The 72089-nt window shown below is 44.4% G+C and overlaps 1 protein-coding gene across 1 annotated transcript; it reads left to right on the plus strand.

The window, feature by feature from the left end:
• Positions 1 to 28072: 28072 nt before the first annotated feature.
• Positions 28073 to 34884, plus strand: LOC125508793 (kinesin-like protein KIN-5A). The gene is made up of 23 exons (XM_048673589.2): positions 28073 to 28258; positions 28364 to 28606; positions 29052 to 29181; positions 29272 to 29430; positions 29513 to 29986; positions 30074 to 30171; positions 30271 to 30427; positions 30522 to 30591; positions 31112 to 31188; positions 31269 to 31322; positions 31405 to 31485; positions 31568 to 31679; positions 32148 to 32234; positions 32370 to 32545; positions 32616 to 32777; positions 32886 to 32993; positions 33081 to 33239; positions 33342 to 33425; positions 33613 to 33818; positions 33894 to 33995; positions 34071 to 34180; positions 34264 to 34415; positions 34495 to 34884. Exons 2-23 carry the CDS (start codon positions 28377 to 28379, stop codon positions 34699 to 34701), a joined length of 3195 nt encoding a protein of 1064 aa, XP_048529546.2. The 5' UTR covers positions 28073 to 28258; positions 28364 to 28376; the 3' UTR covers positions 34702 to 34884.
• Positions 34885 to 72089: the final 37205 nt, after the last annotated feature.

Raw genomic sequence — 72089 nt, forward strand, 5'->3', positions numbered from 1 at the left:
CCAATGTATCTATCGTGGTTCTAAATCTGATAGTAGAATGGGGGTAGGGATGTAGAGGCAAGATCCTAGCTATGGAGGAGTTGTACACGCGAGTTTTTCGAGTTCAGGCCCTTCTCGGAGGAAGTAACAGCCCTACGTCTCGGAGCACGGAGGCGGTCGACTAATTATATGCGTGTGAGTTACAGGGGTGCGAACCCTTCTGCCTATGGAGGGGTAGCTTATATAGAGTGCGCCAGGACCCCAGGCAGCCCATGTCACAGAGGGTTTAAGGTACATTGAAGAAGGGCGTTACTGGTAACGCCCACACTAAAGTGCCATAAATGACAATTAAGCCTATAAGTAAATGCCCGACCGTTGTTCATGCAGAGTGGCTTTAGCTCTTCTGCCCGTCGAGTGACTTCTGCGATGGTCGAGTGACATTGATTCTTCCGAGTGGAACATCTCTGGTCGAGTGGACGATGGTACCCTTTGAATGATCCTGGCTTTAGGGTGATGTCCTAGGGGAGGATGTCTAGGTCAGGTCTATGAGTGGATCCATTAAAACGTGTGCTTTTTTATTATTAGCCCCCAGATACATAGCTTCATCATTAGCCCCCGAATGGTTCAGGGTTCGAGTGCAGAAGGAGTTGATAATCTCTCCGATTCAGCTTTTGCGCTTTGAGAATGTCTTGCCCAGAGGTCGAATGAACATTTACGATGGCTTCAACTGCTTGTTCAGTCGCCTTGATCCATTCTTGGTTTTGTCGAGTGAACTTTCATTGTTAAGTTTCAAGTGTTGATATGGAAAAAATCTTCCGTCTGGCGGGTTATTCTGCCGTCTGCGGATTTCACGGGATTCGAATTTTGGGAAGTGCGCCGGGCGGGGGAGGCCGTAGTAATCGGGACGGATTAGGCAGGCCGCCTCGATCTCTGTGCCACCTTTTTTGCCACGTATAGCGCGCGCGACTGTTGCGGGATTTGATAAGAGCGTCTGGGCCTACAAGTCAATCACTCAGAAGTGACCTTATATAAGGCGTCGGACCGGGGTTTTTGAACAATGCGCCCCCATTATTCTTCCTCCTTCTCAGATTTCTCCGCTGCGCCTGCTCTCGCCTCAGTGCCGCAGTACCGTTCGAGCTCCGCCCGCGGCGATGGGGAAAGAGAAGACGGTGGCTCTAGAGCGCGCGAAGAAGGCGACGGCGAAGGCGAAGGGGAAGAAGTATAGCCGGGGCGGCTCTTCCTCGAGGTCCGGCCTGCCGCCGGGCTGGATCCAGGGCGACTGGATTCGCTCGGCGATCCGTCAGGACGACATCGACGACCTGGTCGATGGGGGCTGATCCCCCATGAATCGGCGCGGCTCCCGGGGAACGAGACCGAGCCGCAACCACGTGAGCGTGAGTGCGTTCTCCTCGCCACTCACGTCGACTGCGGGTTTTCCTTGCCTCCCCACCCTTTCTTTCGAGGCTTCTTAAACTTCTTCGGGGCTCAACTCCACCACTTTTCCCCAAACACCATCGTGTACCTTGCCGCTTTCGTGTCCATGTGCGAGAACTTCCTGGGTTGTCGACCACACTGGGGTCTCTTCAAGCACATATTCATGTGTCGTTCTCAGACGGTCAAGAAGGCCAACCCGAGTGATGAGAGGACACAGGTGATCCAGATGTGCGGAGGTCTTGGAATCCAGATGAGGAACAAAAGCACTTTCCCAGCCATGATCCTTCCCGAGTCGGTACGGGGTTGGTAGTCGACCTGGTTCTACTGCAAGGACCAGCCGACTCCGGGTCAGTCGACTGGACTTCCCCCCTTTTCCATGGCCCGAGTGGCGAAGCCCTCCACCTTGAGAGTGGTCCCAGAGGAGAAGGCGCAGGTGAAGGTATTGGTCGAGCGGGTGGTCCAACTTGTCCGCGACAGAGTGACTGGTATGGACTTGCTGGAGGTCTTCCTCAGTCGACGTATCCAACCACTCCAAGCTCGTGACCATCCGATGTGGATGTACTCAGGAATTGAGGATTCCACTCGGATCCACCCGGAGGATGTCAGTGAGGGCATGGTAGAGCAGTGGCTGAGGAGCATTACTGGCAACAAGGATAACCCCAGGGGGTCCGAGAGGGTGATTCCATTCGACCATTTGCGCAAGCTGGAACAGGTATGATTCTACATTGTTGAGTGTTTTCTTGATTAACCACGCGACAACTTGCTGACGGCCAACTGTCTTCCTTTTGTTCATTGTTTTCAGGCCCTTGTTGATATGTATTCCATGCCCAACGGAGAGCATTAGCAGGATCCCGAGGGAGAAGTGAGCGGAAGTGAGAGTGGCGAGTGGCACTCGGATGAAGAGGAGGACAAGAGCGATGACTCGAGTGGTGAAGAAGAAGTCGACTCGCCTCCTTGCAGAGAAAGGACGTCCAAGCATGCTCATGACCCGACGAGCGCTCCCGACCTGGTGGCCGCCCCAGCTGGGTAGTCTTCAAAGCACCCTCGGACATCTTCTCCAGTGCCGAATGAGAAGACACCGAAGCATCCCAAGACTGCGCCGCCTCCAGCGCCGAAACCACTGAAGGCCGCATCCTCCAAACCACCGAAGGCTTTGCCCAAAATCAAAGTGACCATTCCCACCATCTCTGGGTAACCATCTGACCTGATCCTTTGGTCGACTCGAGCAATAGAACGTAACCGACTGAATGTTGACATTTGCAGTGCTGCTACCTCTAGAACTTCCTCCCGCCAATACTGAGACGAGGAAATGGAAGATGCGGTTACCTCCAACCCAGGTACAATTCTCGTGATCTTGTTCTTGATTATTTGGTCGATTAAATTCTGGCGATTCACTTGGGGTCGACTGATTTATTTGCAGCCCCACTCAACGTTATCGAGCTTCCGGATGATGATGAAGATGTGGCCCCGAGGCCCAGAAGGAACAAAAAAGTAGCGGCTGGCAAGACATCTCAGCCGGAACTAGCGACAGAACCAACCGTCCAACAGCCTGAAGATGCAGGTGGAGCCTCTGTAACTTTTGTTGTCCCATTGTCGAGTGAGTGCCCTGCACCGTCGATTGAACCAGTGTTTCCTTCAGCCATCCAACCTCATGCCTCGGAGCTCCAAGTTGCTGCATCTGGGCCGTCTGTCCCCTTCTTCACTAACTATCATGTTCCGGAAAGCCAGTCGGACGCCGCTGCGGAGGCCATCCGTCAGGCTGGCGTGATGATGGAGCGGATGAAGATGGTGCACGACAACAGACAGGCTGCTTACGATGCCAGCACGACTCTTCAAGCCAATGTCCAGGTAAGTTGACTTTCGACTGATCTTGTTCTATTAGGATATGCTACCTAAAATATTTTCTTTCATACAATCTCTTATTGTTTGCGTCGAATCTGTACACCCACGGGGTGTTTTGTTGTCTTTAGTATTTGCACTCTTCCACACGGTCTGGTCGAGTGGGATCTGAACCGATGGGGGCACACTAAGTGCACCCACTGGGTGTAGTCCCCGAGACCGCAGTCGACTGCGGGCAGTCGGCTGGGGTCTGAGTACTTCTTTCACTTTCCTTTCTTCCACTTGACCCGGGCAGATCGGCCGAGTGGGATCTGAACCAGTGGGGGCACGCCAAGTGCACCCGCTGGGTGTAGTCCCCGAGACCGCAGTCGACTGCGGGCAGTCGGCTGGGGTCTGAGTAAACTTTGAAGTTTTATTCACTCGGAAGTAAATAATCTTTGATCTTGTCGATTGATATGTCTTTTACCCTCTGCAGAAATCTTGTACTCCCATTTCCAAGTTCACCGAATTTGAGGAGAAACAGAGGCAACTCAACCTTGACTTGGAGTTGGCCCAACAAAAATTGAAGAAGGCTCAAGATGAAGTTGCTGGTATGGAAGGTAACTGCCTATCGACTGCTCACGTCGATCGTCCTTTAAAATATTTCTTCGATCTCTTGTTTGATCCAATTGCTTATTTTGCAGAGAAAATGAGGTTGGCCCTAGAGAAGAAGGACTTGGACCTTGCAGCTGCGCAGAAGGAGGCTCAAGATAAGACTGTCCTTGCTGACCAGAAGCTGGCTTCAGTCGGAGCGCTGTAAGAAGAAGTAAGCAAGCTAAAGTCATCTCTCACTGAATCCAACCGAGAGGCAACTCGTCTGAAGAAGGATAAGGTGGCTCTGAATGAGAAGCTGGAAAGCGTGACTCGCAGGAGGAACGATATGGAGGCTTATCTGAAAGCTCTCGCCAAGAAACTCTTCCTCATGCTCGAAGGTACCTCTTTTTACCCGACTGATTTACTGTTTACAAGTTAGTCCTGACCAGTCGACTCATTAACTCCTTGACTCTGCAGAATTCTGCCAAAACTTTGAAGAGGAGACTGAACGGATCGAGACGGGCTTGGACCCTATCCTTTCTCCAGTCGGTGATGAGGCTGCCATGAATGTACTTCGACTGGAATCCCGTGTCGCCAGCATCACAAGTTATCTAGCTCGTCTGAAGGTGGTAGTTTCACGGATCGACTCGTCACTCTGGCCAAGGGTGACGCTTCAAAATGATCTCGAGTCTCTGATGGCTCGACTCAATGAGGTCCCTGGTCGAGTGCAGGAATGGAAGAAGTCCTCTGCCCGGTGTGGTGCTGACGTGGCGTTGTCCTTGGTAAGAGTCCACTGCAAGGAAGCCCGCTAAGATAAGCTGGCGGCGATCAAGGTCGCCAACACCAAAAGGCATGATTTCCAGTCTTTTATGGAGACTTTCATCGCTGCTGCCACTCGGATTGCAGATGGAATTGACTTGGACGAATTCGTCGAACCTGCCAGCCCTCCTCCTACCGAATGAACAAACTTTGAGATTTAAACCTGCCTTAAATTTGCCTCGGAATGCCGAGTGGTTGCTGTAACCGTTAAACTCCTTCGGGCCTGACGCCCGAGCTCTTTTATCTTTGTTTTGAAACTCTTGAAGTTTTATCCGATCTTGGTTTATCTTCTGCATATGCTTGTTTTTGTCTTCGAGTAGAACTTGTTCTTCACTCGGAATATCTTTCGAGATGCAACTCTGAAGGAGATATCTCAGTCGACCTGCACTTCGTCATCCTTGCGGATAAGGATGGAGCGCACATTGTACTTGTAGTGCGGCTCCGTGAGAGGATCGCAGTCGACCTGCACCTCGTCGTCCTTGCGGATAGGGATGGAGCGGACGTTGTACTTGTAGCGCGGCTCCGTGGGAGGATTGCAGTCGACCTGCACCTCGACATCCTTGCGGATAGGGATGGAGCGGACATTGTACTTGTAGCGCGGCTCCATGAGAGGATTGCAACTAAGTTCCTGAGTGTGAGGTTTGCTCATCATTTGGTAGGGTTTGTGAAACTTAGGTGAGCACGGGGCTGCAGCTAAGCCTCCGAGTGTGAGGTTTGCTCATCACTCAGTAGGATTTCTAAAACTTAGGTGAGTACTAGACTGCAGCTAAGCCCCCAAGTGTGAAGTTTGCTCATCGCTCGGTAGGATTTTTGAAACTTAGGCGAGCACGGGGCTGCAGCTAAGCCCCGAGTGTGAGGTTTGCTCATCACTCGGTAGGATTTTTGAAACTTAGGCGAGCACGGGGCTGCAGCTAAGCCCCCGAGTGTGAGGTTTGCTCATCACTCGGTAGGATTTTTGAAACTTAGGCGAGAATGGGGCTGCAGCTAAGCCTCTGAGTGTGAGGTTTGCTCATCACTCGGTAGGATTTTTGAAACTTAGGCAAGCACGGGGCTGCAGCTAAGCCCCCGAGTGTGAGGTTTGCCCATCACTCGGTAGGATTTTTAATACTTAGGCGAGCACGGGGCTGCAGCTAAGCCCCCGAGTGTGAGGTTTGCTCACCACTCTGTAGGATTTTTGAAACTTGTAGCGTCGCTCCGAGAGAGGATTACAGTCCACCTGCACCTCGTCATCCTTGCAGATAGGGATGGAGCGGACATTGTATTTGTAGCGCAACTAAGTTCCCGAGTGTGAGGTTTGCTCATCACTCGGTAAGACTTTTGAAACTTAGGCGAGCACGAGGCTGCAGCTAAGCCTCCGAGTGTGAGGTTTTCTCAGCACTCAGTAGGATTTTTTTCAACTTAGGAGAGTACTAGACTGCAGCTAAGCCTCTGAGTGAGAGTCTTGCTCATCACTCGATAGGATTTTTTCAACTTAGGCGAGTACTGGACTGCAGCTAAGCCTCCGAGTGAGAGTCTTGCTCATCACTCGGTAGGATTTTTTCAACTTAGGCGAGTACTGGACTGCAGCTAAGCCTCCGAGTGAGAGTCTTGCTCATCACTCGGTAGGATTTTTTCAACTTAGGCGAGTACTGGACTGCAGCTAAGCCTCCGAGTGAGAGTCTTGCTCATCACTCGGTAGGATTTTTTCCAACTTAGGCGAGTATTGGACTACAGCTAAGCCTCCGAGTGAGAGGCTTGCTCATCACTCGGTAGGATTTTTTCAACTTAGGCGAGTACTGGACTGCAGCTAAGCCTCCGAGTGAGAGGCTTGCTCATCACTCGGTAGGATTTTTTCAACTTAGGCGAGTACTGGACTGCAGCTAAGCCTCCGAGTGAGAGGCTTGCTCATCACTCGGTAGGATTCTTGAAACTTAGGCGAAACGGATTCGCAGCTAAGCCCCCGAGTGAGAGGTTTGCTCATCACTTGGTAGGATTTTTTCGACTTAGGCGAAACGGATTCGCAGCTGAGCCACCCACTGGGGGATTTCAGAAACAAACGTAAACAATCGATAATTTTTAGAAGACTGTAAAACTCTTGTCTTTGATAAACAAAATACAAAGGTGTTCTTTTATTACATCTCAGCAGACTGAATGTTTAAGTATAAAAGGGGCGGAGAAGCTCCGCATTCCAAGCCCGTGGCTCGTCTTTCTTATGCTCGATATTGTAAAGATGATATGCTTTGTTGTGGAGAACTCTGGTGACGATGAAGGGACCTTCCCAAGTAGGGGCGAGCTTGTGTGGTTTCTGCTGATCCACTCGAAGAACCAAGTCTCCCTCTTGAAAGGCTCGACCTCTCACGTTTCTAGCATCGAATCAACGCAAGTCTTGCTGATAAATGGTCGACCGGATCAAGGCCATCTCTCTTTCTTCCTCTAGGAGGTCGACTGCGTCCTGCCGAGCTTGTTCTGCTTCATCTTCAAAGAAGAGCTCGACTCGTGGTGCATTGTGAAGCAAGTCACTCGGTAGAACGGCTTCAGCTCCATAGACCAAGAAGAATGGAGTTCGGCCAGTCGACCGATTGGGAGTTATCCTCAATCCCCAAAGAACTGATGGAAGTTCATCAACCCAGGCGCCTACTGCATGCTTGAGATCTCGCATCAGTCGGGGTTTCAGTCCTTTGAGAATCAGGCCATTTCTCTTCTGCTTGTCCATTCGACTGGGATGGGCGACTGAAGCAAAGTCGACTCGTGTGCCTTGGGAGGCGCAGAAGGTTCTGAACTCATCAGAATCGAAGTTTGATCCATTGTCAGTGATGATGCTATGCGGAACCCCATATCTGAATGTCAACTCTCTGATGAAGCTGACGGCAGTACTGGCTTCAAGATTCTTAATAGGCTTGGCTTCAATCCATTTGGTAAACTTGTCGACTGCTACAAGCACATGAGTGAAGCCGCTCCTACCAGTCCTCAGTGGTCCAACCATGTCCAATCCCCAAACAGCAAAGGGCCAGACGAGTGGAATGGTCTTCAGGGCTGATGCAGGCTTGTGCGACATATTGGAGTAAAACTGGCAGCCCTCACATCTGTCGACAATATCTTTCGCCATTTCATTTGCTCGAGGCCAATAAAATCCAGCTCGGTATGCTTTAGCCACAATGGTCCGAGAGGACGCATGGTGACCATAGGTCCCCGAGTGGATGTCGTTGAGGATCACTCGACCTTCTTCTGGTGTTACGCATTTCTGGCTGACTCCGGTTGCGCTTTCTCTGAACAACTGTCCTCTTATCACGGTGAAGGCCTTAGATCGACGGATGATCTGTCGAGCCTCTTCTTCATCTTCTGGGAGTTCTCTTCTAAGAATGTATGCGATATATGGTACTGTCCAATCGGGGGTGATGACCAAAACTTCCATGATCAAGTCGACCACGGCTGGAATCTCGACTTCAGTCGGATCAGTGGCACTCTTTGGCTGTGGGGGCTCTTCAGTGAAGGGATCTTCTTGAACTGAAGGTGCATGAATATGCTCCAGGAACACGTTACTGGGAATGGCTTCTCTCTTGGAGCCTATCTTTGCTAAATCATCGGTTGCTTGATTTTTCAGTCGGGGTATATGATGGAGCTCTAACCCCTCAAACTTCTTTTCCAACTTCCTCACCGCGTTGCAGTAGCCAGTCATGGCTGGGCTTCTGACGTCCCACTCCTTCATCACTTGATTGACTACCAAATCTGAGTCGCCATAGACCATGAGGCGACGGACGCCGAGTGAGATGGCCATACGCAACCCATACAAGAGTGCTTCATATTCTGCTTCGTTGTTGGAGGAATCAAAGTGAATCTGGAGGACATATCTGAGCTTGTCTCCTCAGGGGGATACCAGTACCACCCCAGCACCAGAACCATTCAGCATCTTGGAACCATCAAAGAACATGGTCCAGTGCTCCGAGTGAACTTGAGTCGGCAGTTGCTATTCGATCCACTCGGCGAGGAAATCTGCTATTGCTTGGGACTTGATAGCTTTCTTTGCCTCGAACTTGATATCTAAGGGAAGGAGTTCAATCGCCCATTTTGCCACTCGACCAGTTGCATCTCTGTTGTTCAGAATCTCTGATAATGGAGCATCGCTGACGACTGTAATGGAGTGGTCAGAGAAGTAGTGTGCAGCCTTCTTCGTGGTCATATAAATCCCATAAACAAGCTTCTGATAATGTGGATATCTTTGCTTTGATGGAGTCAAAACTTCAGAGACATAATATACTGGGCGCTGAACTTTGTAAGCTTTTCCTTCTTCTTTCCGCTCGACCGTAAGTACTGTACTGACGACTTGTCCCGTGGCTGCAATGTAATGCAGTAAAGGCTCTTTGCTGATTGGGGCAGCAAGCACCGGCTGGGTGGAAAGCAGGGCTTTAAGCTCTGCAAATGTTGCATCAGCTTCAGGAGTCCACTCGAACTTATCTCACTTCTTCATCAGTCGGTAAAGAGGCAGTGCCTTTTCACCGAGGCGAGAAATGAATCGACTTAGGGCGGCCAAAGAACCAGTAAGCTTCTGGACATCATGCACACGCATAGGGCGTTTCATCCGGAGTATGGCACCCACTTTCTCTGGGTTAGCATCGATCCCTCGTTCGGAAACAAGAAAACCAAGTAATTTTCCACCTGGAACTCAGAACATGCACTTTGATGGATTAAGCTTGATATCATACCTTCTGAGGTTGGCAAAGGTTTCAGCAAGGTCAGCCAATAGGTCGGAACCTTTACGTGACTTGACCACAATGCCATCCATGTATGCTTCCACATTCCGACTGATTTGAGTGAGTAAACACTTCTGAATCATCCGCATGAATGTGGCTCCAGCGTTCTTCAAGCCGAATGGCATAGTGACATAATAGAAGCACCCAAATGGGGTGATGAAAGTTGTTGTTATCTCATCGGTTCCATACAGACGGATCTGATGATACCCGGAATAAGTGTCCAAAAAGGACAAACGCTCACACCCCGCAGTCGAGTCGACTATTTGGTCGATGCGAGGGAGAGGAAAGTGATCTTTCGGGCAGGCCCGATTGATATGTTTGAAGTCAATGCACATGCGAAGTGAGCCGTCCTTCTTTGGTACCATGACAACATTAGCTAACCACTCGGAGTGGTAAATCTCTCGGATAAACTCAGCTGCTAGAAGCCGAGCCACTTCTTCACCGATTGTCTTTCTCTTCTGTACAGTGGACTGTCGAAGATGTTCTTTGACTGGTTTCACTTTTGGGTCGACTCGCAAATGATGCTCAGCCAGTCCCTTAGGAACACCTGGCATGTCCGAAGGTTTCCATGCAAAGATGTCCCAGTTCTCATGGAGGAACTGGATGAGCGCTTCTTCCTATTTGGAGTCGAGTGTTATTGAAATGTGAGTCGGAGCAGCATTGGGATCCGTCGGGTGAATATGAATCGGCTTCGTTTCACCAGACGACTGAAATGCTAAATCTGTGGCAGGCTTCTTAGCTCGACACAAATCACTCGGATCTGCATTTTTTTGATACTCCTGCAATTCCACTACTGCCATCTGTGCATCGGCGATCTTTGAGCCCTTCTGGAAGCACTCTTCTACCTTCTTTCGATTGCCAGTGATAGTGATCACTCCTTTAGGACCAGGCATCTTCAATTTGAGGTACACGTAACATGGTCGAGCCATAAAACGTGCATAAGTTGGCCTGCCCAGAATAGCATGATAAGCACTCTGGAAATCCACAACTTCAAATGCCAACTTTTCTTTGCGGTAATTCTTGGAATCGCCGAAAACTACATCAAGGGCGATCTGGCCGAGTGACTCAGCCTTCTTGCCAGGAATAACTCCATGGAAACTCATATTGCTTTCACTGAGTCTGGACATCGGAATGCCCATTCCTTTCAATGTCTCTGCATACAGTATATTCAGGCCACTGCCACCATCCATCATAACTTTAGTCAAACGAGTGCCTTCGACAACTGGGTCGACCACCAACGCTTGCCTCCCAGGGGTGGCTATGTGTGTCGGGTGATCAGACTGGTCGAATGTAATGGCAATCTGAGACCATTTCAAATAACTGGGCGTCGCCAGAGCGACCATGTTTACCTATCTGTTGATGACTTTCAGTCGACTTTTGCTCTCAACATCAGCAAAAATCATCAGAGTGGAATTGGCGTGGGGGTAACCATCGTCACTTTCCTCTTTGTCCTCTACTTTTTCTGACTCTTTTTCCTTTTCTTCGGGCTGTTTCTCTCGGAACTGCTGGATTAGGAGCCGACACTGTCGAGTGGTATGCTTCAGGTAAATGAGATTACCCTCCTCATCTTTCTCTGTGTGAATGTGGCATGGCAAATCCAACACATCATTTCCGTCTTGATCTTTTATTTTCTTGGGATTCCACAGTCCTTTGGGCTTCCCCTTGAACTTTCCCTGAGTCACGACCAAGGTTTCTCCAGGAGCAGCTGGCTCGACTTTGCGCTTCTGCTTCTGACTGGAGTTTCCTCCTCCGGTTTCGTGGGCGACTGTCTTGTGTTTGCCACTCCGGAGTCGATCTTCTTCTTCACCATTGGCGTACTTGGTGGCAATCTCCATCATCCGAGTTAGAGTCATATCTCTGGTCTGACCGAACTTCAGATTCAACTCTCGATATTTGACACCTTCTTTGAAGGCACAAACTGCTTGGTGATTAGACACAATCTCCACCGTGTGGTGCAACGTGATCCATCTCTGGATATAATCTCTCAAAGTTTCATTTGGCTTCTGCACACAAGATTGTAGCTCTGTTAGCCCTGTTGGCCGTTTGCATGTTCCTTCGAATGTTCTGACAAACACTCGGGCAAGTTCTTCCCAGCTATAAATACTGCCGGGTGCTAACTGATTTAACCATGCTCTGGCCGAGCCCTCCAACATCAGAGGAAGGTGCTTCATGGCCACTTCATCATTGCCGCCGCCAATCTGAATAGCCACTCGGTAGTCCTCAAGCCAAGTGTCGGGCTTGGACTCACCAGTGAACTTACTGACTCCAGTCGCCAACCTGAAGTTGGGAGGAATCACCGCAGCCCTGATGGCTCTACTGAAGCACTCTGGACCTGAGACATGCACTCTGCTGCTGGTTGGAAAATCTCTATCGTGGCCTTCTATGTGAGCTCTGTTTCTGTCGACCAGACCCTGAACGAGAATAGGTCTCGCATCAAAGCCCGGTTCCCTGGGGTCGACTAGAATCCTTCGCCCACCATTGTGAGGACGTTTGTCATCATGCTGTCGAGGCACGTATGACCCACTCCTTGGGGGAGGCGTGGGCACTCGACGACGATCATCGTGATCGAGTCGGTGATCATACTGCTCACGGTTTCTGTACTGATCTCGCCGGTCCCCACGTCCCTCATGCCTCGGGGGCGATCTCGGGCTGTGAGCCGACTGGACTGTGTCTGCAACCATGGATCTGCTATGGATCCTATTCCACGACTGAGATACTATTGTATTCTGCTCCCCCGCTGCTCGGAGCAAAGCCCGGATCTGCACCAAACCTCGACCAGCTTCTGACTGGGAAGGTTGAATTGACTCCGCTATTCGAGCTGCAGCTGCGAGATTCTAGATTGGAGTTCGGTATACCTGAGTCGGAGGCGGAAAAAGTTGGCGTCGACTGGACTCGGGGATACGCTGCCGAGCACGCTCGTTGAGTGCGCGCTGGAGGTTCTCTAGTCGAGTGCGCTCAGCCAGGTTGGCCAGGCGCGCCTCCTCCAAGGCCTGGGCCTCAGGGGTTTCTCCAATGATAGGAGTGTGAAGTGCATCCATATTTCTGCGGCGAAGATCTTCCCTCCGCTGAGAAGAAAGGGGTTCAGGGCGGTACTCTTCGTGAACACGCGACGGATCGCCGCCGCCATCGCCTCCGTCTTCATGGGTGAAGCCAGGAGGACTGGGTGGTCCATTGACCATCAAAACTTCCGCCACGGGGTTGCTGTTGTCGCACTCGGATGCAGTCTCTACGGAGCCAGTCGAACAGGCCATAGAGAGTTTCATCGGGCTCGATTGTCGCGACTTGGGGGGTGGCCGACTGGCGAGCCACCGCGTGCCTCACCCACCGCTGAAGCCTCGATCGACCAGAATGCTTGCGCCGGCAGGCTACAGGGAGGGAGGACAGCACAGGAGCCGACCGATACTAAGTCGACGACTGTCATAGGAGGACGCCACGGACGCACGCGCGAAAGTGCGTCGCCCCGCGGACGGGGAGCGCCTCGACGTTGAGTGGAGCTTCTTGGAGCCAAGCGGAGTCGTCAGCGACGAACACGAGCACGCCGAGACGGATCTCGCGGCCCTCGGCCAAACCTCCGCCTGAAACCATGTTGATAGGGATTGGAAAAATCGCAACTTCTCCAACAAGTCGCTAAGACACCTGCCCCAAGGTGGGCGCCAACTGTCGTGGTTCTAAGTCTGACAGTAGAATGGGGGGTAGGGATGTAGAGGCAAGATCCTAGCTATGGAGAGTTGTACACGCGAGTTTTTCGAGTTCAGGCCCTTCTCAGAGGAAGTAACAGCCCTACGTCTCGGAGCCCGGAGGCGGTCGACTGATTATATGCGTGTGAGTTACAGGGGGTGCGAACCCTTCTGCCTGTGGAGGGGGGTGGCTTATATAGAGTGCGCCAGGACCCCAGCCAGCCCACGTCACAGAGGGTTTAAGGTACATTGAAGAAGGGCGTTACTAGTAACTTCCACACTAAAGTGCTATAAATGACAATTAAGCCTATAAGTAAATGCCCGACCGTTGTTCATACAGAGTGGCTTTAGCTCTTCTGCCCGTCGAGTGACTTCTACGACGGTTGAGTGACATCGATTCTTCTGAGTGGAACGTCTCTGGTCGAGTGGATGATGGTACCCTTTGAATGATCCTGGCTTTAGGGTGATGTCCTAGGGGAGGATGTCTAGGTCAGGTCTATGACCCTACCCTAGGTACATAGCTTCATCAATATCCACTTTTCCTAACATTTTTCCTCTTGTTTTGGACTCTAATTTGCATGATTTGAATGAAACTAACCCCAGACTGACGTTGTTTTCAGCAGAACTACCATGGTGTTGTTTTTGTGCAGAAATAAAAGTTCTCGGAATGGAACGAAACTTTGCGAGGATTTTTTATATAATAAATAAGAATTTCTGGAGCCAAGATCCACCGGAGGGGGGCACCTGGGTGGGCACAACCCACCAGGGTGCGCCCCCTCCTAGCGCACCCAGGTGGGTTGTCCCCACCTGGTGGCCCCCCAGAAACCGATGCTATAAAATCCTATTTTCCAGAAAAAATCAGGGAGAAAGAATTATCACGATCCACGAGACGGAGCCGCCGTCACCTCCTGTTCTTCATCACGAGGCCAGATCCGTAGTCCGTTTGGGGCTTCAGAGAGGGGGTTCTTCGTTCTTCGTCATCACCAACCCTTCTCCATCGCCAATTCCATGATGCTCCCCACCGGGAGGGAGTAATTCCTTCATAGGCTCGCTGGTCGGTGAGGAGTTGGATGATATTCATCATGTAATCGAGTTAGTTTTGTTAGGGCTTGATCCCTAGTATCCACTATGTTCTAAGATTGATGTTGCTATGGCTTTGCCATACTTAATGCTTGTCACTTTGGGCCCGGGTGCCATGAACTCAGATCTGAACCATTTATGTTATCATCATTATCCATGTTCTAGATCCAATCTTGCAAGTTATAGTCACCTATTACGTGTTATGATCCGGCGACCCCGGAGTGACAATAGTCGGGACCACTCCTGGTGATGACCGTAGTTTGAGGAGTTCATGTATTCACCGTGTGTTAATGCTTTGTTCCGGTTCTCTATTAAAAGGAGGCCTTAATATCCCTTAGTTTCCAATTAGGACCCCACTGCCATGGGAGGGTAGGACAAAAGATGGCATGCAAGTTCTATCCATAAGCACGTATGACTATTTACGGAATACATGTCTACATTATATTGATGAACTGGAGCTAGTGCCGTATCGCCCTAGGTTATAACTGTCTCATGATGAATATCATCCAACAAGTCACCGATCCAATGCCTACAAATTTATCTTATATTGTTCTTGCTAAGTCACTACTGCTATCATCACTGTTACACTTGCTACAAAATACTGCTATCACTGTTACCGTTACTATTGTTGCTGTCACTACTATCAAAACTATCATATTACTTTGCTACTGATCATGTTGCTGCAGATAATTAATCTCCAGGTGTGGTTGAATTGACAACTCAGCTGCTAATACCTTCAAATACTCTTTGGCTCCCCTTGTGTCGAATCTATAAATTTGGGTTGAATACTCTACCCTCGAAAACTGTTGTGATCCCCTATACTTGTGGGTTATCACGCGCCCCTGCCTTGTGGCCACCTCGTGTGCCATCCGGACTCTGTTTTCTTGCATGACACTTCTTTTGGTCGGTAAAAAATCATTATATATTCTCTCGAACGTTTTGACCATCGTACCACGACGAAATCCTCTTCTCTTGTTTCGTGCTGATTTCCTGGCAGATCTGAAAATATGTTGTCTCAAGATTCGGAGGGAGAGAATTATGTAGCTGATTATATCACAAACCCCAAAGCATATGGGGATGTGGAGCATTATGGTTGAACCATGGAGGAAGAAGACTAATCCAAAGGGAAAGGAGGAGACAAGCTCCGATGATGAGGAAGTCCCTCTACCCCAACCTAGGGACATCCACGTGGAGTTTTAAAAGTCAAGTCTCCTGAACAAAGCAAAGAAACCAAAGATCGAGTTTATCCCCTTTTGTCTTTTGCGAGAGAACAAGCAAGAATTATGCAAAAAGATATTAACACTGGAGCAGGAGATCAATGGGCTGAAGGAGGAAAGTTCCGTCCTCAAGCGTAAGCTGAGGAAAAAGGGCAAGCCTACAACATCAACAAAACCTTCATCACCACCCCCGAAGAAAGAGACATAAATACACGGGTATGTGCACTCCCCTTGGCAACTGCCAAGCTTGGGGGAGGTGCCCCTGTATCATATCGCCATCACATCTTTACCTTTATTGTTTTTCTTAGTTCAATCCTTTTGCTTATATCTTGATCTAGTAGAATAAAGTTTTGGTATGATCTAGCTTTGAGTTTTGTTTTGAGATCTATCTATGTAATCGAATCCTTGAGTTATATATGAAGGAAATATGCCCTAGAGGCAATAATAAAGTTGTTATTTATATTTCCTTATATCATGATAAATGTTTATTATTCAAGCTAGAATTGTATTAACCTGAAACTTAGTACATGTGTGAATACATACACAAACAGAGTGTCACTAGTATGCCTCTACTTGACTAGCTCGTTAATCAAAGATGGTTAAGTTTCCTAGCCATGGACAAAGGGTTGCCATTTGATGAACGGGATCACATCATTAGAGAATGAAGTGATTGACTTGACCCATCCATTAGCTTAGCACGATGATCATTTAGTTTACTGCTATTGCTTTCTCCATAACTTATACATGTTCCTATTACTATGAGATTATGCAACTCCCGAATACCGGAGGAACACTTAGTGTGCTATCAAACGTCACAATGTAACTGGGTGACTATAAAGATGCTCTACAAGTGTCTCCGATGGTGTTTATTGAGTTGGCATAGATCGAGATTAGGATTTGTCACTCCGTGTATCGGAGAGGTATCTCTGGGCCCTCTCAGTAATGCACATCACTATAAGACTTGCAAGCAATGTGACATATGAGTAGTTATGGGATGTTGCATTACAGAACGAGTAAAGAGACTTGCTGGTAATGAGATTGAACTAGGTATTGAGATATCGACGATCGAATCTCGGGCAAGTAACATACCGATGACAAAGCGAACAACGTATGTTGTTATGCGGTTTGACCGATAAAGATCTTCGTAGAATATGTAGGAACCAATATGAGCATCCAGGTTCCACTATTGGTTATTGACCGGAGATGAGTCTCGGTCATGTCTACATAGTTCTCGAACCCGTAGGGTCCGCACGCTTAACGTTTGGTGACGATCGGTTTTATGAGTTTATGTGTTTTGATGTACCGAAGGTAGTTCGGAGTCCCGGATATAATCACAGACATGACGAGGAGTCTCGAAATGGTCGAGACATAAATATTAATATATTGGACGGCTATATTCGGACACAGGAAGTGTTCCGGGTGATATCGGAGAAAACCGGAGTGCCGGAGGGTTACCGGAACCCCCCAGGGGAACTACTGGGCCTAGATGGGCCTTAGTGGAGAGAGAGGCTGCCAGGGCAGGCCGCGCGCCCCCTCCCCCTTGGGTCCGAATTGGACTAGGAGGGGGGTGGCACCCACCCTTTCCTTCCTCTCTCCCACTCCTTCCTTCCCCTTCCTAGTAGGACTAGGAAAGGAGGAATCCTACTCCTACTAGGAGGAGGATTCCTCCCCTCCTTGGTGCGCCCTAGGGCCGGCCGGCCTCCCCCCTTGCTCCTTTATATACGGGGGCAGGGGTACCCTAGAACACACAAGTTTACATTGTTTAGCCGTGTGCGGTGCCCCCCTCCACCATAATCCACCTCGGTCATATCGTTGCAGTGGGCGAAGCCCTCTTCCGGTAGCTTCATCATCACCGTCATCATGTCATTGTGCTGACAAAACTCTCCCTCGACACTCAGCTGGATCTAGAGTTCGTGGGACGTCACCGAGCTCAACGTGTGCAGATCGCGAAGGTGCTGTACCTTCGGTGCTAGGATCGGTCGGATCGTGAAGACGTTCGACTTCATCAACCGCTTTGTCATAACGCTTCCGCTTACGGTCTACGAGGGTACATGGACAACACTATTCCCCTCTCGTTGCTATGCATCACCATGATAGATCTTGTGTGTGCGTAGGAAATTTTTTGAAATTACTGCGTCCCCAACAGTGGCATCCGAGCCAGGTCTATGCGTAGATGTTATATGCATGAGTAGAACACAAAGGAGTTGTGGGCGTGGGTATATACATATTGCTTGCCGTCACTAGTTGATTCTTGATTCAGTGGCATTGTTGGATGAAGCGGCCCAGGCCGACATTACGCGTACGCTGACGCGAGACTGGTTCTACCGACGTGTTTCACACACAGGTGGCTAGTGGGTGTCTGTTTCTCCAGCTTTAGTTGAATCGGATTCAATGAACATGGTTCTTTCTGAAGATCAAAAAGCAATCACTATACCGTGTTGTGGTTTTGATGCGTAGGTAAGAACGGTTCTTGCTCAGCCCGTAGCAGCCACGTAAAACTTGCAACAACAAAGTAGAGGACGTCTAACTTGTTTTTGCAGGGCATGTTGTGATGTGATATGGTCAAGACATGACGCTAAATTTTATTGTATGAAATGATCATGTTTTGTAACGGAGTTATCGGCAACTGGCAGGAGCCATATGGTTGTCGATTTATTGTATGAAATGCAATCGCCATGTAATTGCTTTACTTTATCACTAAGTGGTAGCGATAGTCGTAGAAGCAATAGTTGGCGAGACGACAACGATGCTTTGATGGAGATCAAGGTGTCAAGCCGGTGACGGTGGTGATCATGACGGTGCTTTGAAGATGGAGATCAAAGGCACAAGATGATGATGGCCATATCATATCACTTATATTGATTGCATGTGATGTTTATCCTTTATGCATCTTATTTTGCTTAGTTCGACGGTAGCATTATAAGATGATCTCACACTAAATTTCAAGGTACAAGTGTTCTCCCTGAGTATGCACCGTTTCTACAGTTCGTCGTGCCGAGACACCACGTGATGATCGGGTGTGATAAGCTCTACGTTCACATAAAACGGGTGCAAGCCAGTTTTGCACACGCGAAATACTCAGGTTAAACTTGACGAGCCTAGCATATGCAGATATGGCCTCGGAACACTGAGACTAAAAGGTTGAGCGTGAATCATGTAGTAGATATGATCAACATAGTGATGTTCACCATTGAAAACTACTCCATCTCACGTGATGATCGGAGATGGTTTAGTTGATATGGATCACGTGATCACTTAGATGATTAGAGGGATGTCTATCTAAGTGGGAGTTCTTAAGTAATTTGATTGGTTGAACTTTAATTTATCATGAACTTAGTACCTGATAGTATTTTGCATGTCTATGTTGTTGTAGAGAGATGGCTCGTGTTGTTGTTCCATTGAATTTTAATGCGTTCCTAGAGAAAGCTAAGTTGAAAGATGATGGTAGCAATTACACAGACTGGGTCCGTAACTTGAGGATTATCCTCATTGCTGCACAGAAGAATTACGTCCTGGAAGCACCGCTAGGTGACAAACCCGCTGCAGGAGAAACGCCAGATGTTGTGAACACCCGGCAGAGCAAAGCTGATGACTACTCGATAGTTCAGTGTGCCATGCTTTACGGCTTAGAACCGGGACTTCAACAACGTTTTGAACGTCATGGAGCATATGAGATGTTCCAAGAGTTGAAGTTAATATTTCAGCAAATGCCCAGAATGAGAGATATGAAGTCTCCAATAAGTTCTACAGCTGCAAAATGGAGGAGAATAGTTCTGTCAGTGAACATATACTCGGAATGTCTGGGTACCACAACCACTTGACTCAGTTGGGAGTTAATCTTCCTGATGATAGTGTCATTGACAGAGTTCTTCAATCACTGCCACCAAGCTACAAGAGCTTCGTCATGAACTATAATATGCAAGGGATGGATAAGACGATTCCCGAGCTCTTCGCAATGCTAAAGGCTGCGGAGGTAGAAATCAAGAAAGAGCATCAAGTGTTGATGGTCAACAAGACCACCAGTTTCAAGAAAAGGGTAAAGGGAAGAAGGGGAACTTCAAGAATAACAGCAAGCAAGTTGTTGCTCAAGTGAAGAAGCCCAAGTCTGGACCTAAACCTGAGACTGAGTGCTTCTACTGCAAAGGGACTAGTCACTGGAAACGAAACTACCCCAAGTATTTGGCAGAGAAGAAGGATGGCAAAGTGAAAGGTATATTTAATATACATGTTATTGATGTGTACCTTACTAATGCTCGCAGTAGCACCTGGGTATTTGATACTGGTTCTGTTGCTAATATTTGCAACTCAAAACATGGGCTACGGATTAAGCGAAGATTGGCTAAGGACGAGGTGACGATGCGTGTGGGAAATGGTTCCAAAGTCGATGTGATCACCGTCGGCACGCTACCTCTACATCTACCTTCGGGATTAGTATTAGACCTAAATAATTGTTATTTGGTGCCAGCGTTAAGCATGAACATTATATCTGGATCTTGTTTGATGCGAGATGGTTATTCATTTAAATCAGAGAATAATGGTTGTTCTATTTATATGAATAATATCTTTTATGGTCATGCACCCTTGATGAGTGGTTTGTTTTTACTAAATCTTGATAGTAGTGATACACATATTCATAGTATTGAAACCAAAAGATATAAGTTTAATAATGATAGTGCAACTTATTTGTGGCACTGCCGTTTGGGTCATATTGGTGTAAAGCGCATGAAGAAACTCCATGCTGATGGGCTTTTGGAATCACTTGATGCTTGTGAACCATTCCTCATGGGCAAGATGACTAAGACTCCGTTCTCCGGAACAATGGAGCGAGAAACAGACTTATTGGAAATAATGCATACTGATGTATGTGGTCCGATGAGTGTTGATGCTCGCGGCGGGTATCATTATTTTCTTACCTTCACAGATGATTTGAGAAGATGTGGATATATCTACAGTCTGAGACATTTGAAAAGTTCAAAGAATTTCAGAGTGAAGTGGAAAATCATCGTAACAAGAAAATTAAGTTTCTATGATCTGATCGTGGAGGTGAATATTTGAGTTATGAGTTTGGTCTTCATTTGAAACAATGCGGAATAGTTTCGCAACTCACGCCACCTGGAACACCATAACGTAATGGTGTGTCCGAACGTCGTAACCACACTTTATTAGATATGGTGCGATCTATGATGTCTCTCACTGATTTACCGCTGTCGTTTTGGAGTTATGCTTTAGAGACAACTGTCTTCACGTTAAATAGGGCACCATCAAAATCCATTGAGACGACACCTTATGAACTGTGGTTTGGCAAGAAACCCAAGTTATCGTTTCTTAAAGTTTGGGGCTGCGATGCTTATGTGAAAAAGCTTCAACCTAATAAGCTCGAACCCAAATAGGAGAAATGTGTCTTTATAGGATACCCAAAGGGGACTGTTGGGTACACCTTCTATCACAAATCTGAAGGCAAGATATTCGTTGCTAAGAATGGATCCTTTCTAGAGAAGGAGTTTCTCTCGAAAGAAGTGATCAGTGGGAGGAAAGTAGAACTTGACGAGGTAATTATACCTACTCCCTTATTGGAAAGTAGTTCATCACTGAAATCAGTTCCAGTGATTCCTACACCAGTAAGTGAGGAAGCTAATGATGATGATCATGAAACTTCTGATCAAGTTACTACCGAACCTCGTAGGTCAACCATAGTAAGATCCGCACCAGAGTGGTATGGTAATCCTGTTCTGGAAGTCATGTTACTTGACCATGACGAACCTACGAACTATGAGGAAGCGATGATGGGCCCAGATTCCGCAAAATGGCTTGAGGCCATGAAATCTGAGATGGGATCCATGTATGAGAACAAAGTGTGGACTTTGGTTGACTTGCCCGTTGACCGGCAGGCCATAGAGAATAAATGGATCTTCAAGAAGAAGACTGATGCTGACGGTAATGTTACTGTCTACAAAGCTCGACTTGTTGCAAAAGGTTTTCGACAAGTTCAAGGAGTTGACTACGATGAGACTTTCTCACCCGTAGTGATGCTTAAATCCTCCCGAATCATGTTAGCAATTGCCGCATTTTATGATTATGAAATTTGGCAAATGGATATAAAAATTGCATTCCTTAATGGATATCTTAAAGAAGAGTTGTATATGATGCAACCAGAAGGTTTTGTCGATCCAAAAGGTGCTAACAAAGTGTGCAAGCTCCACCGATCCATTTATGGACTGGTGCAAGCCTCTCGGAGTTGGAATATACACTTTTATAGTGTGATCAAAGCATATGGTTTTATACATACTTTTGTAGAAGCCTGTATTTACAAGAAAGTGAGTGGGAGCTCTGTAGTATTTCTGGTATTATATGTGGATGACATATTGTTGATCAGAAATGATACTGAATTTCTGAATAGCATAAAAGGATACTTGAATAAGAATTTTTCAATGAAAGACCTCGGTGAAGCTGCTTATATATTAGGCATCAAGATCTATAGAGATAGATCAAGACGCTTAATTGGACTTTCACAAAGCACATACCTTGATAAAGTTTTGAAGAAGTTCAAAATGGATCAAGCAAAGAAAGGGTTCTTGCCTGTGTTACAAGGTGTGAAGTTGAGTCAGACTCAATGCCCGACCACTGCAGAAGATAGAGAGAAAATGAAAGTCATTCCCTGTGCTTCAGCCATAGGTTCTATCATGTATGCAATGATGTGTACCAGAACTGATGTGTGGCTTGCTATTAGTTTAACAGGGAGGTACCAAAGTAATCCAGGAGTGGATCACTGGACAACGGTCAAGAACATCCTGAAATACATCAAAAGGACTAAGGATATGTTTCTCGTTTATGGAGGTGACACAGAGCTCGTCGTAAACGGTTACGTCGAGGCAAGCTTTGACACTGATCCGGATGACTCTAAGTCACAAACCAGATACGTATTTTTATTAAATGGTGGAGCTGTCAGTTGGTGCAGCTCCAAGCGGAGCGTCGTGGCGGGATCTACATGTGAAGCGGAGTACATAGCTGCTTCGAAAGCAGCAAATGAAGGAGTTCATATCCGATCTAGGTGTCATACCTAGTGCATCGGGTCCAATGAAAATCTTTTGTGACAATACTGGTGCAATTGCCTTGGCAAAGAAATCCATATTTCACAGGAGAACCAAGCACATCAAGAGACGCTTCAATTCCATCCGCGATCAAGTCAAGGAGGGACACATAGAGATTTGCAAGATCCATACGGATCTAAATGTTGCAGACCCGTTGACTAAGCCTCTCTCACGAGCAAAACATGATCAACACCAAGACTCCATGGGTGTTAAAATCATTACAATGTAATCTAGATTATTGACTCTAGTGCAAGCGGGAGACTGAAGGAAATATGCCCTAGAGGCAATAATAAAGTTGTTATTTATATTTCCTTATATCATGATAAATGTTTATTATTCATGCTAGAATTGTATTAACCGGAAACTTAGTACATGTGTGAATACATACACAAACAGAGTGTCACTAGTATGCCTCTACTTGACTAGCTCGTTAATCAAAGATGGTTAAGTTTCCTAGCCATGGACAAAGAGTTGTCATTTGATGAACGGGATCACATCATTAGAGAATGATGTGATTGACTTGACCCATCTGTTAGCTTAGCACGATGATTGTTTAGTTTACTGCTATTGCTTTCTCCATAACTTATACATGTTCCTATGACTATGAGATTATGCAACTCCCGAATACCGGAGGAACACTTAGTGTGGTATCAAATGTCACAACGTAACCGGGTGACTATAAAGATGCTCTATAGGTGTCTCCGATGGTGTTTGTTGAGTTGGCATAGATCGAGATTAGGATTTGTCACTCCGTGTATCGGAGAGGTATCTCTGGGCCCTCTCAATAATGCACATCACTATAAGCCTTGCCAGCAATGTGACTAATGAGTTAGTTACGGGATGTTGCATTACGGAATGAGTAAAGATACTTGCCGGTAACGAGATTGAACTAGGTATTGAGATACCGACGATCGAATCTCGGACAAGTAACATACCGATGACAAAGGGAACAATATATGTTGTTATGCGGTTTGACCGATAAAGATCTCCGTAGAATATGTAGGAACCAATATGAGCATCCAAGTTCCGCTATTGGTTATTGACCGGACATGAGTCTCGGTCATGTCTACATAGTTCTCGAACCCGTAGGGTCCGCACGCTTAACGTTCGGTGACGATCGGTATTATGAGTTTATGTGTTTTGATGTACCGAAGGTAGTTCGGAGTTCCGGATATGATCACGGACATGACGAGGAGTCTCTAAATGGTCGAGACATAAAGATTGATATATTGGACGGCTATATTCGGACACCGGAAGTGTTCCGGGTGATTTCAGAGAAAACCGGAGTGTCGGAGGGTTACCGGAACCCTCAGGGAACTAGTGGGCCTAGATGGGCCTTAGTGGAGAGAGACGGGCTGTCAGGGCAGGCCACGCGCCCCCTACCCCCTGGGTCCGAATTGGACTAGGAGGGGGGTGGCGCCCCCCTTTCCTTCCTCTCTCCCACTCCTTCCTTCCCCCTCCTAGTAGGACTAGGAAAGGAGGAATCCCACTCCTACTAGGAGGAGGATTCCTCCCCTCCTTGGCGTGCCCTAGGACCGGCTGGCCTCCCCCCTTGCTCCTTTATATACGAGGGCAGGGGGGCACCCTAGAACACACAAGTTGAGATTGTTTAGCCGTGTGCGGTGCCCCCCTCCACCATAATCCACCTCGATCATATCGTTGTAGTGCTTAGGCGAAGCCCTGTTCCGGTAGCTTCATCATCACCGTCATCACGCCGTCGTGCTGACAAAACTCTCCCTCGACACTCAGCTGGATCTAGAGTCCGCGGGACGTCACCAAGTTAAACTTGTGCAGATCGCGGAGGTGTCGTACCTTCAGTGCTAGGATTGGTCGGATCGTGAAGACGTTCGACTACATCAACCGCGTTGTCATAACGCTTCTGCTTACTGTCTACGAGGGTACATGGACACCACTCTTCCCCTCTCGTTGCTATGATCACCATGATAGATCTTGCGTGTGCATAGGATTTTTTTTGAAATTATTGCGTCCCCAATAATATATAATAAAGAGTAGTTTTGAGTTGAGGGCTTTGCTTTCTTGCTATGATCTTGAGGGAATTAAATATGAAGAAAGAATAAAAAGATCATGTAATGATCTTACTTCACATATAAAGTGTATAATGAATAAAATTTATTGATAGTTGACAAACATAGTTTTGGTCATTATTGCAATTAATAGGAAGTAATAAAGAAAGAGAGGCTTCACATATAAATATACTATCTTGGACATCTTTTATAACTGTAAGCACTCATTAAAATATGACATGCTAAAAAGTTGATGTTGGACAAGAAAGACAACATAATGGGTTATGTTTTCTTATATCCGAATAGAAGTTATATTGTCATGGATCCTTCAACATGTTGAGCTGCATTTCCCTCTCATGCTAGCCAAATTCCTTGCACCAAGTAGAGATACTACTTGTGCTTCCAAACATCCCTTAGATCAGTTTTGACATGAGAGTCCACCATACCTACCTTTGATTGAGTAAGATCCTTCAAGTAAGTTGTCATCGACGCAAGCAATAAAAATTTCTCTCTAAATATGTATGATCTATTAGTGTGAAGAAAATAAGCTTTATATGAACTTGTGATATGGAAGAAATAAAAGCGACAGACTGCATAATAAAGTTCTTTATCACAAGCGGCAATATAAAGTGACGTCCTTTTGCATTAAGATTTTGTGCATCTAACCATAAAAGTGCATGACAACCTCTGCTTTCCTCTGCGAAGGGCCTATCTTTTACTTTTATCTTCTACCCTTATACAAGAGTCAGGGTGACCATCACCTTTCCTTTTTACACTTTTTTCTTTTGGCAAGCACTATGTGTTGGAGAGATCCGGATATATATATCCCCTCGGATGTAGGATTTCATAAAGTATTATTGTTGACATTACCCTTGAGGTAAAAGGTTGGGAGGTGAAACTATAAGCCCCTATCTTTCTCTGTGTCCGATTAAAGCTTTGAACCCATAAATACCGTGTGAGTGTTAGCAACTGCGAAAGATTATATGATAGTTGAGTATGTGGACTTGCTGAAAAGCTCTTGAATTGACTCTTCCCGCTGTTATGATAAATTGCAATTACCTCAATGACCGAGATCATAGTTTGTTAGTTTTCAATGAAGTTTTTGATTCATACTTTACCTTGTGAACGAATTTTTACTTTAGCATAAGGAATTATATGACAATATATGTTGTTGTCCTAAAAGATGATCATGATGCCCTCATGCATGTCCGTATTTTATTTTTATCGACACCTCTATCTCTAAACATGTGGACATATTTTTCGATATCGGCTTTCGCTTGAGGACAAGCGAGGTCTAAGCTTGGGGGAGTTGATATGTCCATTTTGCATCATGCTTTTATATCGATATTTATTGCATTATGGGCTGCTATTACACATTATATCACAATATTTATGTCTTTTCTCTCTTATTTTATAAGGTTTACATGAAGAGGGAGAATGCCGGCAGCTGGAATTCTGGACTAGAAAAGGAGCAAATATTAGAGACCTATTCTGCACAACTCCAAATGTCCTGAAACTTCACGGAGAGTCATTTTGGAATTAATAAAAAAATATTGGGCGAAGAAAGCACCAGAGGGGGGCCACCTGCCATCCACAAAGGGTGGATGGCGCGCCCTCCTACCTTGTGGGCCACCTAGCAAGCCCCCGACGCCCATCTTTGGCTATATGGTGTGTTTTGACCTGGAAAAAATCAGAAGGAAGCTTTCGGGATGAAGTACCGCCGTCTCGAGGTGGAACTTGGGCAGAACCAATCTAGGGCTTCGGCGGAGCTGCTCTGCCAGGGAAACTTCCCTCCCGGAGGGGGAAATCGAAGCCATCGTCATCACCAATGATCCTCTCATCGAGAGGGGGTCAATCTCCATCAACATCTTCACCAGCACCATCTACTCTCAAACCTTAGTTCATCTCTTGTATCCGATCTTTGTCTCAAAACCTCATATTGGTACCTGTGGGTTGCTAATAGTGTTGATTATTCCTTGTAGTTGATGCTAGTTGGTTTATTCAGTGGAAGATCGTATGTTCAGATCCTTAATGATAATTAATACTCCTCTGATTATGAACATGAATATGCTTTGCGAGTAGTTAGGTTTGTTCCTGAAGACATGGGAGAAGTCTTGTTATAAGCAATCATGTGAATTTGGTATTCGTTCGATATTTTGATGAGATGTATGTTGTCTTTCCTCTAGTGGTGTTATGTGAACATCGACTACATGACACCTCACCATGATTAGAGGGTACCAACCTAGTCGACCCATAGTTTCTCAGGCCGGGCCTGAGGACCCTCATTCTCATAAGGACTCCGGAAGCCTCGTACCTCGACGTGATCAAAACAGCCGCTGCCGAAGACTTGACGTGTACTCCAAGGAGATCTCCGATCGCCACCATACGCATCTCTAGATCAACAACCGACTATGTAACCTAGGTACCCCTCTGGCGTGTATATAAGCAAGGGGTTTAGCCTGTAGAAGGGGACGGATCATCATCTCATTCACCTAGCCTTAGGGTTAGAACACAACTCACGATCTCGAGGTAGATCAAGCTTGTACTTGATACACAACCATCAATGCAATCAAAGCAGGACATAGGGTATTACCTCTTCGAGAGGATCCGAACCTGGATAAACACCATGTCCCCCTATCTCCTGTTACCATCGATCCGAGATCCGCAGCTCGGGACCGCCTACCCCGAGGTCTGCCGGTTTTACCACGGACACCCGGTTTTATTAATTTGCAAATTCTTAGCGCTTTGTGAATTTTGGGACCACGGCATGAAAAGCGGAGGCTGCAGGACATCTCTAATTAGTGCTTGAATTTGCGCCTTGCGTTGAAGCTCATATTTTATTTTATTTTTGATAATTATCTTTTTGCATATTTTTTGTTTAAGCGTTGACTTAAACTCTCGGCATTGGAGATGCCCTAAATGGCTCTATTAGGTCTCCTCACACATGAGGATATCCCAACATACACGAGAAGAACAAGTACATGCTGCATGAGAAGGGAGCGTATCCAAATCATTAAACACTAGGCTAGATAAGGGCATGACCAATGCATAGCCCCGGGGTAATGCTTCACATGTCATGTAGGATCGGATAACAGAAAAAGTAGGTTCGGATGAGGAAGCGGGATCCTCTCCAGGAGGCTGGTGCTTAGAGACAAAAAGTGTGGTCTGGTGTATAAAGTTGAAAAAATTGAAATGAAAAGGAGGGATGCATGTGTAGTGAGAGTCACTTTCTATTCTTTGATGATGTCCACTAGTAGTAGTTTGCATTGAGGAGAAAAAAATCAACACATATGCTTCAAATTACTTTTTATCACGAGGCATCTATATTTATATACCACCATTGTACATGCCCTAACAGTCTACTTGGAAACCTAGGAACTTTCTTTTGTTTTGAAAATTGGAACTTAGGAACTTTGGCTGTGTTCTTGTGTGACCATTTCAGGTTGAATTCGGGAGTGCACCATTTGGAACGCCCCCAACGGTCGGGTCGGACCAAGTTGTGGTGTGCGACCAAGTTTTGAATTAAGATTGGAGCCGGAGTCGCACGCTCCGCACGACCTCGACGTGCTCCCGTCCCACTTTTCCGTTTTGTTTTTCGTGTTGTATAACGGCTCCCTCCCTCCCCACCTCCACTTCACTACGCTTTGTATAAGCCACGCCGGCCGGTCGATTCAAACCAATTCAAACCCGACATAGCACCAAACCCTCCTCCCCCATCCCCTCCGCCTCTCCGTTTCCTCTCCGCCCGCCGCTCGCCGGCGCCGCCCGAGATCCGTCCCCGAGCTCCCCTCCCTTGTCGAGGTACGACCGATCTGCCGGGCTCTGCTCCGATCCAGTCCGTTCCATTTCAACTCCTCTCTCGTCGCCTCTGTTTCCCTGTTCTGATTCTAAAATCCCCCGCTGCAGCTGCCGGCCGGCGATGGAGACCAGCACCCCTCGCAGGGCACCAGCAGCAGACGCTGCTGCGGCGTCCTCCTACGTCTCCATGTCCCCTTCCCCCTCCCACACCCCGCGCTCCTCCACCAAGGCCAAACGAACGCTCAACAACGGCGCAGCCATCGTCGCCTCCTCCCCTTCCCCTTCCCCTTCCCTTGCCAAGGGGGGCGGCGGCGGCGGCGGAGTTAACATCCAGGTCCTCCTCAGATGCAGGTATATATACTACGCGAGCGTCTCCGTCTGACCAAAACCCTTGTAGTATCCTATGCTCTTATTGCTCGTTGTTCATTACATGGTGATCTACCGAATTTGCAAGTCAGTTCAGATATTAATTTATAAATGGTGGGTTTCCTCTGTGAACGGCCGTCTATATGAAGCACTAGTGTTTGTTCTTTATTGCCCAAGTGACAACAGCAGCTTAATGACACATATGTGAATTGGTGGATACATCTGGCGTGCTATTTTTATATTTGATAAAACTAGAAACTAGAGTACCAATTTCTGTTTGTCGCGAAGATTGTCTGCTCTATAGTTACTGTATATATGCATAGCCTGGTTGCCACCGTCCTTGCTTTGTTCAAGTAATTAGGATCACGAACAATGTGTACTGTCCCAGTGGGCTGTAAACTTATGGTTTGGATATTTATTGCCGATGTAGGCCTTTAAGCAAGGAGGAGCTGAGCATAAATACTCCTGTGGTCATCACTTGCAACGAGCAGAGGCGAGAGGTTTCCGCTGCCCAGAACATTGCAAACAAACAGATTGATCGAACATTTGTATTTGACAAGGTTAACAAATTCTCCATTTAAACTGTTTCAACCTCACTTACTTCAAGTAGTATGGCATTCGTCTAATTACTCCATTACATATGAATGTAGGTGTTCGGACCAAAGTCTAAACAGCAGGATGTGTTCAACCATGCCGTTGTTCCACTTGTAGGTGAAGTTCTGGATGGTTACAACTGCACTATATTTGCTTATGGGCAGACTGGAACTGGAAAAACATACACAATGGAAGGAGGAGGGGGCAAAACACAGGTAATTCATAGTTCACAATTTACCGATGTTGTTGATGCACTGTGTTTCCGTATCAGTTATAACTGCTGCTGTGTTTGTGTAGGATGGCGAGCTTCCATCTGATGCTGGTGTTATTCCAAGGGCTGTCAAGAGAATATTTGATATTCTCGAGGAACAGAGTGCAGAATACAGCATGAAGGTCTCATTTCTTGAATTGTATAACGAGGAACTCACTGATCTTTTAGCTCCAGAGGAGTCTAAATTCTCAGATGACAAATCAAAGAAGCCCATGGCACTCATGGAAGATGGGAAGGGAGGAGTTTTTGTTAGGGGACTGGAGGAAGAGGTAGTTTCTTCAGCCAGTGAGATATATAAGATACTTGAGAGAGGTTCTGGCAAAAGGAAAACCGCTGAAACTTTCCTCAACAAGCAAAGTAGTCGGTCACACTCTATTTTCTCAATCACCATCCATATCAAGGAATGCACACCAGAGGGTGAAGAAATGATCAAGTGTGGAAAGCTTAACCTTGTTGATCTTGCTGGTTCAGAGAACATATCCCGGTCAGGTGCTAGAGATGTGAGTTCCGCCTTGGGCCATTTCACTTTTGTTTCCCTACTATGATCAGGCTGTGCGATGTACTTACACTGTTGTCATCTATTACAGGGCCGAGCCAGAGAAGCAGGAGAGATCAACAAAAGTTTGCTTACCCTTGGGCGTGTTATTAATACTCTCGTGGAGCACTCTGGTCACATACCATACAGGTAAACACAAGCTTTTATGGGGCTTCCTTATGAAAATCTGCTCAATCATGGCACACCAATAAAATGCTGATCACCTGACATCTCTGTTTTGTCACGCAGAGATAGCAAGTTGACGAGATTGTTAAGAGATTCCTTGGGTGGAAAGACAAAGACTTGCATCATTGCAACCATTGCGCCTTCGGTGCATTGCCTTGATGAGACATTAAGCACACTAGACTATGCGCACCGTGCCAAAAATATCAAGAACAAACCAGAGGTTGGGCTCTTGTATCTGTTAAACTAATTCTGAATGACAAAGTCATCTTTCCTCTTGGATAGTTGAAATTAATTATGTGCACATGATTTTCCAGGTTAATCAGAAGATGATGAAATCTGCACTCATCAAAGATTTATACTTCGAAATGGACCGCCTCAAGCAAGGTATGTTTTTCCTTAGAAGTGTGCCTGAATATATGGCATTATCAACTTCATGAAAACACGATGCAACCATCTCTTCTTTAAACCATATGCTGATCATAAGCTTGTTTTCTGAAACATAATTATAATTATGCCGAGTGTAATGTTTCATAATTATGAGGGGTTACTTGCATGTTTTCTCATATTTTTGACATCTAGCCAAGTGCTTTCATACCATGTGTTTGCCACCACACACCTAAACATCTTTAAGGAGATAACATTCAACAAGTTAAATTATCATTAAAATCCATGTTGCAGAACTATTTTTTTCTGAGGTTCCAATTCCAGTCCCTTGATCACCACACAAATCATAAAAACACATATGTAAATGCTAGGCCTAGTGAGGAGATTTTGATTGATTTTGGATCTGTCTTGGAAATAAATTATTTTTTCTGCAAACATTTTCTTCACCTTGAAAATAGGCCATTTTGAGAGCCATATACTTTAAGTCGCTATAGTTATTCAGCTTGTTTATCTATGGCAGAACTGTATGCTGCTAGGGAAAAGAATGGTATTTATATTCCAGGGGAACAATACCTAGCCAATGAAGCTGAAAAGAAGGTACTATACTCATCGTGCTATTTATACATGTACACTAGGCTGTAAATATTCTGCTTGAGTATGATGGATAAACATTTCAGGCTATGTCAGAGAAGCTAGACCGTTTAGAGCTTTGTTTGGAGTCAAAAGACAAGGTATACCTTTATTCTTGGTGGTGAGGTGGATTTGCAATTCTTACTGATTTGAAAACTAAAATTGTGATTTATAATTGTACAGCAATTAGATGAGCTCCAAGGACTGTACGATTCTCAGAAAGTGTTAAGTGCAGACTTAAGCGATAAGCTTCAGACATTGCAGGTACAGATGTTTTCTTGTCATATGCCTATGGAATGTCTGAATGATCATTCTTGTATTTACATAATTTTTCATTCATTTCCAGAAAAGGATGCAGGAAACTGAGTGCGCCATAGCAGTCCTTGAAGATAAGTATATGCAGGCAAACAATACAGTAAAAGAGAAGGAGTATCTGATAGAAAATCTTCTTAAAACAGGTTAGAGAAAAAACCCACTTCTAAGTTTCTGTTAGTGTTTATCAAGCATGGTAGACGAGGTATCTTGTAATATGTTAAGAATTAATCCATAGTATTATCATATACAAGACACTGATTCTTTTTTACCTTACTATCTGATTTGTCGGTTTGCATGTATGCCTATACTATACATACAAAGCTCATCATTGAGCTGGGCACACACTGCATCTCCTTATACTACACTGTCCGTGTTCACTTCATTTCACTAGTTCATTACATTGTCTTCATGGAGGAAGTTCATTACATACGCAAAGGACAACACTATAAACTGGGAACAAACTGCAGCCCTTTACACGTTACTGTCCATGTATTGTTCATTATGTGGGCTCCTTTATTTCACTAGCTCGTTATTTTGCTTCGAGATATTTGCATTGGTGGCAAGGTGTTTTGCTTACCCATCTGTGTTTTCCGTTTTAAAAATCTTTTTAGAAAAAGTTCTTGTTGATGAAGCTCACACGCTTCGAACTGAGCTGGAGAATACAACAGACGATCTATCTGGGCTATTTTCAAAATTAGGTTCATCTCCTTTCCTCCCTCTCCCCCCATTCTCCCCCTTTTTACTTTAAATATCATTTTTTTTTCAAACAGAAAAATCAAGAGGAATATTTTCACTTCAAATTTCATGATATACATCCATGTTATGATTTTCAGAAAGGAAGGGCATGATTGAAGATGCAAACAAAAATATAGTTGGACACTTCCATTCTCAGCTCACTCAAGACATGAATATCTTGCATAGAAACATCTCAACTTCAGTCTCTCAACAGGAGAGCCAACTGAAAGTACTTGAAGAGGAGATGCAATCTTTTATCACCTCAAAGGGCAAGGTATGCTAGCACAAAGACATGTCTCTACAAGTGTATTATCTATAAGCTTAACCATTGCAAACTTCCATAGGTTGCTGGAGGACTTCAAAATCAAGTAAGAGAAATGAAAGAGAGCTTCAGTTCAAGGATTGCAGAATTGCATGGCTTTACTAATGAGCTCAACCTCAAATCCCGATTAAGCTCTGAGAAGCTGAATGCCCAAGTTAGCGCACACACATCTGATCTGGAGGATGTAAGTACACTTCATTAGCATATTTGTTTTCTGTGATTTGTTGAATACCTTGCTCTAGTTTTACTGTGATGGTTTGTTGGTAAACTTAGTCTTATTTGGTTCCTGCAGTGTTTGAAGGGCCTCTTAGCTGATGCTGACCAATTACTCATTGGGCTACAAAATGGGCTCTCTCAGCAAGAAGAGAGCTTAACTACATTAGTTGAGCAGCAACATGAGGTTTACCACGATGCTAATTATTAATTTCTCTCCAAATGTTCACTTGTGATTACAATTGTTTTAAGAAATTCTGTCACACTCAAACAGGGACTCACTAGAAATGTGGAGAGAACAAAGTCTATCTCAGCAACTACAATGAATTTCTTTAGAACAATAGATGCTCATGCATTGGAACTCAAAAGGATATTAGAGGAATCGCAGGCATCACATCAAAAGCAACTTCTCCAGCTCCAAACGAAGTTTGAGGTAATCGTTTGTTGTAGAATATGTGAATTCTGCACTAAGGATTTCTTTGAAAGTTTATTAGGCATAGTTCAACATCTGTTGACATGAAAAATATGGTTTTAGGTCTGTGCCGCTGATGAAGAGAAGTATCTGATGGAGAAGGTATCAGGGTTGTTAGCAGAATCAAATGCTAGAAAGAAAAATATGGTATGCGCATTCTACTTTGTTAGTACTAGCACACTTTCGTTCCATCAATTGATATTCAGATCGCGCCACACAATGTAGAGGCTACAGTTGTGGACCTTGTGCTCGCACACGCCAGTGCACACATTATTACTTGTGACCCTCAGGTTGAAAACTTGTTGATGTGTGTTATATGTGGTCACTTCACCAGGTTCGAGATGACATAAGCAGCCTTGCTAAGACGGCTTCTGAGCGATCCAACAGTTTGCAAACTGAAACCACCAAGTTTCATGATTTCACATCTTCTATGAGTGAGCAATGGGAAGCTTACGTGGAGACAACCAAAGAGGCATTTCACAGAAACATATCCTCTGTTGAACAGAAGAAATGTTGCTTGGTGGAGAATCTCCAGCAGTGGTAAGTTTCTGACAGTGCCTACTAGATCTTGAATTTCTCTAACACAAGAAGTAACAGATATTCCCCATTCTCCAGCAAAACAAGGACACAATTGTGCTCAGAACAATGGAACAATGCGCAAAATTCAGTATTGGCTCTTGGAAGAAGCAATGCAGAAACAATAGGTTCAGTCATCAGGTAATTACAATTCACACTGATTAGTTTGAAGATGAGAAAACTTGATTTATGCTAAATATGTCTCTTTGAATGAAGCGATGGAAATGATGCAAACAGCCAACTTCACATGCGATTTTCATCCGCTGTCAGCACTGCTCTTGAAGATAATGATGTTTCAAGCGAAGCTCTTGTTTGCTCTATTGACGGTACTATATATCTCACCCTAAAGTTGCTCCCTTTTCAGACTGAACATTTGCATCTACATTCTCTACAAACTGTATCTTGCCAGATTCACTAAGATTGGACCGTGGGATCTGCGAGACTGTGAGACCTATCATCGCCGCATCACAGACTCAGCTTGGTGACCTTCAAAGGAGCCACCATGAGAAGACGCTGGGGATATCAGGGAATGCCAACAGATCACTGGGGGATGAGTACAAGGTGGGCATATATATCAGTCTGGGCGCCAGTTTGTTTATCAATTGGGTAGGAACTGACTTTCTAGTGTTTCTCAACGCAGGTGGATGAACCAACTTGTTCAACACCAACAAGGCGCCAGATTAACATCCCCAGCAGCCAATCGATCGAGGGCTTGGTAACTCCACTGGAAGACCTCGTCAAGTCATTCAGGGACAGTAGAACTCCGTCGAAACTCGTGACTGGAAACGCGAAGCGCTTAGATTTGGCAACTGAGATGGAGAGAGTTCCTCTCACTACAATTAACTAGACACAAGGCACGAATTTTTACATGTTCTGAGATGTCGGGGGTTGATTTTGTAGTTCGAAGATCAACCTTGGAGGCTGTATGGCCTGAGCTAGTTGATCTCTGTCGTAGAAGACAACAACAAATGTAATATTATTATGCAACTGCTGTAGCACTTCTGTATCCTGGCATTGCGAAGTTGGGTAATTTCTTGTGGCAGCTGCAAAAAAGGACACGAGCTCTTGTGGCAGATCACGGTGAATAATTTTTTCGCCCAAACAAGCTAAACGAAGAAGCGGTCTTCCAAAAAACAATGGTCATCAACTGAAAGCTTGCCATGTGTGGCTAGGGGCTCCCCATGATCCCCTATTATACATGTAAACCTCGAGACAATCTAATAAAGTGTGGTTTACTGCTAGAAAAAATCAACTGAAAGCTTTTGGATATCTATGTCTCATATAAGCTGGCCACCACACGATCTAGCTGCTTTAAAATACATGCAAATCTGTCTGATCCCACGTCCTTTTTTTTTCTTTTTCTGTCAGATCTATGCAAAAGTCCATTGGGAGTATAAAGCATCTCAAAACATAATAAAAAGAGAGGTGCTATACACACGATAAATTTGCACGATAGGTAGGCGACGATGGAATCCGGCCGGACATGCATATGACTGAGAACAGCAGTAGCCACTGGATTTGCTTGTCGTGCACAGGTCGGGCACAAGTATCGTGCATGAAACTGTTTCGTAGTAAAAAGAAAGAGAGGTGCTATACACACGATAAATTTGCACGATAGGTGGACGACGATGGAATCCGGCCGGACATGCATATGATTGAGAACAACAGTAGCCATTGGATTTGCTTGTCGTGCACAGGTCGGGCACAAGTATCGTGCGTGAAGCTGTTTCGTAGTAAAAGAGAGATGCCATACACACGATAGGTAGACGACGATGGAATCCGGCCGGACATGCATATGACTGAGAACAACAGTAGCCACTGGATTTCTCGGGCACAAGTATCGTGCCTGAAGCTGTTTCGTAGTAAAAAGAGAGGTACTATACACACGATAAATTTGCACGATAGGTAGACGACGATGAAATCCGGCCAGACATGCATATGACTGAGAACAGCAGTAGCCATTGGATTTGCTTGTCGTGCACAGGTCGGGCACAAATATCATGCGTGAAGTTGTTTCGTAGTAAAAAGAGAGGTGCTATACACACGATAGATTTGCACGATAGGTAGACGATGATGTAATCCGGCCGAAGAGCCAATACTGCCGCCAAAACGAGTCGTCGATACGCCGCTGTCGTTGCTCCCCTACTGGAGCTAGCATGACCTTTGCACAGATCTGAAACACCTGACACCAAATCTCGCCACATGATGAGAAACTCAAACCTTACTGTCCCAAGGAGACGACAAGAATATATGCCGTAACTCCGTCGACTACGTCCAAATGGACGAACTCAAGGTAGATCGAAGCCCGAAAAACACACATGAAGAAAAAGCACCACCATCGATCTGCGCGCTCTATTTTAACCACCACATCCCCCCACCCCCCCACCCCCCCTTTTTTTTCCTCCCCCTTTTTTTCCCTTTTTCTATTTCCTTTTCTGTTGCTTTTTTCCTTTGGTTTTTTTGTTTCTTCTTAGGTTTTCATTGCTTTTTCTTTGTTATACTTCAGTTTTCTTTGTTTTCTCACCCTTTTTGTTTTCCTCCTTTCTTCATTTTCTATTTTTTTATTTCTATATTTCCTCCGTTTCCTCACTCTCCTTTTTGTTTTTTTCTTGGTTTTTATGGGTATTTTTTCAGCACATGTCTACCTTTTCTCAGTCAAAGTGTACATTTTTAGTGAGGACATTAAACATTTTTGTGATCTACGTTCGACTTTTTCAAATACATGACACATATTTTTTAAATACATGTTTAAACACTTTCTGAATACACAATAACATTTTCCAAATTATGCGTTGGTACATTTTTAATGGTAATAAACAAAATTTAAACTACACAAACATATTTTTACATTGCATAACTTTTTTATAATGTGACAAACATTTTTTCAAATGCGAGAAATTTTCTTTTAAATGCCATTTATATTTTTTAAATGGCAACAAACAATTTTTTGAACTACTTGATTTTTTTACATCGTGTTAAAATGACAATAAATATTTTTAACTACTCAAACATTCTTTTAATCGTATAACATTTTTTAAATGTCACAATTTTTTAATAAAAATGCAAAATATTTCTTCAAAATGGCATGTACATTTTTTGGATGGCAATAAACATTTTTTAACCTACACAAGCAAATTTTAACATTTGTATAAACATTTTCCAACTGTCATGAATAATTTTTTGAAACATGAGAATATTTCTTTAAAATGGGACATCAAAATTTTAATGGCACGAAACATTTTTTATATCACATAAACATTATTTTTATATTGTATAATTCTTTTTACAAAATTCACATACATCTTTTGAAACGTGGGAACATTTTTTCATTGTGAAGAACAGTTTTTTAAAATCTATCAACATTTTTAAAATTGTGTTAACAATTTTTTATACGATGGTAATGTTTTGTAATTGCAGGATTTAAAAAAGTGTAAATATATATTTTCTTAATTGATTTAATTAACATATAAATAAAAAGTTAAAACCGGATTTGGTGTGATGTAATCTTGATGTCACCATCATGTCAGCGTTGCCAAACCAGGTCCCTACTAGGCCGGCCCATCAGTGGCTCTTGAAGGCAGCCGAGCGTGTGAGGCTGCCTTCTGCCTCGCTATAAGCAAGGCATAGCCAGGACCCACATCCAGCCCCGCATTGATGTGCCCCATTCTTCGGGTTGAGCACATGTTTTTTCCCGTGTCTGTTGCATGGGTTGTTTTTGTTATAAGTATCTGTTTCACCCCGTGGGCTGCGTTTTTTTCAAGTATATGTTGTCGTTGTACAATTGGAAGAGTCCATCTTTTTCCGTTTATTCTTCACCATTATGTAAACGACCTTGCTATTATTTGAGGAATAAAGTTATTACGCTAAAAAAATCCTATTTGGTACTTAACACGCAGGCCCATCTAAGCATTTTGCATTCCTGGTTTGGGTTGGCTTTGGGAAGCTTCTGGGCTTCTGGTCCATTTTTCCTCTTTTCTTTTTTATTTGGTTTTGTCGATTTATTCACTCGCTTTTATTCATTTTTCCTTTTTATTTTTTATTTCCCCCTTTTTATTGCCCCCCTTTCTATTTCTCATGAAAGTTTTATTCAAATCCATTTTTTTTCAAATGCACGAACCTTTTTCAAATCAGCAAAGATTCTTTCAAATTTACAATTTTTTTTAAAATTCATGAACATCTTTTCAAATTCTTGAACTTATTCAAATTTGTGAAGTTTATCAAATTTATGAACTTTTTCAAATCTGTAATTTTTTTAAAAATACCTGAACTTTTTTCAAAGTGCGTAGTTTTTTGAAATTCGTGAACTTTTTCTTCATATTCTTAACCCTTTCATGAATATTTTTTTCAAATCCGACATATACGATCGATTGTAAATCCGTTTTTCAAATTCATGATTTTTCTCAAAATTGCAAAGTTGTTATTAATTCATGATTTTTTAATTCTTAAGTGCACAAATTAGTGTTAAACTATATAGAAAACCTATGGCCATGTTAGTATAGTAGGAAATAGCAAATAAAAAACCACCCAACCCTCGTAAGCGAGAGAGTAGGCGCGAGAGAAAGAGGTGACACTATTGGGTCGCGACCCACAAAGAAATCTAGCGAGCACCAGTAACACCTTTGGGTGCTGCCGAATAGGAGGTCTCATCTTTTTCCTCTATCTTATCACCCCCCATTCGACGCTCTATCTTCTCACTCCTATTCTTGTTTTTCCTCCAGCCTTTTGGCACATGATTTATCTGACTCAATTTCATGTCCACCTTAACATGGAAGTTGCCTGACCCCGACCCATCTGCATGTCCACCCTCATTATGCAACTTGCCCTCCGGCACCTACAACTTGTTGCATGTCCACCCTCGACACATGACTTGTCCCTACCAAACCCAGTTGCTTGTCCATCGTTTGACATGTGATTCGTTCGACCCAATGGCATGTCCATCTTTTGACACGTAACTTGTTCGAACTAGTTGCATGTTCATCCTTGAAATGCAAGCGTGAAAGTGCAACTATTCCTGGGTGGTTTTGGTAATTCCTAACAACATATAGCCCATTGAGCTAATGCTATTTCAAGATAAATATTTCAGGAAAGCTCAATGTTTGGCATGGCATGGATTAGAAAGTGGACCCCTCAAAATACTAAGAACACATGCTGGCACAAGCTCAAGACTCTACATTTTACTTTTAGTGATCCAAGATCACATTGAGTCCATAGGAAAAGTCAATACTATTAAAAGGGGATGAGGTGTTGCTTAATGAGTTACTTGCTCAAAATGCTTAGTGATATGCTCCAAAACCCTCAACTACTTTCTCATATTCACATATGTCCCAAACCAAAAGTCAAACTCGGCCCACCGAAATTTCCTACCCGGCGCCACCGAGTTCACTTGACATAGCCACTGCCACAAACCCTAGTCATTTCGGTCTCACCGATAGGGATCTCGGTCTCACCGAGATGGGATTGCAACCTCTCTGTTTCCCCTCGTAACGTTTCGGTCCAACCGAGATGAGAGATCGGTCTCACCGAGATTGCAATGCAAACTCTTTGTTTTCCTTTCGTAATGTTTCGGTCTAACCGAGATGAGCGAATCGGTCCCACCGAGTTTGCCTGGCCAACTCTCTGTTTGCCTATTACTAAAATCGGTCCCACCGAGTTTGTGTAATCGGTCTCACCGAGATTACGTTATGTCCTAACCTTAATGGAATCGATCACACCGAGTTGACATGTCGGTCCCACCGAAAATCCTAACGTTCACATTCTGAACTAAATCGGTCTGACCGAGTTTCATGATTCGGTCCCACCGAATTCGGTGATTTGTGTGTAACGGTTAGATTTTGTGTGGAGGCTATATATACCCCTCCACCCACTCTTCATTCATGGAGAGAGCCATCCGAACATGCCTACACTTCCAACATATATTTTCTGAGAAAGAACCACCTACACTTGTGTTGAGGTCCAGATATTCCATTCCAACCACATAAATCTTGATCTCTAGCCTTCCCCAAGTTGCTTTCCACTCAAACCCTCTTTTCACCAAATCCAATCCTATGAGAGAGAGCTGAGTGTTGGGGAGACTATCATTTGAAGCACAAGAGCAAGGAGTTCATCATCAACACACCATCTATTAGCTTTTGGAGAGTGGTGTCTCCTAGATTGGTTAGGTGTCACTTGGGAGCCTCCGTCAAGATTGTGGAGTTGAACCAAGGAGTTTGTACGGGTAAGGAGATCGCCTACTGCGTGAAGATCTACCCTAGTGAAGCAAGTCCTTCGTGGGCGATGGCCATGGTGGGATAGACAAGGTTGCTTCTTCATGGACCCTTCGTGGGTGGAGCCCTCCGTGGACTCGTGCAACCGTTACCCTTCGTGGGTTGAAGTCTCCATCAACGTGGATGTACGATAGCACCACCTATCGGAACCACGCCAAAAATCTCCGTGCCTACATTGCGTTGCTCCCTCAAACTCCTCCCTTTACCTTCATATGCAATTGTTTTACATTCCACTGATATACTTTTAGAATTGCATGTGTAGGTTAATTACCTGACTTGTGCTAAGTTGTTAAAATCTGCCAAGACTTAAAATTGGTGAAAGGCTAGATTTTTATTTGGTCAAGTAGTCTAATCACCCCCTCTAGACATACTTTCGATCCTACAAGTGGTATCAGAGCTTTGGTCTCCATTTGCTTTGATTTCCATAGCTTTTGGTGATCATAGCCTTGGTTTCACAACCTAGGAGAGTATGGCATCTAGCGAGGGAAATTACCACCGTAGAGGTCCTTTCTTTGATGGTACTAATTTTGCTAGTTGGAAGCATAAGATAAAAATGCATATTCTTGGACATAACCCCGCCGTTTGGGCTATTGTATGTATTGGCTTGCAAGGTGAATTCTTTGATGGGAGAGAACCAAACCGTGAAGCTACCGAGGAAGAGTTGAAGATGCTGCAATACAATGTTCAAGATTGTGATATTCTCTTCAACAGATTGTGCCCCAAAGAATTCAACAAAATCAGCCGTCTTGAGAATGCAAAGGATATTTGGGATACTTTGATTGATATGCACGAAGGTACCGACTCCGTCAAGGAATCCAAATTGGATGTGCTTCAAAGTCAACTTGACAAGTTCAAAATGAAGGATGGTGAAGGTGCCGCTGAAATGTACTCTAGGTTTACTCTCATCACAAATGAGATTGCCGGCTTAGGAAGTGAAGAGATGACCGATAGATTCATCATCAAGAAGATCCTAAGAGCCTTGGATGGAAAATATGATACCATGTGCACATTGATCCAAATGATGCCCAATTACAAAGATCTCAAGCCAACGGAAGTCATTGGAAGAATTGTTGCTCATGAGATGTCACTTAAGGATAAGGAAGAGCTCCACAACAAGTCAAGTGGTGCTTACAAAGCCTCATATGATGCTCCCACATCATCAAGTGAGAAACAAACCTTCAATGAAGAATTGAGCCTAATGGTGAAGAACTTCAACAAGTTCTACAAGAGTAGAAGAAAGGAAAGAAGTTCCAAGTCAAGGTCATACAATGACAAAAGATCTTCAAGTCGTGAATGTAATTGCTACAATTGTGGAAGACCCGGACACTACTCCAATGAGTGTACGGCTCCCTACAAAAGAAGAGAAGATTCTCCCAAAAGAAGAAGTAGAAGAGAAGAATCACCACCTAGAGAGAGAAAGAGTAGAGATGATCGTTATGAGCGAAGACCCTCTCGGAGAAGCAAGGATTCGGAAAGGAAGGACAAGTCATCAAAGAGCTACACAAGACGAAGACATCAAGCTCATGTTGGTGAATGGGTATCCAGCTCCGACTCCGACAATCACTCCGAAAGAAGTTACCACTCCAACTCCGAATACACTCAAGATGAAGGTGTTGCCGGTCTAGCACTTGTGTCAACCGACTCCTACGACATATTTGACTCACCAAATGAAGGAATTCGAAGATGCTTCATGGCTAAAGGCCCAAAGGTATCACACCCCGAGTATGTTGATTTCAATAGTGATGAAGATGATTTGCTAGGTGATGATGATTTACTTGTTGACAACTCTAGTTATGAAAACTATGATGAACTTGCTATTAATCATGCTAATCAAGATAAAACGAATGACAATGATAAGAAGGAGATTGAGCGTCTAACTAAAGAACTAAACACTCTTAAGTTAGCTCATGAAACTACCTTAGAAGATCATCGAGAACTTTTAAAGACTCATGAGAAGCTACGCTTTGTAAAGCTCAACCTTGAGCAAGAGCATGAGTTCTTAAAGGCAATCAATGATGATCTTCGCAAGAAAAGTTCTTCTTACATTGCCAAGCGTTTACTCTTGTCTACTTACATGCCACAAGTTAAATCTAGTAACAAGAACAAGGAATATTCTTCTTCTAGTAGTAACAATAATCATGCTAAAAACAATGTTGTTGCTTCTAGTAGTTCTCTTGATTCCACTAATGATTCTCTTAGCCAAGTTACACTTGAGCAAGAAAATAGCTTATTGAAGGGAATTATAGAGAAAGGTGTTTACAAGAGTCTTGCCGGAAGTAAGCAATTTGAGGAAATTGTACGCAAGCAAGGAAGACACTGGAAGAATCAAGGTGTTGGTTTTGAACGAAAGTTCAATGCCAATGGAGTTGAGTGGGAAGAAGATCAATACCCCAAGACGAAGTTTGTTCCCCAACAAGAGAAGTATGATCCTACTTCTTTCCAAGGAACACAAGCTCAAGATGATCTTCCACCACAAGACCACAAGCTAAAGGGCAAGGACAAGCTTCAAGAGGAGATTGATGCATTTGAAGAAGCCCCTAAGGCATTGGTCAAGTGGGTTCCCAAGACTACATCAAGTTCTACTTCATCAAGTACAACTACAACTCCAAGGATTCCCATCAAGATGGTGTGGATCCCGAAGAAGAAGAACTAGAGAGTTCTTGAGGGTGACTCCACCAACATACTTCACTCATATCATTTTGGCAAGGACAAGTGCAAACAACTTCCATATCTTGCACTAGTTCAAGGAGTCACAAACCCTCTTGTTGGTAAGACAAGGGAGAAGGTAACCTAATGCATTCATGGACACCATCTCATGTGAATATCACTCTATGTCTATGGATATCCTTGTTTGTTCCTTGTGGGACTAACCCGTGTAGGTATTGAAAGTGCAACTCACTCCAAAGGATTGCTCCGAATGATCTACATCAACTTTGAGCACCTACATCTTCAACAACTACATGAAGTCATCATCGACAAAACCCAAGGTTAGTTCATGCCTCCTAGGGGGATATCACATCTAGGGGGAGCTTTACTCTAATCAATTGAGCTAAAGCAACTCTAACAATGTGAACACAACAATGCATTATGTAAAAGTGGTAACCCCACTTGTGCTTAAACGATGAGTATGACCTATGATCAAATGGTCTCATTTGACTCCTCAGTCAATATACTCATATATAGATGACCTAGTCATCGCCAAATTGCTTGATAGATACTAGAGTGATTGTGCATGCTTTGCCACATATTTCATTTGCCATCTTATTGTGTGAGCATGTTGGTTGCATACTTTACTCATTCGAGGACATCCATTTGTTTCCTTGATTGTTTAGCTTTTTCTCTTTTGCAAAATGGATGGACAAGAATGCCTAAGGACTTCCTCTAGCTATCTATGATTTTCTCGTCTCAAACTCTATTCATGCTACATCAAAAAGTTTGATCAAGTCAGATTCGAACCACTCTGTGTGAGGAGCACTCAAAGTCCCTGATTCATCATAGACTTAAACTTCCAAAACCTCTTTGTGCATTTCGGTATGACCGAGTCATCCATTTCGGTCACACCGAGATCACTAAGTTGATCCAGGTTTTCAATCTCGGTGCAACCGATTTGAACTTTTCGGTCACACCGAGTTGCAGTAACCGCTTGCAATTCTGCATCTCGGTGCCACCGAGTTGTTCCACTTGGTCACACCGACAGGGCCGGGATATATATACCAACGGGTGAAATTTTGGAAATTTCTTCAAATTCCTCAACCCGCGCGTGTGTCCTTCTCTGCCTCCTCGGGTCTCCAGATCATCTCCTCGCCGCCAGCGACCTCCCGCCGCTGGTTTCCATCGCTGTCAAAGGAAATCTGCTCCGCCGTTGTCGCTGTAGCGAACTCCCGCCGAACTAGGGTATGGGTTCGACCCTTGTGCTATTCTTTTACCTCTGATTCATAGCACATTGTTTTACCATGATCCTTACCACATATGCAAACACTCTATCCACTGAAAACATCCTTTAGGTTAGATTTGATTTGAAAATTTAGGGTTAGGTCTCCGCCAAAATCATCTCGGACCGACCGAGTTGTAGAAATCGGTCTCACCGATTTGTCTTAGGCCATAACACTTGCAATTTTCAGTCTGACCGAAAACTGCAAATCGGTGTGACCGAGTTCGATTCTCTGTGAAACCCTAGCAGTCTCGGTGCCACCGAAGTGTGACTCGGTCTGACCGAGTTCACTAGTTTAGGTTTCAAAAGCTGCTTCGGTATCACCGAGTTTACAAATTGGTAGCTCCGAAATGCTTTATGTGGAGAACTAAAACTAAGTTTTTAAGTCATCTGTTTTGCAAAATCTCTGCACTTTGTGATGCTCGTCCACTCTATCTCATCTACATCTATTCACAGGGTTTGCTGTCAGTGAGTTTGCAGAGATGTCTGATCAGAGTAACAGTCAGAACAAGTCTGAGGAGCATGTGCAGCTGAGTGAGGATTCAGATCCCTCGAGCACTTATGATGATGGCAGCAAGAGCACTCCCAGCAACTTGCCAAAGGCAGCCACCAGATCTAGGAAGAAGAGAACCTCAGAATCGGAGGATGAGGATTATGTTGCCACTGAGGAGGAAGTAATCTCCAAGAAGAAGGTGCTGAAAAAGGCATATGGCACAGCTACTACAGTTAAGCCAGGAATGAATAAGAAGGCTCCAGCAAAGAGAATTCCTATGTCTAAGGCCAGAGCCTCTACTCAAGAGACAATGGAGTTCACTCTTGAACCCAAAGAAGGCGGAGAAGGCAAGAAAAGGAAGGAGAGGGTCAAGAAGACCATTGCCGGAGTCATTGGCAAGCCCTCCATGATGAGAGACCCCTTTGAAGAAGAGGAAGAGGAAGAGGATGCTGCACCAGCACCCAAAGCTCAGAAGCTTATGGGAGATGCTATAAAGTCATGGGCTACTCCATCAAAGCCCATGACAGCTCCCAAAGCTCCAGCTCAGAAGCCCAGTAAGCCCAAGAGGAACACCAGAAGTATACCTGCTGAAGAAAAGAAGAAGGCCCTAGTGCCTCAGTCTAAAGAAGATGACGAGTCTCTTATTTTGAGAAAATTGAAGCCCAAGATTCCAGACCACAATGATGCTCATCCAGTCGCTGAGAACATGCACATCAGGAAAGATTTAGGACTGAGATTGTGGAGAAAGTCTGATCCTTATGCTGTGAGGAGGAGGACTGCAGTTGACTACAGGTTTCATACAAAGGAACAACAAGACTTTTATGAAACTATTTTGCTTGATAAGAAGCCCATTGTCTGTGACATGAGATGGGTCGATTGGGAATACATCCAGGAGAATGAAGATCACTTTCCAGGAGTTTATGACAGCTTCAAAGCATGTGGAGTAGATGAGTTACAGAAGCTCACAAAATGGAATGATGAGATGATTATGCAGTTTTACTCCACTGCTCACTTTTACCCAGATGGGAAGATCATATGGATGTCAAAACGTACTAGGTACCAATCCACAGTTGAAGAATGGGCTAAATTGATAAATGCCCCAGAAGAACATGAAGATGGCTTGGATGTGTATGCCAAGAAGAAGAAGGACCACAACACTATGGCTAACATGTACAAGGAGATCCCAGGTAAAGCTTTGGAGACTCACAAGTTTGGATCTGTACATTTCTTGTTGTCTGGTCTGCCTACTATCAACTGGATCCTAAGGCACACTCTGCTACCCAAGTCAAGAGATCACAAGATGATCATAGGGCACTTCATCAACCTGCTACAACTTTTTGATGTCCCTTAGAAGTTCAAGGTCATGAGTCTGATTGTAGAGACAATCAAAAGGACTGCTGCTGACCAGAAGAGAAACTGTGGGTATGCTCCACACATTCAGGAGCTCATTAACTCCAAGATCGACATAGGAACATATCTGTTGGATAAGGAGCATCTACCCATGTACCCTGATTTTGAAGATAATACTGTTGTGATGAATGAGGAGGAACCATCATCAGTTCAAGCACATGAGAAGAGAGCCAAAGCAAAGGCAGAGAAAGCTGCCAAGATGCCAAGTGTTGAAGAGGCATCTCAAGTTTTCCTGAAGAGCAAGCAAGATCAATTTGCATATCTGATTCAGTCTACACTGAGGATTGAGAAGGGCTTGGCCACCCTGACTCAAAACCAGGAGAGCTTGGAGAGGATCATAGAGACCAAATTTTATGATCTTGATCTGAAGGTAACTGAGATTCAAACAGAAGTTGAGCAGCTTCAGGAGGAAGCAGAAGAGAAGAGAGGCAAGGCAACCACAGATGCATTTCAGCGAGTGCCAAGGAGTCAGAGGTCTACTGCCGTGCCAGTGACAGATTCTAGAGCTACAACATCAGCACCAGCAGCTATAGCTCCAATGCCACCTCCATAAGCCACTTCACCAGCTCCAACTACATCAACAGATGCCTTCATCCTTGGAGTTCTCTCTACACCACCTCCCGAAGACCAAGCGTGAGAGATGCATATCACTATGCATATTTGAACTTTTTGGTAACTTGTTGACAAAGGGGGAGAAATATGTATAGATCATAGGCTTCGAGAGAGTGTTTTGCGTCTTTGCCTTTGGTTGAACTTTTTATTGTGTGATATACTTTATGTCCTTGTGTGAGATACTTGTGTGATCATGTGATTTATCATTTGCTACCTTAATGCTTGTTTAGATGATACTATCTTTTATATCCATATATGATCATTCACTTGCTTGGTTGTAACGCCCCGAGACCGATGTGCCAGGTGTCCTCCAGTTATTCGCTGTTGTTGCGTTGTCATTGCTTGTGTGTCATGCATTGCATATCATGTCATCATGTGCATTTCATTTGCATACACGTTCGTCTCATGCATCCGAGCATTTTCCCCATTGTCCGTTTTGCAATCCGGCGCTTCGTTCTCCTCCGGTGGTCAATTCTACCTTTCTTTCATGTGTGGGGTTTAAACATTTCCGGATTGGACCAAGATTTGCCAAGCGGCCTTGGTTTACTACCGGTAGACCGCCTGTCAAGTTTCGTGCCATTTGGACTTCGTTTGATACTCCAACGGTTAACCGAGGGACCGAAAAGGCCTCGTGTGTGTTGCAGCCCAACACCCTTTCAAAGTGGCCCAAAACCCACCAAAACCTCCTCCATCCTCTCGGTCGTCCGATCACGATCGCGTGGCCGAAAACCGCACCTCATTTGGACTCTCCTAGCTCCTCCTATGCCTATTTAAAGATCCCCCGAAAATCTCCTTCTCCTTTCCCTCGAAACCCTAGATCCATTCGTCTTCGCGCGCATCGGACACTTTTTCACTGCCGACGGACATTGTCCGGCCCGCCTCCCCGCCGCCACGTGTCGATCGCCGGTTCACCGCGCCGCCCGCCCCACTTCGCCGCGCCGCTGGGCCCGGGAAGCCCAAGGCCGGCCCCCGCGAGCCCGCGAGCCGAGCCGCCTCGCCCGCGCCCTTCTCCCCACGGCGCCGCGCCCGCGCCCGTCGGACTCCCTTCGCCGCCCGCCGGACTCCCTCCGTCGCCCGAGCCGCTCCGGTGGCCGCCGCCCTGCCGCAGCCGCCCGCTCCGGCCGCGGAGGACGCCGGCAAGCTCCACCATCGCCGCGCCGCCCTCGTCCTCTCCTCGCCGGCCCGGCCCCGACGAGCTCGCTGGTGAACAGTTCCTCGCTGGAGTTCTCGGTTTGCGTGCGATCCAGATCTGGCGTGAACAGTAAACGCTAATCCGGAGGTTGAATTTTCTCTAAGTCCCAGAATTCTAGATCCATGTGCCTTTCTTTATAGCCCCGTAACTTTGCATCTGTAGCTCCGATTCATGCATATAGCATATCAAAATGTTCATCTCAGAGAGTACATCATTTCGTTCCATTGCATCATTTTCATTTGAGTGCATCTTGTTGCCCGAAATGCTGTTAGAAGAGGGCTACTTGAGATAATTGTCAGATCTGCTACTCCAATTAGCTTTTTGTCATTTTTGCCATGATTAATGTGTGCATGATATGCCCTGATGCTCTACATGTGTTTTGTTAAGGGTTTTGTCATCTTTCCATAGGTGCAACCCATGTATTTTTGTGATGTGTGTGGTGACTAGTGCAAGCTTACAAAGTGGTGCACTTGCTAATTCTGTTTGCAGGGACTTAGTAATTTCACTAAGTCCTGGAGCTGTTTATCTCATGATGCCATATGTTCATGTTGTTTCCTATTGATCCGTGCCTCTTTTGAGGATGATCAGTAAGGATGTTTTGTTATTATTGTAGTGCTCTAGCCATCCATGCCTTTGTTTGCAATTATGGAGCACCCTAGCTTGAGTCAATCGAGCTCTACTTTTGCTACTTCGTGAATCTGGGCAGATTGTCAACTTGTTTGCAATTTTGCCGATGATGTTGTAGTTGATCCGTGCATGCTATGCTATTGTTCTTTCCATGTCTAGCTTGAATTTTGTGCCGTCTTGATGGGTGTATGCTTGTCTTGCCATGACTTGCACCGTAGTGAGTGCATCGAGCTCGTAAACATTCCTACTTGAGTTATATTTCAGCATGTGTCAGTTTTTCACTAAGTCTGAAAACTGATTATGTTTTTGCTATGTTCACATGCTTGCAATTGTATTTTCTGATCCCTTTTGGCTCAAGGTCACTAAGGGACTTTTATTAATCTCTTTGAGTAGCTCCATGCCATGCTTTACTTTGCCATGTTCAGGTCCTGTAGCATGTAGTTTTGTTGCTCCGAAGAGTGCTACCTGATCTGAAATTCCAGACAAGTGTTAATTTCACTAAGTCTGAAATCTGTTTGCCATATGCATTTTTGCCATGCTTGTTTGAACTTGTTAATGGATGAATTGGCCGTAGCTCAGTGCTAGACTTTTGTTAAGCATCTTGATTGCATCCCTGCCATGTATTTTGTTGTCATGTTTGGGTGCTGTAGCATGTTCATCTCATTGCATTTAGATGGCTACTTGCTGTAAATCGCAGACCGGTGTCATTTTTGAATCGCTTGTCATTTCCAAACCGTAACTCCGATTCCGGTGTTCTTTATATCGTTTTCAAGCGATTTCATCTCATATTTCCAGTGGCACACTTGGATTTCCATGTTGAGGCCAGGTTCATGCATTCCTTGTCCAATCATGCATATGCATCGCATACCGCATCCCGCATATCATATCATGTTCATGTGTTGGTTGTTTACTATGTTGTGTGCTTCTTTCCGGTGATTGCTTCTTCGGGTTGGTTCCGTTAACGTCGCGTTTGCGAGGAACCTTTCGACTACGTCCGTTTATCTTCTTCATGGACTCGTTCTTCTTCCTTGCGGGATTTCAGGCAAGATGATCATACCCTCGAAATCACTACTATCTTTGTTATGCTAGTTTGCTCGCTCTTTTGCTATGCCATTGCTACGATGCCTACTACTTGCTTTCAAGCCTCCCAAATTGCCATGTCAAACCTCTAACCCACCTTGTCCTAGCAAACCGTTGATTGGCTATGTTACTGCTTTGCTCAGCCCCTCTTATAGCATTGCTAGTTGCAGGTGAAGATTGGAGGCCGTTCCTTGTTGGAACATTTATTTACTTGTTGGGATATCATTATATTGCCATGTTATCTTAATGCATCTATATACTTGGTAAAGGGTGGAAGGCTCGGCCTTATGCCTGGTGTTTTGTTCCACTCTTGCCGCCCTAGTTTCCGCAATATCAGTGTTATGTTCCCGGATTTTGCGTTCCTTACGCGGTTGGGTAATAATGGGAACCCCTTGACAGTTCGCCTTAAGTAAAGCTCTTCCAGCAATGCCCAACATTGGTTTTACCATTTGCCACCTAGCCTTTTCCTTTTCCCTTGGGAGTCGCACTCCTGAGGGTCATCATTATTTTACCCCCCCGGGCCAGTGCTCCTCTGAGTGTTGGTCCAACTGAGCGATGTCCGGGGCTACCAGGGGCAACTCTGGGCTGGCCTACCCGACGTCTGGCTCATCTGAGTGTGCCCTGAGAAAGAGATATGTGCAGCTCCTATCGGGATTTGTCGGCACATTCGGGCGGTGTTGCTGGTTTAGTTTTACCCTGTCAAAATGTCTTGTTGTACCGGGATACCAAGTCTGATCGGAATGTCTCAGGAGGAGGTCTATTCCTTCGTTGACCGTGAGAGCTTGTGATGGGCTAAGTTGGGACTCCCCTGCAGGGATTTGAACTTTCGAAAGCCGTGCCCGCAGTTATGGGCAGATGGGAATTTGTTAATGTCCGGTTGTAGATAACTTGAACCTTAATTAATTAAAATGAATCAACCGCGTGTGTAACCGTGATGGTCTCTTTCCGGCGGAGTCCGGGAAGTGAACACGGTGTTGGAGTTATGCTTGACGTAGGTTGTTTTAGGATCACTTCTTGATCATACTTTTATCGACCGTGCTTTGCCTTCTCTTCTCGCTCTCATTTGCGTATGTTTAGCCACCATATATGCTAGTCGCTTGCTGCAGCTCCACCTCATACCTTTACCTTACCCTTAAGCTTAAATAGTCTTGATCGCAAGGGTGCAAGATTGCTGAGTCCCCGTGACTCACAGATACTTCCAAAACCAGCTTGCAGGTGCCGATGAGTCCGTGCAGATGATGCGACCAAGCTCAGGAGGAGCTCGATGAAGATCTTGTCCTTTGTGTTATTTCGTTCTAATTGTTCAGTAGTGGAGCCCAGTTGGGGTCGATCCGGGACCTTGTCGCATTTGGGGTTCTTCTTTTATGTTGGTTCCGTAGTCGGACCTTGATTGTATCTGGATGATGTAATGCTTTATTCATGTAATTGTGTGAAGTGGCGATTGTAAGCCAACTATGTATCTCTTTTCCCCTATTGTATTACATGGGTTGTGTGAAGATTACCTCATTTGCGACATTGCTTTCAATGCGGTTATGCCTCTAAGTCGTGCTTCGACACGTGGGAGATATAGCCGCATCGAGGGCGTTACATTGGTGATGAGTGCATGCTTTTAATTTCTATCATTTTGAGCGCTCCACCAAGATGTATGTGACATGGAAGAGTAACCCATGATCCTAATCGATTGTGCATTTGCATTCAAAAGCAAATTTTAAATAACGCACAAATTTAGGGGAGCTCTTGCTTATAACATACTTCTCAAAGTGGCGATGTTTTTCAATCTTATTATTATCTGTCGAAGTTTTGATCTATATGTTGTTATCAATTACCAAAAAGGGGGAGATTAAAAGTGAAACTATCCCTGAGTGGTTTTGGTAATTCCTAACAACATATAGCCCATTGAGCTAATGCTATTTCAAGATAAATATTTCAGGAAAGCTCAATGTTTGGTATGGCATGGATCAGAAAGTGGACCCCTCAAAATACTAAGAACACATGTTGGCTCAAGCTCAAGACTCTACATTTTACTTTTAGTGACCCAAATCACATTGAGTCCATAGGAAAAGCCAATACTATTAGAAGGGGATGAGGTGTTGCTTAATGAGTTACTTGCTCAAAATGCTTAGTGATATGCTCCAAAACCCTCAACTACTTTATCATATCCACATATGTCCCAAACCAAAAGTCAAACTCGGCCCCACCGAAATTTCCTACCTGGCGCCACCGAGTTCACTTGACATAGCCACTGCCACAAACCCTAGTCATTTTGGTCTCACCGATAGGGATCTCGGTCTCACCGAGATGGGATTGCAACCTCTCTGTTTCCCCTCGTAACGTTTCGGTCCAACCGAGATGAGAGATCGGTCTCGCTGAGATTGCAATGCAAACTTTCTGTTTTCCCTTCGTAATGTTTCGGTCTAACCAAGATGAGCGAATCGGTCCCACCGAGTTTGCGTGACCAACTCTCCGTTTGCCTGTTACCAAAATTGGTCCCACCGAGTTTGTGTAATCGGTCTCACCGAGATTACGTTATGCCCTAACCTTAATGGAATCGGTTCCACCGAGTTGACATGTCGGTCCCACCGAAAATCCTAACGTTCACATTTTAAACTAAATCGGTCTGACCGAGTTTCATGATTCGGTCCCACCGAGTTCGGTGATTTGTGTGTAACGGTTAGATTTTGTGTGGAGACTATATATACCCCTCCACCCACTCTTCATTCGTGGAGAGAGCCATCAGAACATGCCTACACTTTCACCATTTATTTTCTGAGAGAGAACCACCTACACTTGTGTTGAGGTCAAGATATTCCATTCCAACCACGTAAATCTTGATCTCTAGCCTTCCCCAAGTTGCTTTCCACTCAAACCCTCTTTCCACCAAATCCAATCCTATGAGAGAGAGCTGAGTGTTGGGGAGACTATCATTTGAAGCACAAGAGCAAGGAGTTCATCATCAACACACCATCTATTACCTTTTGGAGAGTGGTGTCTCCTAGATTGGTTAGGTGTCACTTGGGAGCCTCCACCAAGATTGTGGAGTTGAACCAAGGAGTTTGTACAGGCAAGGAGATCGCCTACTTCGTGAAGATCTACCCTAGTGAGGCAAGTTCTTCGTGGGGGATGACCATGGTGGGATAGACAAAGTTGCTTCTTCGTGGACCCTTCGTGGGTGGAGCCCTCCGTGGACTCGCGCAACCGTTACCCTTCGTGGGTTGAAGTCTCCATCAACGTGGATGTACGATAGCACCACCTATCGGAACCGTCCCAAAAATTTCCGTGTCTACATTGCGTTTGCTCCCTCAAACTCCTCCCTTTACCTTCATATGCAATTATTTTACATTCCGCTGCTATACTCTTAGAATTGCATGTGTAGGTTAATTACTTGACTTGTGCTAAGTTGTTAAAATCTGCTAAGACTTTAAATTGGGAAGATGCTAGATTTTTATTTGGTCAAGTAGTCAAATCACCCCCCTCTAGACATACTTTCGATCCTACAAAGTGATGTAACCTGACTACACCTGCATGGCCGTCAACATGTCTGCAAGTGGGGTGGTAGGAGGGTTCTTGGCCAGTTGCATGTCCATCACTAGGCATACAACTGCAACAGTTGTAACTCGACTAGAACTACATGGCGACAAGGCGACATCAACTGGGGCGAGAAGGGGTTGTCGGCCAGATCCTCACTTTTTTAAATAAAATGTTCATGATTCTTTTTAGTTTTCATTTGTTTTAATAGCATGATTTTTTCTTAAAATTATGGGGAAGAGGTAAACCCATGATTTTTTTCCAAATCCGTGAACGTCTTTCAAATTTGCAAATACTTTTCAAATTTGTGATCATTTATGAATTCACAAGTGTTTTTGAATTTGTGAAAAAAATCACATGCACAAACGTATTTTGAAATTTGTGAACATTTTTTTAAATCTATGAACAATTTTTTAATTCATCAAAAAATTAAAATTAACAGAAAGCTCGGAAGAACTAGGGGGCTGTGTGTGCGCTATTTTATCTGCCATATGTGTAAACATACAGCCAGTCCACTGTCGCGATAAATACTGTTTGAATGCAAGTTGAACATATCTAGAAAAATTGATAAACATTGTTTGAAATGATGTTGAATTTTTTTTAAATGCATGATGAATATTTTTAAAATTAGCAGTAAACTTTTAAATTTGCAAACTTTTAGTTCCTCAAACATTTTTTAAGTCTCATGAATATTTTATAAATTCATGTACATTTTTCAAAATTTATAAATAACTCTCAATTCTTGAATATCTTCTAGTCGTACACACACCACACGCAGAGGGTGTTTCTTACTAGTAGCTAAAAAAGATCGAAGTACAACTAAAAAAAAAGAACGTGCGGAATGCGGCATATCCTAAACGTCGCTTAAGGCGCCCGTTATAGGCGAAATAACCAACCGGCGCTGACCCTACCTCTGCCATGGGCTGGTCTATGTACATCTTTTCCTCCTTTGTATAAATTTTTCACAAAATCCGGCCCATGTACGTCTGTTGCTCCTTTCTGTATTTTTTTAAAATCTGCTAGGGAACGTACAAACGGTGGTACCAACAGGACACCTCATGTGTTGTGACTTTCAAAGGCAATGGTTTTCCTGTTTTTATTTTTTAGTTTTTTTGACTGATTTTCCTCTGGTCTTTTTTTGCTTTCTCTTTATTTTTCACTTTATTTTCTTTTCAAATTATTGAAGTTTTCTAAAATTGATGAACTTTTTTAAAACTGTGAACTTATCTTCAAATTTGTGAACATTTTTTTCAAAAAAAATGAACTTCTCTTCAAATCCATGAAAATTTTAAAATTAGATGAACTTATTCCAAAATTTTGAACTATTTTTAATTGATGACCTTTTTTTTGAAACTTGATGAACTTTTCTCAAAGCCGATGAACTTCTTTTGAAAATCGATGAACTTTTTTTCAATATTTTGTGAACTTTTCTTTAGTATCAATTAATGTTTTTCAAAAATTGAACTTTTTTCAAATTGGTGAACATTTTTTCAAAATTTGATGAACTTTTTTAAATTGATGCACCTTTTCAAATTTATGATTTTTTCCCAGAAATCTATGAACCTTTTCGATTTCCAGTTATGCTAGTGTGCTATAACATGTTCAACCAACAATTCATTTCATCAATCTTTTTTCCATTTTCTTTTTATGTATTTGTGAAGAAAACACAATCAAACTATTCACAAATGATCCAAGTATTATATATGCTATCGAAATATACATGAAGCAATCAATTTAAAAAATGGAAGCGATCGATCGACCTGAACAATCCAATGTAATTGGAATGACGAGCAAAAAAAAAAGAGTTGTAACACGTGCAACCTAGTGGGCTTTCCTAATTCAGCCGCCTTAGGCGCGCAATGGGTGCCGGATGCACGAATCGGTCCTAAAGGCGCCGATTAGGAGCACATGTGGAATGCTACTAGTCTAGTATTCTAGTGATAGTGACTAATGAGCTAGCCCATCACGTGAGCAGCGCATCAAAGAACATGAGCGAGCGCTGGCCCAATTGGTATAAGGACATGGCTGCAAAGAAACACACATCAACATTACACAAATGAATAGATGACAAGGCTGCTGGGAGGGAAAAAAAGGACCCACAAGGGATGATATCATCTTCGATATGCACATCTAGACGGACACCCCTATGTCTCGTTTATAATGAGATGTAGGGAACCCTCGCATCAAGGAAGGAGCCAGATGAGCCGGGCCAGCTCGTGGGAGGCCACAACCTCTTTTTTTTTTTTCTGTTTTTGTTTTCACGTTTTTTCTTCCGTTTTTGCTTTCTTTTTTTTTACTTCCAAATATTCTTAATAAATATATACAAAAAGCACAATACATAAAAACATTTGAAAAAATGTTAAATATGCATTTAAAAAATGTTAAATGTGTATAAATAAAATGTTTCTCATGTATACGAAAAGTATAAAAAAATACAATGTGCAATAAAACAGATTGATCATGTATTTTAAAAAATTTAATCAAGCATTTGCAAGAAAATGTTAAACAATTATTCCAAAAATGTTAATCAAACATTTGAAGAATGTTAAATGTGTATAGGAAAAATGTTAAGCATGCATTCAAAAAATATTAATCTTGCATTTGAAAAATTGTTAATCGAGCATTCAGAAAATGTTAATTATGTACAGAGAAATTATCGACCTTGTATTAAAAAATGTTAATCTTGTATCTGAAGAATGGCAACCAACATTTGAAAATGCTAAAATGTGTATAAAAATTATTGATCATGTATTAAAAAAAATATTAATACTGTATTTAAAAAATGTGTATAAAAAAATGTTGAACGTGTATTTAATAAATGTTAAACCTATAGTTAGAAAATTTTAAACATGTATTAAAAAATGTTCTTGACGCATATGAAAAATATAGAATGAAAAGAACCAAGAGAAATCGAAAAACCAATGAAAACAAAAAAACCCCGAAGAAACAAGTGCAAAGGAATGAAAAACAATGAATATCAATAAAGAAACAAAGAAAAACAATAGAAAACCATTGAAAACCAAGAAAGAAACAAAGAAACCAAAAAAAGGAAAGTGGGGAAGAAAAGGAAATCCAAAGAAAACAACGAATAAACAAAGAAAAATAAAAAAAGAAGTATAATGATGAAACAAAGAAACCAAAAGAAAACCAGATAAGAAAGAAGAAAACCAATCAAAAAAAACGAAAAAGCCGAACAAACAGACTGACGACCGACCGAACGACTAACATGATATTGGGCCTGCCCACACGCGTGTGTGCTGCGGAAAGGTTCAGGTGAGACGGATGCTAGGCTCGCTATGAGCGAGACACAGCATCCGCGCATCTAGACACTTTCTAATGTTTTCCTGTCCTGCATCAGCCTCAACTAGCTAGTCCGGTTGAGATCTTCGTGGTCATCTGGGTCCTCCAAGTCAGCCCACATTTGACACCTGGCGCACATCACACACCAGCTAGGAGGATAGCACCGAGAGCTCCTATTTGGTGACATGTGTGGTGGAAACTAAGGAAACACATAAGGGGATTTGTGAGTTCGTTCGTAGTTGGGCTGGCCTAACTTCGGCTCACTCGTGTTTCTTTCACCTACGTTTCCCCGCAGTTCTTGTCCTTTATGAACGTTTCTTCCCCACCGCTTTCTTTCTTTCACTTGTTTGCCTGTTTCTTTACTGCTTTCCTGAGCTAGAATGTTCATGAATTTGGAAATTGTTCTGGATTCAAAAAGAAGTTTGTGTATTTGAAAAATATTTAGGAATTCAAAAAAGATTACAAATTTGAGAAATTTTTGCAAATTAAAAAAATGTCTGTGGTTCCAAAAAGTAGTTCATAAATTAACAATGTCAACAAACTGAAAAATATTCATGATATGCAAATTTTTTTCGTGCATTAAAAACAATTCTATGAATTCAAAAATGTTCAACAATTTCATTTTTTTGCATATCAACAATTTATCATGAACTCGATAAATGTTTATGGGTTCAATAGTTGCCGGTGAGCCCAAAAGATGCTATTGAATTCAAAAAAGTTCACGAATTCATTTTTTCTTGAAAGTTCGAAAGATGTTCATGAATTAAAAAATTGTCCGTGAATATAAGAATTGTTCACGAACTCAAAAAAGTATTTACATACTCAAAAATGATCACGAATTCAAAAAATGTTCGTGAATTAACAATATCCCACGATATGAAAAATATATTTAAAGATTCATGAAATTTTTAGAAATTTCCTAATACTTGCTATTTCAAATTTTCTTTTGCCAATTCAAAAAATGATAGTGGATCAATTTTTTCTGGAGTTCTAAAAATTAGCCATGATTTAAAATTTTCTTTGCAAATAAAAAAACAATGTTTGCAAATTTTGAAAATCTTCACAATTTTTTCCCACTATTTTGAAAAATGTTTGCTATACTTCGCGTGTACTAAGTGGGAATTTTTGCTTGTACATCCAAATTCTGAAACAAACTTATGCCATAAACAATCCACGGTATCTTCCTACATATGGCATCTCTTGTGCCATTTCAAGTAATTTACATGTGCCATCTCTAAACTTTCAAATAAACTTCTGTTTTGTGTGCCCGTACAACTCATGGTGTGGTGAAGGTGATCAATATCTTTCATGCTAAATGTGTTTTACTGACGACGAGAGTTTATTTGACTTGTCATCATGAGGGAGGTTGGTAAAAGGGATGCTCCTATTGGGGAACGTAGTAATTCAAAAAATTTCCTACGATCACGTAAGATCTATCTAGGAGAAGCATAGCAACGAGATGGGAGAGTGTGTCCATGTGCCCTCGTAGACCGAAAGCGAAAGCGTTTAGTAACGCAGTTGATGTAGTCGAATGTCTTCACGATCCAACCGATCCAAGTACAGAACGTACGGCACCTCCGTGTTCAGCACACGTTCAGCACGATGACGTCCCTCGAGCTCTTGATCTAGTAGAGGGACGAGGGAGAGTTCCTCAGCACGTCGGCATGGCGACGGTGATGATAAAGTTACCGGCGTAGGGCTTCACCTAAGCACTACGACGATATGACCGAGGTGTTAAATTATGGAGGGGGGCACCGCACACGGTTAAGAGATTGTCTGTTGTGCTTTGGGGTGCCCCCTGTCCACGTATATAAAGGAGAGGGGAGGAGGAGGCCGGTCAAGGGAAGGCACTGAAGGAAAATATGCCCTAGAGGCAATAATAAAGTTGTTATTTATATTTCCTTATATCATGATAAATGTTTATTATTCATGCTAGAATTGTATTAACCGGAAACTTAGTACATGTGTGAATACATAGACAAACAGAGTGTCACTAGTTTGCCTCTACTTAACTAGCTCGTTGAATCAATGATGGTTATGTTTCCTAACCATAGACATGAGTTGCCATTTGATTAACGGGATCACATCATTAGAGAATGATGTGATTTACTTGACCCATCCGTTAGCTTAGCACGATGATCGTTTAGTTTGTTGCTATTGCTTTCTCCATAACTTATACATGTTTCTATGACTATGAGATCATGCAACTCCCGAATACCGGAGGAACACTTTGTGTGCTACCAAACGTCACAACGTAACTGGGCGATTATAAAGGTGCTCTACAGGTGTCTCCGACGGTGTTTGTTGAGTTGGCATAGGTTGAGATTAGGATTTGTCACTCCGATTGTCGGAGAGGTATCTCTGGGCCCTCTTGGTAATGCACATCAATATAAGCCTGGCAAGCAATGTGACTAATGAGTTAGTTACGTGATGATGCATTACGGAATGAGTAAAGAGACTTGCCGGTAACGAGATTGAACTAGGTATTGAGATACCGACAATCGAATCTCGGGCAAGTAACATACCGATGACAAAGGGAACAACGTATATCATTATGCGGTTTGACCGATAAAGATCTTCATAGAATATGTGGGAGCCAATATGAACATCCAGGTTCCGCTATTGGTTATTGACCAGAGACATGTCTCGGTCATGTCTACATAGTTCTCGAATCCGTAGGGTCCGCACGCTTAATGTTCGGTGACGATCGGTATTATGAGTTTATGTGTTTTGATGAACCGAAGGTTGTTCGGAGTCCCGGATGTGATCACGGGCATGACGAGGAGTCTCGAAATGGTCGAGACATAAAGATCGATATATTGGATGACTATGTTTGGATATCGGAATGGTTCCGAGTGAGTTCGGACATTAACCGGAGTACCGGTGGGTTACCTGAACCCCCCGAGGACTATATAGGCCCTAATGGGCTTTAGGGGAGAGAGGGAGGGGCTGCCTAGGGCAGGCCGCGCGCCCCCCAAGGCCTAGTCCGAATTGGACTAGGGGGAGGGGCGGCGCCCCCTCCTTCCTTCTCTTCTCTCTTCCCTTTCCTACTCTCCTACTCCTACTACATGGAAAGGGGGGAATCCTACTCCCGGTGGGAGTAGGACTCCCTAGGGCGCGCCATAGTAGAGGGCCGTCCCTCCCCCTCCTCCACTCCTTTATATACGGGGAGGGGGGCACCCCATAGACACACAAGTTGATCATTGATCCCTTAGCCGTGTGCGGTGCCCCCCTCTACCATAATCCACCTCGGTCATATCATCGTAGTGCTTAGGTGAAGCCCTGCGATGGTAGCAGCATCATCACCGTCATCACGCTCTCGTGCTGACAAAGCTCTCCCTTGACACTCAGCTGGATCAAGAGTTCGTGGGACATCACCGAGCCGAACGTGTGCAGATCGCGGAGGTGCCATACTTTCGGTACTAGGATCATTCGATCGTGAAGACGTACGACTACATCAACCACGTTGTCATAAAGCTTCCGCTTATGGTCTACAAGGGTACGTGGACAACACTCTGCCCTCTCGTTGCTATGCATCACCATGATCTTGCGTGTGCGTAGGAAACTTTTTGAAATTACTGCGTTCCCCAACAGTGGCATCCGAGCCAGGTTAATGCGTAGATGTTATATGCACGAGTAGAAAACAAAGGAGTTATGGGCGTGGGTATATACATGTTACTTGCCGTCACTAGTTGATTCTTGATTCGACGGTATTGTTGGGTGGAGCGGCCCAGACCGACATTACGCATATGCTTACGTGAGACTGGTTCTACCGACGTGCTTCGCACACAAGTGGCAGGTGGGTGTCAGTTTCTCCAACTTTAGTTGAATTGGATTCAATGAACATGGTTCTTTCTGAAGATCAAAAATCAATCACTATATCGCGTTGTGGTTTTGATGCGTAGGTAAGAACGGTTCTTGCTCAGCCCGTTAGCAGCCACGTAAAACTTGCAACAACAAAGTAGAGGATGTCTAACTTGTTTTTGCAGGGCATGTTGTGATGTGATATGGTCAAGACATGATGCTAAATTTTATTGTATGAGATGATCATGTTTTGTAACACAGTTATCGGCAACTGGTAGGAGCCATATGGTTGTCGCTTTATTGTATCGCTATGTAATTGCTTTACTTTATCACTAAGCGGTAGCGATAGTCGTAGAAGCAATAGTTGGCGAGACGACAACGATGCTTCAATAGAGATCAAGGTGTCAAGCCAGTGACAATGGTGATCATGACGGTGCTTTGGAGATGGAGATCAAAGGCACAAGATGATGATGGCCATATCATATCACTTATATTGATTGCATGTGATGTTTATCCTTTATGCATCTTATTTTGCTTAGTTCGATGGTAGCATTATAAGATGATATCTCACTAAATTTCAAGGTATAAGTGTTCTCCCTGAGTATGCACTGTTGCTACAGTTCGTCATGCCGAGACACCACGTGATGATCGGGCGTGATAAGCTCTACGTTCACATACAATGGGTGCAAGCCAGTTTTGCACACGCAGAATACTCGGGTTAAACTTGATGAGCCTAGCATATGTAGATATGGCCTCGGAACACTGAGACCAAAAGGTCGAGCGTGAATCATATAGTAGATATGATCAACATAGTGATGTTCACCATTGAAAACTACTCCATCTCACGTGATGATCGGACATGGTTTAGTTGATATGGATCACGTGATCACTTAGATGATCAGAGAGATGTCTATCTAAGTGGGAGTTCTTAAGTAATTTGATTAATTGAACTTTAATTTATCATGAACTTAGTACCTGATAGTATTTTGCATGTCTATGTTGTTGTAGATAGATGGTCCGTGCTGTTGTTCCGTTGAGTTTTAATGCGTTCCTAGAGAAACCTAAGTTGAAATATGATGGTAGCAACTACACAGACTGGGTCCGTAACTTGAGGATTATCCTCATTGTTGCACAAAAGAATTACGTCCTGGAAGCACCGCTAAGTGACAAACCCACTGCAGGAGCATCGCCATATGTTGTGAACACCTGGCAGAGCAAAGCTGATGACTACTCGATAGTTCAGTGTGCCATGCTTTACGGCTTAGAACCGGGACTTCAACGACGTTTTGAACGTCATGGAGCATATGAGATGTTCTAGGAGTTGAAGTTAATATTTCAAGCAAATGCCCGGATTGAGAGATATGAAGTCTCCAATACTACAGCTGCAAGATTGAGGAGAATAGTTCTATCAGTGAACATGTACTCAGAATGTCTGGGTACCACAACCACTTGACTCAACTGGAAGTTAATCTTCCTGATGATAGTGTCATTGACAGAGTTCTTCAATCACTGCCACCAAGCTACAAGAGCTTCATGATGAACTTAATATGCAAGGGATGGATAAGACAATTCCTGGGCTACCAAACGTCACAACGTAACTGGGTGATTATAAAGGTGCTCTATAGGTGTCTCCGATGGTGTTTGTTGAGTTGGCATAGATCGAGATCAGGATTTGTCACTTCGATTGTCGTAGAGGTATCTCTAGGCCCTCTCGGTAATGCACATCAATATAAGCCTTGCGAGCAATGTGACTAATGAGTTAGTTACGGGATGATGCATTGCGGAATGAGTAAAGAGACTTGCCGGTAACGAGATTGAACTAGGTATTGAGATACCGACAATCGAATCTCGGGCAAGTAACATACTGATGACAAAGGGAACAACGTATATCGTTATGCGGTTTGACCGATAAAGATCTTCGTAGAATATGTGGGAGCCAATATGAACATCCAGGTTCCGCTAATGTCCAAAATAGTAGATAATATAGCATGGATCAATCAAAAATTATAGATACGTTGGAGACGTATCAAGCATCCCCAAGCTTAATTCATGCTTGTCCTCGAGTAGGTAAATGATAAAAACAGAATTTTTGATGCGGAGTGCTACTTGGCATAATTTTAATGTAATTCTTCTTAATTGTGGTATGAATATTCAGATCCGAAAGATTCAAGACAAAAGTTCATATTGACATAGAAATAATAATACTTCAAGCATACTAACAAAGCAATTATTTCTTCTCAAAATAACATGGCCAAAGAAAGTTCATCCCTACAAAATCATATAGTTTAGTCATGCTCCATTTTCGTCACACAAGAATGCTCTCATCATGCACATCCCCGATGACAAGCCAAGCAATTGTTTCATACTTTAGTAATCTCAAACCTATAAACTTTCACGCAATATATGAGCGCGAGCGTCACGCCCTCGATGCGGCTATAACTCCCACGTGTCGAGGCACGACTTAGAGGCATAACCGCATTGAAAGCAATGTCGCAAGTTAGGTAATCTTCACAACATCCCATGTAATATAGATAATAAAAGGGGAGATAACATAGTTGGCTTCCACTCGCCACGTCAATCAAAGTACATAAATAACATTACATCATTCAAACACTCATGGCCCGACTACGACGCCAAAATAAAAGATAAACCCAACATGCGACACGGTCCCGATCACCCCATCTGGGCACCACTACTGATCATCAGGGAAAGACACGTAGTATCGGCGTGAGTCCTCGTCGAACTCCCACTTGAGCTCAAGCGCGTCATCTGGAACGGAGTCATCAGGCCCTGCATCTGGTTTAATAGTAATATGTGAGCCACAGGGACTCAGCAATCTCGCACCCTCGCGATCAAGACTATTTAAGCTTAATAGGTAAGGCAAGGTAAATATATGTGGAGCTGCAGCAAGCGACTAGCATATATGGAGGCTAACCTGGTCGCAAAAGAGAGCGAGAAGAGGAGGCAAAGCGCGAGCGAGAAACTAGAGGACAACCTGCGCACGCATTACTCCAACACCATGTCCACTTCCCGGACTCCGCCGAGAAGAGGCCATCATGGTAACTCACACAGTTGATTCATTTTAATTAAGTTAAGGTTTAAGTTATCTACAACCGGATATTAAAAAATTCCCATCTGCCCATAACCGCGGGCACGGCTTTCAAAAGTTCAAATCCTTGCAGGGGAGTCCCAACTTAGCCCATGACAAGCTCTCACGGTCAACGAAGGAATAAACCTCCTCCCGAGACGTTCCGATCAGACTCGGTATCCCGGTTCTTCAAGACACTTCGACAAGTTAAAACAAATCCAGCAACACCGCCCGAATGTGCCGGCAGATCCCGATAGGAGCTGCACATATCTCGTTCTCAGGGCACACTCAGATAGGTCAAGCTACGAGTAAAACCAACCCTCGAGTTTCCCCGAGGTGGCCCCGCAGGCTGCCTGGTTCGGACCAACACTCAGAGGAGCACTGGCCCAGGGGGGAGGGGGGTTTAAATAAGATGACCCTCGGGCTCCGGAAACCCAAGGGAAAAAGAGGCTAGGTGGCAAATGGTAATACCAATGTTGGGCATTGCTAGACAAGCTTTAATCAAGGCGAACTATCAAGGGGTTCCCATTATAACCCAACCGCGTAAGGAACGCAAAATCTGGGAACATAACACCGATATGACGAAAACTAGGGTGGCAAGAGTGGAACAAAACACTAGGCGAGAGGCCGAGCCTTCCACCCTTTACCAAGTATATAGATGCATTAAGATAACATGGCAATATAATGATATCCCAACAAGTAAATAATGTTCCAACAAGGAACGGTCTCCAATCTTCACCTGCAACTAGCAACGCTATAAGAGGGCCTGAGCAAAGCGATAACATAGCCAATCAATTGTTTGTTAGGACATGGGGGGTTAGGGGTCTGACATGGCAATTTGGGAGGCTTGAAAGCAAGTGGTAGGCATCGTAGCATGGCATAGCAAAAGAGCGAGCATCTAGCAAAGCAAAGATAGTAGTGATTTCGAGGGTATGATCATCTTGCCTGCAAAGTTGTCAGAGTTGACTGGATCCTCGAAAGCAAACTCAACGGGCTCCTCGTTAGCGAACTCGTCTCCCGGCTCTACCCAAACAAGACAAACAAGCAACAAGGACACAATCAACCACGTGCAAAGCTCAAACAATATGATGCAAACATGGTATGCTATGCGGGATGCGATATGTGATGCATATGCAAGATTTGACAAGGAATGCATGAACCTGGCCTCAAATTAGAAAACCAAGTGTGCCACTGGAAAGATGAGATGAAATCGCTTGAAAACGATATAGATCACCGGAATCGGAGTTACGGTTTGGAAATGGCAAGCAATTCAAATATGACCACGTTTTGCGATTTACAGCAAGTAGCCATCTAAATGCAACAAGAAGAACATGCTACAACACTCAAACATGGCAACAAAATACATGGCAGGGATCCACTCATGATGCTTAACAAAAGATGAACACTGAGCTACGGCCAATTCATCCATTAACAGGTTCAAACAAGCATGGCAAAATGCATTTGGTAAACAGATCTCAGACTTAGTGAAATTAACACTTGTCTGGAATTTCAGATCAGATAGCACTTTTGAGAGCATGAAAACAATATTCTACAGGACCTGAACATGGCAAAGTAAAGCATGGCATGGAGCTAATCAAAGAGCTTAACAAAAGTCCCTTAGTGACCTTGAGCCAAAAGGGATCAGAAAATACATTTGCAAGCATGTGAACATGGCAAAAACATAATCAGTTCTCAGACTTAGTGAAAACTGGAGCATGCTGAAAACAGATATCAAGTAGGCATGTTTACGAGCTCGATGCACTCACTACAGAGCATGTCATGACAATCTAAGCATACACCCATCAAGAATACACATTATGCAAGCTATACATGGCAAGAACAATAACATAGCATGCACGAATCAACTACAACATCCTCGGCAAAATTGCTAACAAGTAGACAATCTGCCCAGATTCACGAAATGGCAAAAGTAGAGCTCGATTGACTCAAGCTAGGGTGCTCCATAATTGCAAACAAAGACATGGATGGATAGAGGACTACAAGATTAACAAAACATCCTTACTGATCATCCTCAAAAGAGGCACGGATCACTAGGAAACAACATGAATATATCGCATAATGAGATAAACAGTCCAAGGACTTAGTGGAAATGCTAAGTCGCTGAAATCAGCATTAATAAATGCACCACTTTGCAAGCTTGTGCTAGTCACCACACACATCACAAAAATACATGGGTTGCACCTCTGGATAGATGGCAAAACATATAACAAAACTCATGTAGAGATCATGGGCATAACATGCACACAATAATCATGGCAAAAATGACAAATATCTAATTGGAGCAGCAGATCTGACAATTATCTCAAATAGCATTCTTCTAACAGCATTTCGGGCATCAAGATGAACTCAAATGAAAATGATGCAGTAAGATGAAATGATGTGCTCTCTGATACGAACATTTTGATATGCTATATGCCCAAAACGGAGCTACGGATGCAAAGTTATAACACGATGAACATGGGCATATGGATTTGAGAATTTGAGGACTTGGAAGAAAATTCCACCTCGCGGGTTAGGGTTTACTGTAGCTGGCGCACGCCCGACCCGATGCGGCAGCGGATCTCGCCGGAGGAGCTGCGCGAGGTCGCCGGAGGGGTCGTGGTGGCCGGATCCGGGCAGGGGAAGGCGAGGGCGAGGCGGCGGAGATGGGCGCCGGCGACGGCGTGGCTTGGCAGCGGCGTGCGGCGCGGGATCCGGTGTGGCGGGCGGCGGCTCGAGCTCGCCGGAGCTGGTGGTGCGGCGGCCGGAGGTGGCCGGAGCCGAGCAAGGCGACGGCGGGAGGTTCCGGGCGGCGGGGCGCGGCGCGCGGGCCTCAGGGGCCAGAGTAGGGCCCGGCGGGCCTCGACGAAGTGGGGCGGCGGGGCACCACGTGGCGAGTGGCGACTGGTCGGCGGCGGTGGGCGGACGTGTCCGGCCCGATTCGGACACGTCCAGCGGCGAGGGGAGCTGATTTTAGGGTTTCGGGGGAGAAGGAGATCCGGATTTCGGAGGGGGTCTTTATATAGGCATAGGAGGAGCTAGGAGAGTCCAAATGAGGTGCGGTTTTCGGCCACGTGATCGTGATCGAACGCTCTAGATGATAGAGAGGGTTTTGGTAGGTTTTGGGCCAACTTGGAGAGGTGTTGGGCTGCAACACACACGAGGCCTTCTCGGTCCCTCAGTTAACCGTTGGAGCATCAAACGAAGTCCAAATGATACGAAACTTGACAGGCGGTCTGCCGGTCGTAAACCAAGGCCGCTTGGCAAGTCTCGGTCCAATCCGGAAATGTTTAATCCCCACACACGAAAGAAAAGTAGAAATGACCATCGGAGGAGAACGAAGCGCCGGAAAGCAAAACGGACAACGGGGAAAATGCTCGAATGCATGAGACGAACACGTATGCAAATGCAATGCACATGATGACATGATATGAGATGCATGACAACGACAACAACACACGGAGACAAAAACCCGAACCCGAGAAAATAAAATAACTTAACGCCGGAAACGGCAAGAGTTGGGTTACATATTGGGTAAATCATATCCGGGGTGTTACAACACTCCACCACTACGAAAGGATCTCGTCCCGAGATCTAGGGCTGAAAGAACGTTGGGTACTCAGAACGGAGGTGATCCTCGCGTTCCCAGGTAGCTTCACGGTCGGAATGGTGTGACCACTTGACTTTGAGGAATTTGATTGACTTGTTGCGAGTCTTGCGTTCAGTCTCTTCAAGAATAGCAACGGGGTGCTCACGATAGGAGAGATCTACTTGGAGCTCAATGTCCTCGAAGTTGACGGTGCGGTCAGGAGTCTTGAAGCACTTTCGGATCTGAGAGACATGGAACACGTCATGCACATTTGCAAAGTTTGAAGGAAGCTCGAGTTGATAGGCGAGATCGCCTCTCTTGCTGACGATCTTGAAAGGTCCCACGTATCTAGGGGCAAGCTTCCCTTTGATACCGAAGCGACGAGTACCTTTCATAAGAGAGACGCGGAGGTAAACATGATCTCCGATCTTGAAAGCCAAATCACGGTGCTTACTATCATAGTAGCTCTTCTGGCGGGATTGGACTGCTTTGAGGTTATCTCGAATGACTTTGCACATATCTTCTGCCTCTGTGATTAAGTCATTTCCCAAAAGCTGACGTTCACCGGTTTCAGACCAGTTGAGAGGGGTACGACACTTCCTGCCATACAGAATTTCAAATGGGGCCTTGCCCGAACTTGCTTGAAAACTGTTGTTGTAGGAGAATTCAGCATAAGGAAGACAATCCTCCCACTTCATGCCGAAGGAGATCACACAAGCCCTGAGCATATCTTCAAGAATCTGGTTGACACGCTCGACTTGACCGCTAGTTTGAGGATGGAAAGCTGTGCTGAAGCAGATGTTGGTGCCCATGGCCTTCTGAAAAGAATCCCAAAACTTGGAGGTAAAGATGTTGCCACGGTCTGAAGAGATCACTTGTGGAATACCGTGCAGAGAGACAATCCGAGAGGTATAGAGTTCCGCCAATTGAGCTGCAGTGATTGACTCTTTGATAGGCAGAAAGTGAGCCACTTTAGTGAGTTTGTCGATGACAACGAATATAGCATCATTGCCACGTTTGGGCTTTGGAAACCCAGTCAGAAAGTCCATCTCAATGTGGTCAAACTTCCATTTTGGAATGGCAAGAGGTTGGAGGAGACCCGCTGTCCTTTGATGTTCTGCCTTCACTCTTCTGCAGACATCACATTCATTTACGAACTGAGCAATCTCGCGCTTCATTCGAGTCCACCAATAAGCCTGCTTGAGGTCCTGATACATCTTCGTGCTCCCAGGGTGGATGGAGAGGAGAGAATTGTGAGCCTCGTTCATGATCACTTTACGAAGGTCACCTTTGGGCACAACAATACGATCCTCGAAGAAGAGAGTATCCTTGTCATCAAGGCGGTAGCACTTGTACTTGGGTTGACTCTTGGCAATCCCAATCTTCACCTTTTTCACCATAGCATCAAGAAGCTGGGCTTGACGAATCTGGTCTTCCAAGGTAGGGGAGACTTGAAGGTTGGCGAGGAAACCTTGAGGAACAACTTGTAGATTAAGTTTGCGGAAAGCTTCACAAAGCTCGGGTTGATAAGGCTTGAGAATAAGACTGTTGCAGTAAGCCTTCCTGCTCAATGCGTCAGCAATCACATTGGCCTTGCCTGGAGTATACTCGATACTCGGATTATACTCTTGAATCATTTCGACCCATCGAGTCTGCCTGAGGTTGAGATTAGGCTGAGTGAAAATGTACTTGAGACTCTTGTGGTCAGTGAAGATGTCCACTTTTCTTCCCAATAAGAGATGTCTCCAAGTCAAAAGAGCATGCACAACTGCCGCCAACTCGAGATCATGAGTGGGGTAGTTCTTCTCATTGGGCTTCAACTGGCGAGAGGTATAAGCCACAACTTTCTTCTCTTGCATAAACACTGCGCCAAGACCTTGGAGAGAGGCATCACAAAAGACCTCGTACGGCTTGGATTCATCAGGCAGAGTCAGAACTGGAGCGGTGACCAATTTTTCTTTCAAAGTGTTGAAAGCAATGTCACACTCTGGAGACCAAACGTACTTGACGTGCTTCTGGAGAAGATTTGAGAGAGGCTTCGCGATCTTAGAAAAGTTTTCAACGAATCTTCAACAGTAGCTTGCGAGACCGAGGAAGCTACGGAGTTGCTTCACGTTCTGAGGAGGTTCCCAATTCACAATTGCAGACACCTTCTCAGGATTCACCGCAATGCCCTTGGCAGAGATGATATGACCAAGATAAAGAACCTCATCGAGCCAAAATTCGCACTTGGAAAACTTGGCGTAGAACTGGTGTTCCCTCAGCTTATCGAGTACCAAACGCAAGTGCTTGGCATGATCTTCCTTGTTCTTCGAGAAAACCAGAATGTCGTCAAGATAGACCAAAACGAAGTCATTGGTGTAGGCGTTGAAGATGAAGTTCATCATACAAGAGAAAGTCGGAGGAGCGTTGACGAGGCCAAAAGACATGACAGTGTATTTGTATGAACCATAGCTTGTCCTGAAATCCGTCTTGGGAATATCTTGCTCACGGATTCGAATCTGATGATAACCCATACGGAGATCAAGCTTGGAGAATACTTGGGCACCTTTGAGTTGTTCGAACAGCTCGTTGATGTTGGGAAGTGGGTATTTGTTCTTGATGGTCTTCTTGTTCAATGGACGGTAATCAACACAAAGTCGGTCCGTTCCATCCTTCTTCTTCACAAAAAGAACACCACAACCCCACGGAGAAGAACTAGGCCGGATGAGACCCATTCTCTCTTGAATATCGAGTTGCTTCTTCAGCTCCTTCAACTCTTCAGGTCCGAGCTTGTAAGGATGCTTGCACACTGGTTCCGTGCCAGGCTCAAGATCGATAACGAATTCAACTGGCTGGTGCGGAGGCATTCCTGGAAGCTCTTCTGGAAAGACGTCTTGATATTCGCAAACGACTGGAATCTGCGAGATGGCATCCAATTCAGCCTTCTCATTGAGAGAAAACAGACGGATGATATCATCACGAGTGGCAAAGACAATTACATCCTCAGACGAATGAGTCAATTGAATATGCCTGGCTGCACAATCAAGCTGAGCCTTGTGCTTAGAAAGCCAATCCATTCCGAGAATAAGATCAATATCCGAGTCGCCAAGGACCATTGGGGAAGAAAGAAACTTGTAGTCGCCCAAGGTGATAGTAACATCTGGCACCTCCAGACTTGCACTCAAACGTTTGCCAGGAGAAACGATATCCATTTGTTTTCCCAAATGAGAAGAAACGAACTCATGCTTGGTAAAAAATGGCTTTGACATGAAACAATGCGATGCACCAGTGTCAAAAAGAACTCTTGCGGGAATATCGTTAACAGGAAGGTTACCCATGATGACATCTGACGAATCCTCTGCCTGAGCTACATTCATCAAGTTGACCTTGGCGTGCTTGGGGTTATGCTTGACCACAGCTGTACTTGCCAATCTGACAGGAGGAGGAGGAAGACGCCTCTGGTTGAAGCACTTGTTGGCATAGTGACCCTTCTGTTGGCACTTGTTGCACATGACCTCTGAAAGCGAACGGTGATACAGAGCACTCGATCTTGGAGCTTGAGACGAAGTCTTGTTCTGAAAACCAGGGTTGGGTGGGTGGGAAGATCCACTGCCACCTTTGCTCTTCTGATACGGCTGACGAAACAGAGGAGGAGGAAGCCAATACTTGTGCTGCTTGGCCACTTGAGTAGAGGAAGGAGTATTGTCTCTGACTCGCTTCTTGACTCGCTTCTTGGAAGCATCACACCTCAGTTGAGCGGCCTCTTGCTTCAATGCCATGTTGTAGAACTCATCGTACCTCAAGGGCTCAAAGAGAACAAGAGCTAGCTGGATTTCTTCTCTAAGACCACCCCTGAACTGGTATATCATGCTCTTCTCATCAGGGACGTCCTGCTTGGCAAAGTGGGCGAGCTTCTGGAACAATTTGTTGTAGTCATAGATAGACAAAGAGCCTTGCTTCAGGTTGCGGAATTCCTCACGCTTGCTTTCAACCACGCTCCGAGGGATAGATGAGCTCTGAAATCTTGACGGAATTCATCCCAAGTAATCACACGTCCTCCTCTGGAATCCTTGTACTGCTGGAACCATTCTGCAGCTTGGTCTTTGAGTTGGAAGGAAGCGAACTTGACAAAGTCCTCAGGCCTGACGTTACTGCACTCGAAATGCTTGCACAAGTCCACTAGCCAATCATCAGCATCAGTTGCCTCAACACAATTGCTGAAAGTCTTTGGCCCGTTAGCAAGGAATTGGTTGAGTGTAGCAAAGTGATTCTAATTATTGCCTTGGTTGCCTTGGTTCGCTTGATTGCGCTCTTGAAGAATTTGCATGATCAACTGCGTGTTTGCATTGGTTGTGGCCATCACAGCTTGCCATGCCTCCGGAGGAGGTGGAGGTGGTGGCGGATCCTGATTCTGATTCTGATTGGTGCTCTTAGCGGGAGCCATCCTGAAGAGGGTGACATCCATTAGCACATTGATAGACAAATATTGAAGCTGAATCCAACGGAATGAAAATTGCAACACATAGTCTTCACATCCGAACAAAATGAACGAATGCATTCCACTTGAAATGGTCACATATCCATAAATTGAGAAGCCACTTAGAATTTAGGTAGAGAAATAAATCAACAAGGTAAGGATCAAGAACGAATACTCGGTAAGAAATCCCAATCTCAAACCAAATATCCATGGAAGAAGAACTAGAGCTACAAGAATTCCCACCAATGAAACTCCCGAACCTTTCCGGTTATGCAATCAGGTGTTGGGGATACAGGGGAAGCATAATATCTCACCCAAAACTAGCAAATCCTACATCCAGCTATATCCATCCTTCAACACATAACCGAGAAAACTTCGGAAACCATCTACCTCAACCTTCGAAAAGCATCCGTTATACAAGTTATGGCGATACTCCCGAACTCCCGCCCCAGTACTGGGTGGCGTCGAGGTTATCTCACCAACGAACTGCATAAAAGAGATTTTCGATGTCGGCGTACTAAACTCAGGTATTCCAGAACTGCAACAATAAAATTGTGACGACAACACCTCGGAGCTCAACTCCCCGGGACACTGCCACAACCCCTAAAGACAGGAGGCACCAAGAACAATGTTCTCGTCACAAAACCATCGGAACGATTCCAAGATACCCGCGTGATCCTAAATTTTTTTTAGTGAAATTTGAGAAGAGAAGAGTCAAAACTCTATGTCAGGATGCCTTACCAGAGCGATGAGGAGAATGGGGAGTAAAAAGAATTCCTAAACTCTCCGATATATAATTCCTAAATGACTCAAAACATTTTTTCTAGACTCAACAACGGCTGCTAAAAACGATCAATCAGTG

The sequence above is a fragment of the Triticum urartu genome, chromosome 5A (genome assembly GCF_056163025.1).
Source record: "Triticum urartu cultivar PI428250 chromosome 5A, HENAU_Tu73, whole genome shotgun sequence".
Lineage (NCBI taxonomy): Eukaryota > Viridiplantae > Streptophyta > Magnoliopsida > Poales > Poaceae > Triticum > Triticum urartu.

Bases quoted from the DNA above. Each gene is read 5' to 3' on its own strand.
- LOC125508793 (XM_048673589.2), top strand. From the start codon at position 28,377: ATGGAGACCAGCACCCCTCGCAGGGCACCAGCAGCAGACGCTGCTGCG. The intron at 32,778-32,885 runs GTAAGTACACTT...TGGTTCCTGCAG, and splicing joins ACACATCTGATCTGGAGGAT to TGTTTGAAGGGCCTCTTAGC. The intron at 34,181-34,263 runs GTACTATATATC...GTATCTTGCCAG, and splicing joins TCTTGTTTGCTCTATTGACG to ATTCACTAAGATTGGACCGT.